At 50.7% G+C, this 70,054-nt stretch overlaps 1 protein-coding gene across 1 annotated transcript; it reads right to left on the reverse strand.

The window, feature by feature from the left end:
* Window positions 1–27,579: 27,579 nt before the first annotated feature.
* On the reverse strand, window positions 27,580–53,250 carry BTC (betacellulin). Its single transcript, XM_074992054.1, has 6 exons — window positions 53,137–53,250; window positions 43,556–43,651; window positions 34,452–34,569; window positions 31,076–31,222; window positions 29,555–29,662; window positions 27,580–27,681 (listed from the first exon to the last, which is right to left on the reverse strand). The coding sequence occupies exons 1-5, from the start codon at window positions 53,183–53,185 to the stop codon at window positions 29,557–29,559; spliced, it is 516 nt and encodes a 171-aa protein (XP_074848155.1). The 5' UTR covers window positions 53,186–53,250; the 3' UTR covers window positions 27,580–27,681; window positions 29,555–29,556.
* Window positions 53,251–70,054: the final 16,804 nt, after the last annotated feature.

Below are 70,054 nucleotides of genomic sequence, written 5' to 3' on the forward strand. Positions count from 1 at the left end.
AGACCTGACCCAGGCACTTCCATCAACTCTTGAAGACCACCTCTCAGCTCCAGCCAGATAACCCCAGAATCACTGGCAGGAGCCATCAGCAGCACACAGTCAGCTAATGGCAGATTGCGGCAGGGTCCTTCCAGCCAAATGGAGCATTGAGCCAGTGGCCAGCAGGCAGCGTGGCACGTACCCAATCGTTATTGCCTGGCCACCAGCCCCTGCTGCAGGACTCAGGAAGCAGAACAACAGCATAGGCCAAATTGGCTTCAAAGCCATCACAGCAGTGTAAAAATCATAATCATGCCAAGGTGAATCGGGTCCTATTTAATTGCATGCCCAGGGTTTAGGTTATAACAGGCTACAACCTGCTGAGCCGTAACTGCTAACTCCAGTGTCTAATGTACCCTCCAAGACATGGGTTGGTTGAGTGCAGCCAGGTACGGAGGGTGGGAACTTCTCTCACTCTGCTGTCTTTTGCTCCACCATCCCAGCTTCACTTCAAAGAAAGAAATTCTCTGGGTGCTACAGTTCTGGAGGGACTAGCCCGCAAAAACATGACCTGAGCGTTTGCAGAGAACCCGGAGCAATAACCATTGGTCTCTCTGGGGGGTTCACGCATTAACGTACAGAGCAGCATTGCTGACTGACTACAGGTTGAACCTCTCAGGTCTACAACATTCTGGCCCAGCAACACTCATGGTCCACGGATGCTGGATCAGACAGCCCCAGCCACAGAGGTTGCCAGTAGATGGGAGCTCAGGTGGTTGGGAGTGTAGAGCCGCCACTCCTGGGGGAAAGGAGCCCTGGAGGCACCAGCAGCCTAGGGTAAGGAGCCACAGCGGCCAACAGTAGAACGCCTCCGTCCCAGGGTGTGGAGCAGGGAGCCCCACTGGTCAGAGAGGGGAAGCCCGGGGTGGCCTGACCTTGCCTGGTCTGGCAAACTCCCTCCTTTGGGACCCTCAGCTCCTCAGGGTGCTGGACTGGGGAAGTCCACCCTGTATGTGGTCCCACCTGTATAAAAAGGAGAGGGATGGCCACAGATGGGCACAATTTGCCATGTCTGAGATATCGCTTTGTGATCGCAGTAGGAGGCAGTTAGCAGACACCACTCATCTCCACCCGCTCCAAACAAGATGGCATTCAGTGACCCATCAGCGTACTACGAACATCTGCACAGTCTACTGTGAGATGCATCTCATTGTGCTGACTCACATGGGTGGAGCTTATTTTGTGGGTGGAGCTTGGAAAAGCAGCACCACCTCTCTTTTCCGCCCCCACCCCATCCCTACCCATTCGACCCCTGTATCCTCCGCTAGGAAACCAACCAGCTGTCTTTGGAATAGCACATGGCAGCTATTCTGTGAGAGTTTATTCACTGGTCTGCACAAGAGGTGAACCAGCTCTGGGAGCCAACATGGCTGCTTTTAGGCAAACCCAGGAATGATTTGTTAGCAGCCTGTGATCGCTAATAGATGCTGGGAGAGGCAACTGCTTGCCTTTGATCTGCCACTGCTCTGAGATGTTCAGGCACTCCTCTTTTCAGTGCCAAGCTCTGCCCTTTATTGTGCTCAGTTCCAGGGATCCTGTCTAGAACAGGTGGGCAGGCGTGCAGGGATTCAGCCTTTCGAAGGAGCCCAGAGCCCCTTTGAAGTGACCTGGTAGCCCTGCTCCATGCATGGGGGTGGGGGACCCAGCACCACAGTCCCTGCAGTGCTAAGGGCTAACTGCCCCTGACCCCACCCCTTAGGCCCTTGGTCCTGCCCATTCCAGGGGCATGGAGCTGGGCTCCCTCTCACTTTCCCCTCAGCGCCCGCGGGGACTGTGGTGTGAGTGGGATCAGAGAATACAGAGTAATGCTTAAGGTCAGTCTGTGAAGGCAACATACACACACATCTTTTTAGACCTATCATCCTAAAGCTACAAAAGTGGAATAAATGGTCTAAGTCAGTCCCTAGTGTTTACAAAGTGGTCTAGGGTCTTACTCTACATAGAGGATTTTTGATAAAAAATCTGGTGCTAGACTGCATGCACAAGAACCATGCACAAGGTTCTGTTCTCATCGAACTGTCTGGCTGAATCCTGCTGAACTCTGCCTCTGAGGGACTGAGCACTTCTGCTAGCCAAGACACGCGCCTGGCTCTCTCCACCTGATTCAGATCTTGTCCAAACCCATTCAGCCTGGAGACTGGAAATCGACACACCGCAAGAACTCAACTTGCATGGGACTTCGGTTTTACATTTATGCCAATGAGTTTACCGCTTCCTGGAACTGGCACGTCACAAGAGAATTCCTTGACTCATTCTCCATACACGTGCCATGAAACTACCCGCACAGGATGTTGGGGCAGGTGTTTCCCTGACACCAGAGATGGGAATCACAGTTACAGCTGGGTGAACTTTTGTTTGTCAGAATGAAAAATTGCACTCCTCGGCGCTCCAAGCTAGGCAGAAATTTAGTTTTTAAAAAATTAACGTATTTCTGTGTTGCTGGCACACACCAAAGCACCAGCCCGATTCACTTACCTATTTCCATAGATCAAAGCGATTGCTAAATGTATAAGTGTACTTTGTGTTTCAATGACAGGCTAATGAGATGTTACTTGTATGTAACAGCAAACGTTTATGAATGGGAACTAAGTCACCCTTATCATGAGAATGACGCCTGGTGGGATGAAAAAGAACTTTAAACAGAAAAGTAACAGAGAGGAAGCCGTGTTAGTCTATACACTGTCAAAACAAAATGCAGTCAAGTAGCACTTTAAAGACTAGCAAAATAGTTTATTAGGTGAGCTTTCGTGGGACAGACCCACTTCTTTTCTGAAGAAGTGGGTCTGTCCCACAAAAGCTCACTTAATAAACTATTTTGCTAGACTTTAAAGTGCTACTTGACTGCTTTTTAGTTTTAACAGAAAAGTGCGAATTTCAAAGCCCATGGTCACTGCATGTGATGATTGGAGATAAAGATTCTACCTGAATTCCTTAAACTCCATCATCAAAGGGCCTCAGATCATGAGCAGCATCTAAATACAAAACAAACCAAACATTTTTGTTAGTGGACTGGGGCCTCAAACTTGACATAGCTTCGGGCCTCAGCACGTTCAGGCTGTCCCTGGAGACAGGGAGGGGACGCACTTCCCATTTCAGGCTTCAGTGCATGGTCTGACTTTCAAATCAGTGCCTGGAGGGTGTGCCGAGCTGGAGGTCCGCTCCTATACTCCAGCTCGAAAATGTTCCTCTCTAGATACAGTCAGGGTAGCACTTGGAGGCTTCCTGCAATGGGAATGAGGTGCTCAGTCTAACAACAATGCAACCTCTGCAACAATAGAATGAAAGCATTAGCCCTAGAGCCCAGGTGACTCCAATCTCCAGACTCATCCCATCTTCTGCTTCTATGATAGGCTCATGCCAGCTCCCGTTTAATTGTGCGACACGGGCCACTTACACAGCACCGATTGTTGCCCAGTGCCAACATGGGGCCAGCTACCTCAACCGTCCTTAGCAAAGACTCTCTGAAGCACAGGAACGTTGCCTGGAGGCAACATTTGAGCAGGTGACCTAGAAATGACTCTGATTCTTATAATTAGGCCTGGGAGCTATTCAGTTCCCTCCAAAAAATATGCTGCTTTTTGAAGCCGCTAGCAGCTACGCTGAGGAAAAGGCAAAGCTGAAGTACTCCCGTGTTCCACAGAGTTTGGTTTTAACTACCTGAGTGCTTTAGAATTGTTCCCAGGCCTAGAGATGAAGGTGTTCATAAACGCACCTCTGCGAAACGTAACCTCCACGTGGCTGCTGGTGGGAGCGGGAAGTGCTAGCATTCCGGCTCAGACCCCCATTCAGGTCCCGACAGTTCTGGATTTGCCAGGGCTGGCAGCTCCTGCGCACACGCACGCTCCTTTAGGCTCAGGAGGTAAAGTCATTTTGCACCCATTTCTCAAGCCTAACCCTTCCTGTCCCTTGAAGCACACAGCTGGGAAGGAGAGACCTGATAAGATCAGCTCCAGACAACCTGTGATAAAAGCTGAGTGTGGGAGTCTGGAAGACAAGAGATATGGTCATTCAGACAGGGCTTTCTTGGAGTAGTGGACGAAATCAGCCTGCTGCCACATTCACTGTGGTATTGGCCTGTCCAGTTGGGGCTTGCTGGCACCAGCCTCATTTCCTCCTCCAAACAATGGATCATTCGCCCATACAAGTTAATCTGCTGAAAGACACTTAGTCAAAGGTCTACTGAATCACTCTCCTATCTGTGCAATTAATTGCTTAGGTGATTACTTGGAAGATCATCCCTCCGGAGACATGGGGCAAAGGGACAAAGTTACCTGATGCAAACAGTTCCCTTACTGCCACTCCGCACCTTATCTCCTCCAAGTACAGCCGCCACACCGCCCTGCTGTGTCTCCAGGCCAAAGTCTGTTGCCTCCAGTCGCCAACTGTCAATTTCAAAGCAACAGTCATTTGGCAGCCGGCCCCTCTCGAATGCTGACTCATCCCCTTTGACTGCCGCTGCACGGCAGGAAGGGGTGAACTCAGGAAGCAATGAGTCACCGAAGCTGCGGCAGGGAGCTGATGCCGGAGAGTAAGATGATGTCTGAGGAGAGAGACCAGGCAGCAGGAGATTGAGTGGGGACCAGCGCAAGGCAGCTGGAGAAGAATACGTAACTTCCTTGGTGCGCCTCATCCATAGATTTCAAAGGAAGGGGAACTGAGGCACAGTGAGGTCACCCCAAGTCAGTGGCAGAAGTGGGGATGAGCCCAGTTGTCTAGTGTCCTTTCCGCAGGAACGTGCTCTTCATCTCATGCCCTGCTCACTTGACCCGACTCTTCCCCATCCATAAAGGCTTCTTTACTGTTCCACTGGCCGTCACCACAGATGCTTTACTTTTCTCTGGAGCATGCTGCTGCTAAGCATGACTCCACCCAGTGCTGGTTTAAACCCATGGGGGAGCTCCCAAGTTCCTGTCTATGGGGCCAGTAGAACCTCATGGCACAGCATAATCTATCTAACCCAGGCGAGAGCTGAAATATGCAAAGACGGCAGCACTTGCTCCAACTGGAATTGGGTAAGAAGAGCAAAGAGGCTTCTGTTTCTTCAGGCTAAAGCCCAAAGGACCTGGTGATGCAAGGATATAAGCAAACTGATGGTCACCTGTACCCAGGCAACCAGCAAAAGGTGAAGAGGTCACCGTTGATGATTAGCACACAGTAGTAGGTAGTCTGCATGGACTTACCAAAGGCTGTTTGGGACCATGGCTTTGGAAACTAGCCAGAACAGCAACAGAGAGGTGGCCGTGTTAGTCTGCACTTCAACAAAACAAAAACAGCAGAAATGGAGCACTTCAAAGGCTGACAAAATGATTTATTCAGTGATGATCTTTCATGGAACAGACCCACTTCCTCAGATCAATCTCATTTCCAGTACAGACTGACATTTATAGGTACAGAGGACCAAAAAAATTGAAACAACAACTGCCAAATCAAATAGGACTGAGGGAGGGGGATAAGGACGGGTGGGGGGATGTTAAGTGTCCTGCCTGAGATGATTACGAGCATCAAAGGAAGGGAAGCAGTCCTTGTAATGGGTGATGTAATCAATGTCTCTGTTCTCACCACGTGTTAATGTGTCGCATTTGAATATGAACTCCAATTCACAACTCTCTTGCTCTAATCTGGTTTTAAATTCTCTGTGCTCCAGGACGCAAATGCTCAGGTCTTTAATAGAATGGCCCACTCCACTGAAGTGTTCACTGACCGGCTTATGTGTATTGAGATTGCTGATGTCTGCTCTGTGTCCATTTATTCTTTGGCGAAGGTTTTGCCCAGTCTGTCCCATGTGCATAATGCTGGGGCATTGTGGTCACATAACGGCATATATAACGCTGCTGGAAGTGCACGAGAATGTGCCTTTGATCTTGCAACTAACATGACTAGGTGTGAAAACCTTAAGCCTACCCGGGCTCATAGAGAGAGGAAGCCAGTGCAAGCATCCACTGGAACGATCCTTTTTCAATGCTATGGTAAAAGCAAAGCTTTCCTCACCCAAAACTGAAGGAGAGACTTCCACCCTTGCCTCTGCAGCTAGGCAGCCCGTGGCACTGGAACTGGCAAGCCAGCTGGCTCAGGGCAGACAAAAGCCAGAAGGCTGGGATGGGCCGGAGTCCCACTGGCTCAATATGCAGGGAGGGCTCCACCTATTCCCGTCCCCTGTGGGCTGTCTTGTTTTAGTATGTGGGAGCTGGGTCGCATTGGTAGCCAGTGGTGTTCAGGAGACAGCTAGGTGACCTGGTGGTCCCTTCTGGCTATGCAAGCTTGGACTAGAAGGACACACACAAGGCCACAGATTCGGCAGTGCTAGCCACAGGCAGCCATGCAGTTTCTTAGCATGCCAGAGAATAGTCTGCCCTCCAGGCACCCTTCCAGCCCCACAACAACCAAAACCATGTCTAGGGAGAAGATTGGCTCCCCAGCCCGGCCCACAGAAAGAGCTGCTCTTCCAGGTCACCCCTGCCAATAGGATAGCCAGGAGAGCAGCCTGCATGGCTAATCATGTTCAGTCCAAATACAGCCAACTATTACGCTCAGCTGAGGACCATCCAGCAGTTCACTGGGCCAGGGTTCATTGCAGCCACATCACGTGCGTGTGGGTTACCATCTGTGGTCAGCGAAACTAAGCTTCTCTCATTCAGTCTCCTATCTGACTTTCGCACCACTGTGCTGGTGTTTGAAGGCTCAGCTGGATAAAGAGGCTGTAGAGCTGAGTGAATCATGGATTTTTCAGCATGGTGGTCAGACCACGGGGAAAAAAAAGATCTGGCAAAACAAGTGTTAGTTTTAAACCAAAGCTGAAGTTTCCATTTTTCCTGGCCACAGCAGAAAATAAATCGTTTCCGTATTCCATTTCATTTTGGAGGCGTAACTTTAAAAAAGTAGCTACGTTTCTAAGTGAAATCCTGTTTTCAAACAAAAAAAATCAAAATGTTTCATCATCCAAGACATGTTTTAACGTGGCTGAGATTTTCCTTCAGCTCAAGCTATTTGCAGAACACGCCCCATCTCAAATAATTTCGATGTCCCCGATAATGCATTTTTAGCCAAGATTTCTGTTCACTTTAAAAAAAAAAAGTTACCCAGCAGTCGGAGGGAGACACAGGTTAATGGCATGTTCACCCCAGGCAAAGGAAAGTGCAGCTTATCTTACAGTACCCTCTTGTGGTAAATGACAGCCCTACAGGACTTATAGAGGCCATAGAAAATAACCCAGCTGTGACCTGCACCTCAGCATGCCAAAGCCTTTACTCCTCACAGAAGACAGAACTGCCTCCCCCAGGACAGGTTCTTCTAACTTGTCAGAACAAGAAGCTCTCTAGGAGTTAAAGATTGTGACCAGGTTCCGGTACTTGCCCTAGTTTCAGATAAACCTGTTGTCCCACAGATTTGACTGAAGCAAGTGAAAATTGCTAGGCTTATTCTGCTCAGTGCAGACGTTTTCAGCTGTGCTTGACTGGAACTGGTCTCGTGTTTGAGATAAATGTCATTTGAAAAAAAAATTAAAAAGTAACTCCAATAGGAAACTTTGACTTGTCTCAGTCTTTCATTTCCCACAAGCTCAGCTTGTTTGTGTCTCCTGGAAAACTTCTCCAACAGCTGCGTGTGAAGCAAGTTCCTCACAATCAAGAAAAGTTATTAAGGCAGCTCGTTGTAGTGATCCGAGATGTGCATGAACAGACTGACTGCTTGAGGCTGAGCCTTAAAGAACACATGGATTTGTCTGTCCCATGTCACCGGGGGCCAGACAGCCACCGTGTGCCCCAGGACGTGGTGTTGGGGGGGGTCAGTTCCATGGGAACAGAGGGAGATCAGTCCATAGTGCCGCACAGACTGTGGGATTCTCTCCCTCCTCAGCCCTCAGAGCCGTGCGGAGCAGGTGCTGAGGCAGCAGGAGAAACCACTTGAATCGCTGGTCCCAGGGCAGTTTCCCCCACTGTTGGCAGCCCTGCGTATCACTACAGGCGATTCATGGTAGCCTCTGTGGTGTGCCCCCATATGCCCTTTCTTTGCCCCTCTGTGGGGCCCTCCCAGGCCGCAGGCACCACTGCAGAGGTTTTGGCTTTAGCTCGAGGGGCGGAGATCTGAGGTTGGGGTTAAAGGATCAATTTAAAGCTCCTGGATTTGCAACCTAGTGTGGATTATTTAGTACCACCAGTTATTTGATGGATTTGCTGCAGAATGATGCCGACTGGTATTTTCCCTGCAGGAGAGCTCATCTGAAGGTCAAAGTCTGCCTGAGAAAGCGGCAGAGCCAAGAATCACCTGAACATATAAATTGCTACAGAGCAGGGTCCTTGGCCTTTACTGGCCCACAACTGCCATTGACAACAGGCCTGAGCCTTGCAGCCCAGAGCAGGGCTGTCGGAGAGCAAAGCAGAAGCTTCAGCCCTGAGTTGGAGGCCTGGACTGGAGCCTCGCCCTCCAGGGTTGAAGCTATTTGGCTTTGGCTTTAGCCCAGAGTGGTGGGGCTCGGCTTCTGTCCTGAGGCTCAGTAAGTCTAACACCAGCCCTGCTTCCAAAGAAGCTGCAACAAAACAATTCAGTTTTCAGTCACCAGTCCCAGGAGCATTCCTCCAGCCACCAAGGGTTAGAAAGTGGCTTCGGTCTTGAAACAAGAGGGTTGGATTTTTCTCCCAGCACTTGTTAGGTTTTGTAGTATTCAGTTTCACGCAGGTTATTTTTTTCCCAGGGAAGTGTCTAAGCTCTTTTTAGATCCTACAAAGCCTTGGTTGCTGTGTCACCTAGCGGCAATGAATTCTGCATTCTCACCCAGTGACAGTTTCCTACAGCTCTTGGGATCCACAAGTTACCCAGATGTTATTTGCGTTTCCAGACACAAGAACAAGACCTCATAGGGAGCCTAGTGAGCCAGCCCCAGGATTCTGAGCAGCAAACAGATCAAATCTGCTGCGCCCCAAATAAATCCAATTCTTAAATGCCCAAATCACATCCCAACCAGCCGGGGGAGTTAAACCTAAGTAAAAATGGCAAATCTTTCCCCTTGGAGGGCCGGGGAAAGTCATCAGGGGAAGAAAGTGAGAGCTGGTGGCAAACTGATCAGAGTGACCCATTGTGGAGTCTGGTGAGGTCACCTAACAAGGACATGGGCTGATGAGAAGGCAGGTGCGAGTATGGGGACAAAGGGAGGAATCACAGAACACGAGAGGTGGAAAGGACCTCGAGAGGTCACCAAGTCTGGTCTGCTGCCCTCACAGCAGGACCAGGCACTGCCTAGATCATAGAACACACTTGAAAGCAGATTAAATAATTTGTACCTCCTTCTAGGGACAGGTCATCTCCAGCTACACCCAACACACTGGAGAACTGCTGCTCTTCACAATGACCTTCAAACTTATTTGCCCAGTGCACAGTCATGTTGCTATTCCGTCTTCTTGGCAACTTTTAACAGGTTCATGGTACATCTTCACTTTCCTTATTTCAAGCTGTAAAAAGGTCCCTCTACACTTACCAGGAGATCGACCTGGTCAGGGTTGGTCTTCCGGAGTTTGATTTCGTGCACCTAATGGGGATGTGTGAAATCGAACTATCAGAGCTTGACAGTTGACCCCTGTATTCCTCGTTATTGGGAGAAGCAAGGGAAGTCGATAGGAAATTTTATCCCTTCATCCTCCCTCAGTGAGGATGGCCAGATAAGTCGATCCTAGATAAACTGATTCCAGCTACACACTTGCTACAGCTGGAATTGTGTCTCTAGGACTGGCTTTCAGGTCTAGCATAGACCTGCCCTTAGATAAACATCTAACTTGGAAGGGGAGGAGGAGAAGGGCCTGTTAGATTCAAGAGAGGCTGCCCAGGAGTAGACAGCTAAACTTTCCTCCATGCCTTTGTTGAGAGGCCTCAGGCTGGTGAAGGACGGTTGGAGCTCAACCATGATTTTATTTACTTAGTTAATGAGTTGACCGTCTTTTCAAACACCAGCAAAATGGACAGAGACTTCCAGTGCCTGGGAGAGGCCAGCTAGCCACCCTACAAAGCCACTGGGAGGACGACGCTGGCTGCCATGTACTCAGCAATCTCTTCCATGCTCACATCACAGGTCCCCAGCCAGCACTCCATGGAGATGAAAGGGAATCCAGGATCTGTCAGGTGCAGGCAGCGAGGAGGGGAAAGTGGGGAGAAGGGAGCTGACTTTCCAGACTGACGTTACAGCTCACCAGTTTCACAGGAGGGTGACTGTACACCAGGCTGTGAATGAGGTTAGGCTGAAGCTCAGTGAAAGTCAGGAGGTACCAGCCAAAACAAACAAGGCTCGTACTGTATCCACATTTCATAGGGCCCTTGTGCTAACCAGCCTAGAGAGTCCTCCTAAGGCTTCAGGCCATAGGTGCTTTACAGGAACATAGAGGTCATGGATGCAGTCTGATTCTTCAGTGGGTTTCAGACCACATGTAAAGCAGGTAATACACCCAATAAGCCAGACCCGCACAGCTAGTAATGCCCTTCTTCTAGGGACAGTTTACCTCCAGCTACAGCCACCACTCTGGAGAACTGCTGTATTTCACAATGACCTTCCGACTCCCTTGCCCAGAGCATAGTCATGCTGCTATTATGGACTCCTGGCAACTTTTAACTGGCTCCTTGTACATCTCCCCTTCATTTATTTCAAGCTGAAGAAGCAACAGCCTTGCACTGTTGGCAAACATCAGGTAGAACAATGATCCCATATGTCAGAGCAGCTGGGAACTGCAGGAAAGATGTTCAGCAGAAACTAGCTAAGGCTAAGGCTTCCTTGTTTAGTTGTAACCAGGACACAAACCAGAAGCATTGACGTTACTGCCAGGTACAGTAAGATGCACTGGAAAACACCGCACGTTAACGTTGTAGAAGCACCGCTGATGTCCCGGCATACTCCTCTAAACATGCTTAATCTGAGTTTTTTACAGGGTTGGCGAGTCCATAGCGAAAAGTTAGGTCCTTCAGAGGCATGCTCCACCCCTGATCAGCGGCAGCCAGCAATAGAGAACTTTGACCCAGATGCTGAATGCATTTTGGCAGGGGTCAGCACCCAGTATAGCAGGAAGAGCCATTTCTTCCAATTCAGTAAAAAACTGAATAATTTAAGAGCTGCAATGCATGTGAATACGAGAGGGTCCTTAATAAATAATGTCAAAACAGACTTTTTGTAAACCCTATATTTTAAGGCCAGCGCACACGCACTGATTTGTGAAGTGATATATGTTTGCTGCAGGATGTTCACAAATTATATATAATCTATGTCCTCACACGGTGTGTATGGGGTGTCCAGGGAGGGGTAGCACCTCTGGTGGGGGGACTTGTCGTGTGTCTTCAGGGGCAGTTTGTGCTCCTTTGGTCCCCACCTGGCACCCAGCTCTCACCTGTGGCTCCAAGAAGCTGTAGCATGCAGCGGCCACACCCTGATAAGCCACTTCAACAGGCGGGCTAAACCAGGTGAGGGTAGCTGACAGGTCTGAAACCTGCGGTGAGATAGGGAATTGCCTAACCCAGCATGCAAAGTCAGCCCCGGCAGACTGGGCGCATGAGATCAACAGCAAGATCCAGTGACCAGGAAGGCGGTCCTGCAATGCTCTGTGGAGAGCGAAGGGCATGACAAGGCACCAAAGACGGCCTGGCCATCCGCTGCAACCGAGGAAGTCCCAGCTGTGACGACTTTTCGTACCACTGGAACCAGGCTGCTGAGGTCAAGAGAGTGGAACTGCCCCCGTGCAACGGCTTTTCCACTTTCAACATTCTCCCACACAGGTTCTTTGCATATTCTCATCACTTACGTCATCTTTGGACACAACAGACTACCTACTATGTCCTCACAGTTGACGTGTGTTTGTACCACCGTCCTTCTGACTTTCACTCCCGAACCTTCTCTCTCTCTGGAGGATGCTGGGGGAATTATCCAACTCTTCAAGATCACATTTCGTCTGCTATTTAGATAGGAGTTGGTTTGGTTGTTTTTGTTTTTAAACTTTGCAATTGCACCATTGGGAGCCACCAAGAACTCCTTGAAGAGCTGCAGGTTGCAGACCCTGCAGTATGGTGAGCAGACCTGCTCTCCCTGGGCAAAAAACATGCAGTCTGGTGGCACTTTGAAGCCCAACAAATATACTGGGGGGGTCAGGGCCTAAGCTTTTGTGAGCTACAACTCACTTCCTCAGATGCCGAAGGAAAAAGAAACAAGCAGGGATGCAGAGATGGGAGTGTGACATCAGCGTTAATAAAATCAGAGTAGAAGGAGCTCACCTCCAATGGAGATGAGAAGGTGGGAGAACCTGAATGGGAAATTACCTATTGCAATGTGAATCCCACTCCAGGGGTCTGCTTAATCCTGGGTTCACAGTATCAAATCTGCAGATGCATTCCAGCTCAGCGGTTTCTCACTGCAGTCTGGTTTTGAAATTTCTTACTCCAAGGGGTTATTATTTTTACATTATAGAAGCAGCTGGTGCCTATGAGAGATCAGGGCCACAGGATTGTAGGTCCTCTCCAGACACACCGTAAAACAGGCCCTAGCAAAGAGACTACAGGACAGACTACAGGATGACAGACTTAGAACAGTTAGTGCCTTTTACAGCTGTGAAAGTGACCGCCTCCGGGTCCCCAGACGGTGCGGTGAACCAGCAAATGAAAATCCCTTTTTCTTTTAAGCTAAAATTGGAGTTGGGAACTTGCAAAATGAAAAGGCCGTTTTACGTTACGTAAGCAGGCTTTGCGCTCGAAGGCTCACACTGCAGGCACCGTGCAAGAGGCCAGCTCATAACTGCATGGCAGAGAAGCAGGGCATAATAGCAAAGGGGAAAGGCTATTTTCAAGTCTTTCCGTGTTGATCTGAGGCAAGGGTTGGCAACCACAACTGGTCAGTGGGCCTCAGCAGGCTGCGATCCACTGGGGTTTCACCTGTGCCCCTGCCCCCAGCCTGCCTCTTACGTGCCTGTTGTGGACTGGGGCACCAGAGCCCCTTACTAACCTGCTGCTCCCCCTCCCGCCTAGCACTTTTGGAGTGCCACAAATTGCCTGATTCCTTCTCCTCCTCCCTGCTGGAGCTGGAATGCCACAAATCAGCTATTTGCAGTATTCCAGCTCTAGAAGGGAGAGGGAGGAGCAGGGACAGATTGTCAATATGCAGCTCCTCCACAAGTGCTGGAAGGGATGGGGAGGTGTAGGAAAAGCAGGCCTCTAGTCCACCAGTGCGTGAGGGGTGCCTGGGTGGAGGGAGGCAGACGGGGGGTGGGGTCCACAGGCTGCCCAGCGCTGACCTAGGAGTTCTTATTAACAATGAGGGTAAAAACTTTTTGAAAATACCTGGGCCACAAGTTGTAAAATTTGGATCTGTCCCCTGCAACGGCCAATGCTCATTGTTTAGGTACCGCGAAGAGTGATGTGCAAAGATGCTCAGCACACACACAGAACCCACTGACGTGAACTGCAGGTGCTACTGAACAGGCTCAGCAGCCAAAAAAAAAAAAATCACTTATTACTTATCGCTCTAATTCACTTCAACAGGAACTGATGAGAGTTCAGCAGCTCAGGGGAGGACAACTAGCAGGCCACTCATGCAAATGCCTCAATGTGCATATAGAGGCCTTGTATTTGAAAAGCTTGGCCATGATTTTCCCCATGTCATTATCACTTTAAATTTGATTTCCCAAACTCTAATTTTTATTTCACGAAAATAAGTCATACTTGGGCTACCCAGCAGCTCTGCTGGCTCCTGTAAGCACCTGTGGCACAGTAAGCCAGGCCCTACGGCACTGCTCTCATAGAGACAGATTCCGGCCATGCCTGTCGCTTGAGCGACTGCTGTATTTTTAGCCCTGAGCATGGAGTCAGTTTATTAAGAGCAGCTTGTTAATTCTCACCAGCCAGACTGAAGTGATGAGGAGTCATGGAGGTTTGTTTGCTAAATATTAACACTGACAAGCAGCGTTCCCTTTAATAATTTGCATCCATGGGCTGAGAGCCATTTCCATGTGCATTGAGTGTGTAGATGCACTATTCTGAAATAAGCTATTCTGGAAAATCTCTTCCAATAGAGCTTATTTTGAAAAAATGCTGCAGTGTAGACATAGCCCTAAGCGCCTGCCACTGCTATGGCTGCCAGAGAGCTTTTACCACTGATTCCTTGGGAATGAGAGCTCACTTTATCTCCCTACCACCCCCCCACTGTAGATCACCCACGTCAGTGGGCACTGGGGGTGTTCAGCACCCCAAAAAGTAGGCTGCAGCATGGAGTGAGGCTTTTGCCTGGGTGTTATCTCAAGCCCACCTCCTGACTGCACAAAACCCACTCACTCACTGACTGTGGTGACACATGGAGACGCAGCCACGGAAGTGACTCTAAGCTCAAGTTCCCGCTTCGCTGCTTCCATTCCTCAACAACTTTCAGCCCCATTCCAGGGTATAGTCCAAAGCAGGTCGTGTCACCACCTGCCAGCAGTCAGAATTCCCACTATTTTTTTTCTATCCGTGAGCAGAATACATTGTTATGTGTGTAAGAAATGGGTCAGCAGGAGCTCAGTGCTGTTGAAGGATCAGAGGAATGTGTCTTTTAGAGATTATTTGCATGCAGATGCAAAGGTGTGCATATGTAATACCTTGCAAACAAAGCCTGATGGGTAGCAAGGAAGCAATGGAGTTTCATCTATTGTAAACAATGTGGTGTTGTAAACTTGTGCTATCAGCCAGTATAAGAACTGTGAAGATGCACCAATGCTTGAAGTTGTTGTGGGGGTACAGAGCAGTCATCATTACTGCATAAGATGTGGATTGCACAGGGCTCCCTGAATCTAAGCACTGTGAAAAAGCAAGAGGGAGGGGTTACTGGTTGAATTAGCTAGCTGAGAGCCTCAGGCTTGCTTGAGCCTTGGCTATATAGCTGTAAGCCTGGTTTGACTAGTCCTTCTCCTTCTCTCTCTCTCTCTCTCCCCCTCCCCCTCCCCCCCCCCCAACAATGTCACTGGATACTAGAGTTTGTATTTTTTTGAGGATTCACTTTGGTGGATGCTGAGCTTAAGAGCTGAAATCACAGGGTGGCAGGTGAAGCCATTGAGAACTGAAATCAGAGGATTTTGCCTCATACCAAACCCACATCACGTGGTGAAGTGCAGCAAACATGTGGCCAGCAGGAGGCAGCTGGTGGGACAAGTGAGCAGCTAACACCTCCATGGTGATGTACGCATGGACTCTCGGTTTTGGACTGCACTGTGAGGAGTACACCTGATAAGTGTGTGAGGGTTGAAGACAAAGAGTTCTCAGCAGGAGACTTGGTCCTACAGACTCTTGGACAGTACCTCGTTTACTGGGGTTTCTCTTTCCTTCGTTTAGGCATATTGCACGTACCAGTGTGTAAATTTAATTTGGCTACTGTTATTAAACGAGCTGTTTCTATCTCAGACTATGTGCTTGAGAGAGGAGAAGAACAGGCACCCAGCAGGTGGGGTGAGATTGTCCCAGGTTACTGGGTGGGGCCTTGAGCAGGTTGGTTGTGTCACTGACAGAAAACCCCTAGGAACTGAACCCGACGTTAATAGTAGAGTTACAGGTGCCCCAGGCACCACCAATAGAAACACATGCTGGCATTTGTAGGCAGCTGTGGGTGCTCTGGTAACCAGCTGTGTGGTACCTGACTCTTTCCTGGACAGCTGCCCATGGGCTTAGCTTACAGGGAACACGGCCTGCAACCTTGGGTGCCTCACAATGCTCTGCTGGTGCAGCTCCCCCCCGGGGCCCTCACACACGTTAACCAGAGCACTGAAGCATTGTCTTATCCCCAGTGAACCGCTAGGTGGCACTTCAGGAGAGGACTCGGAGCTCCAGGTGGGGACGCTACGGCTACTGAAGGAAGATACTTAACATCCTCCAACCCTCACTCCCCTCCTTCAGTTCTATGTATTTGATTTGTCAGTTTTTATTGCATTTTTTGGACCTCTGTGCTATATAATTGGGTCTGGCCTGGTGATTCAGCAGAGCTGAGGAAGTGGGTCTGTCCCAGGGAAGCTCATCACAGAATAAATCATTCTGTTAGTCGTTAAAGTGCGCCATGACTGGTGGCTTGTTTTGAAGTTAGGTGGGTTAGACGAAAGAAGCTGAGAGGCTTCGCTCAGTGGTGTCAGTACAAATAATGTGCAAAGAACCTGTGCAGGAGAATGTTTTAAGTGGAAAAGCCGTTGCACAGGGGCAGGTCCACTCTCTCGACCTCAGCAGCCTGGTTCCAGTGGAACTAAAAGTCGTCACAGCTGGGACTTCCTTGGCTACAGCGGATGGCCAGGCCGTCTTTGGTGCCTTGTCATGCCCTTCGCTCTCCACAGAGCATTGCAGAACCGCCTTCCTGGTCGCTGGATCTTGCTGTTGATCTCATGTGCCCAGTCTGCTGGGGCTGACTTTGCATGCTGGGATAGGCAATTCCCTATCTCACCCCAGGTTTCAGACCTGCCGGCTACCCTCACCTGGTTTAGCCCGCCTGTCGAAGCGGCTTATCAGAGTGTGGCCGCTGCATGCTACAGCTTCTTGGAGCCACAGGTGAGAGCTGGGTGCCAGGTGGGGACCAAAGATGCATGAACTGCCCCCGAAGAGACACGACAAGTCCCCACACCAGAGGTGCTACCCCTCCCTGGACACCCCATACACCCCAGGTGGTGTGAGTATTAGCATGCTAAAGCTAAGGCTATGAGTTCAATCCTTGAAGGGGCCAATTAGGGATCTGGGGCAACCAGTTTCTTTTTATTTATTTATTTATTATTATTAAAAAAGGTGGGGGTGAATGGTGCTTGGTCCTGCTAAGAGGGAAGGGGACTGGGCTCAATGACCTCCTGAGGTCCCTTCCAGCTCTGTGAGGGGTGTGTGTGGTTCCCACACTCTGGTCAAACACAGCCAGCCAAAACTTGCAGGAGCAGCACTGTAGAAACACCAGCAGTGACTTAAACAAGCACCACTGAAGAATAAAACAGGAATCAAGCGCCGGAGTCTCATTTTCAAACAACCGAGTGGTGAAATATTTGTAATTACTGGCCCTAAGCCTGGATTCTGCTGTCCTCGTTCCTACCGTACACCCCTTGGCTACAGCCCTAGGGCTTGGGAGGACTTTGCCCTGCACAGAGGGGTGCCAGACTGGCCCCTAGCCAGAAACCCTCGCACCCTGCCCTGAGAAGAAACTTAGGTGGGGTGATCCTTTGAAACGGCAGCTCATTGTCCAGCTCGACTTCCTGGGGGGCAGCTGCAGGGACCTGACCACTAAGGCGGTGTCTACACCAGCGTTGCCGAGTTGCTAAACCCCCCATCCCTCTGGAAAGTTTTGCGGTGGCAAGTACCATTGTGAACAGCATGTGGGTGGCAGGAGAGCTCTCCTGGCGCCACTGTGAACACAGCTCAGTGGGGGTGAAAGTACTGTCGGCCACCCACTACCCTGCCTGGCTTTTAGCAACAGACTTGTGTCAGCACGGCAGCGTGTCCAGAGGCGAAGGCGAAAGCTCTGGCGAGAAGGAGCCAGCCACTGGGGCTCTCAGCTGCCGGAGACGTCAGGCCACCCTCTCGGCTGGGCTCCTGGGGGCCCTGCAGGCTGCCCTATGCTAAGAAGCAGACAGTCAAGCGTGTGAAAGGAGCTGGCTGGTGTCACGCCCCCGTCAGTCCAGGACTAGCCCAGCTGAGCACTTCTCTCTTGCTCCCTGACAGGGACAAAAGGGGGAAAAGTGGCACCACCATACAAGTCTCAGGGGGCTTCAGCCCCTGTGCCAGCCTCACAGCCTCACACACGCCACCACATGCCCTGAGCCCCCCAAACCTCCCCAACCCCCCCCCCGCCTTGTACCCTCTGCACTTAAATTTCTTACAGGTACAGTCGTATTTCACCCCAGCCTCCTCCCCTGAGTGCCGCCCACCCTCCCCCAGGGGAAGAGGTTGTGATACAACTGTACCCGTAAGAAATTTAAGTTACTTTACCTCTGAGTGGCTACGTCTACACTAGCACACTACATCAAAATAGGCTACTTCGACGCGTATCGTCTACACGTCCTCCAGGGCTGGTGCTGTCGACGTTCAACGTCGAAGTAGCGACGGAGAACGTGGAAAGGAGCCGCCCTGGAAGGAAATGCACAGCGTCCACACACACACGCGCTCCCCGTTGAAATAAGGGGCCCGCAAAGCCCCAAGCCGCTCCCTTAAAGGGCCCCTCCCAGACACACTCGCCCTGCGCAGCACAAGATCCACAGAGCCGACAACCGGTTGCAGACCCTGTGCATGCAGCATGGACCCACAGATGCAGCAGCAGCAGCCAGAAGCCCTGGGCTAAGGGCTGCTGCGCACGGTGACCATAGAGCCCCGCAGGGGCTGGAGAGAGTGTCTCTCAACCCCTCAGCTGATGGCCGCCATGGAGGACCCCGCTATTTCGAAGTAGCGAGACACGGATCGTCTACACACGCCCTACTTCGATGTTGAACATCGATGGGATGTTCTTCAGATGGGAATAGTGATTTCGATGTCTAGCCGCCTAACGTCGATTTCAACGTCAAAATAGCACATGGCGCGTGTAGACGTGACGTGCTCTATTTCAACGTTGTGCCAGCTACTTCAAAGTAGCCAGCTAGTGTAGACACACCCAGTCTGTCTAAAAGGTGTGTAGCAGAAGCAAAGCCTTAATAAGAGTGGCCAGTGCCTCAAAGCACAAGGGCCGGTCAAGGGCACAGTGCTCATCTCTTTCTGAAGGTTTTATCTTGGGCACACAAAACTGTTCACACTTGCAAAACTTAAGCCAGTGCTGTGAGCAAGACATGTGAAGTATTTCTTCCACTCCACTCTGTTCTGATCAGGCCTCAGTGGGGCTATTGCATCCAGTTCTGGGCAGCACATATCACGAAAAGTGGAGACAGCTGGAGAGGGTCAAGGGAACAAAAAACAACTGAAGGTCAAGAAGGAAGACAAAGAATTGGGATTGTTTAGTTTGGGAAAGAGCAGTCAGAGGGGATGTGAAAGCTGCTTTCAAGAACCTAACAGGCTGTGACAAAGAGTGGGAGTGAAATTGTTCTCCTTGACCTCTGACAGGACAAGCAGCAATGGCTTTAAATTGCAGCGGGGGAGGTTTAGGTTGGACATTAGGGAAAAACTTTCTAAGTGTCAGGGTAATTAAGCACTGGATTAAAGTGCTTAGGAAGGTTGTGGATCTCCATCAGTGGAGATATGTAAGAGCAGGTTAGACAGACACTGTCAGTGATGATCTAGATGGCGCCCGGTCCTGCCATGAGGGCAGGAGACTGGACTTGATGACCTCTCAAGGAACCTTCCAGTTCTACCGTTCTATAATTTTGAAGAGCTGCCTAAAGCAAGACTGATCATGTCCAGGGACTCCTCAGCTATTAGAAACTTTACAGACCCCTTTTAACTCATGCTGCTTGACCATCTCTTGATGACCTCTCGAGGTCCCTTCCAGTTCTATGAGATATGTTTCTCTAACTAGATATTGGGTTCTAATGCTATTTAGAATAAATAAGGCCCAAGGGCCAGGCTATTAATTCCACTGTTTTTCCTCATATCTTATTGTAATGACTCACGAGTTACACTTTGTGAAACCATATGTAAGCAGAACCTTCATATAAAAGACCTACCAATGTTATCAGTATGTTATGTACATGGTGTGTGCTCTGGTGCTTACAAGCCATTTATTCATCTCTAACAACTTGTAGTAATTGATTCCCATTCAGGGAGGTCCAACCTTTTGGGACCAATGCTAATTTTGGGGCATCTCCCCGGGGCTACACACAGAAATAAAAACCCACCTCCTGGAATTAGATCTTGTTTTAGGATTTTAGCGGTGACAGCATTCATGGAGTCAAGAACTAAAGTCAGAGGCTTCTGAGGAAAAGGTTTTTCTTACTGTAGCATCCCAGTGTTGTGACTCTAAATGTTATAGTGATGTTAAGTTGGTGGACAAAAGTGAGCCATCACTGCCAGAAGTTTTTCAGAGGTTCTATTTGCCACACTCGCACCTGACTCAGAGAAGAGACTGCCACCCACCTCTCTCATTAGAGCTGCCATCAGGCATTATCTTGGCTGCATTTGCATTTGGTAAGAAACAGTAGGCTGTCACCAGAATATTTCCCGTTCTTGCTCCATTGACTGAGTGCCCAGTGCCTGATGCAGTGTATTTAACATGCCCTAGGTGAAGAACTAAGAGCAACCTTCTCTTTTATTATATGCATCACTCAGTCATAACTTGTAACGACAACTCCATGAGTAAACAGTGTGCGCTTGTAGCCAGAAGGCTAACGGCATACTAGGGTGCATGAGGAGGAGCATTTCAAGCAGATCTAGAGAAGTAGTTATTCTCTGTCCAGCACTGGTGAGGCCACATCTGGAATATCATGTCCAGTTTTGGGCCCCCCAGTATAGAAAGGATGTGGATTTGCTGGAGCAGGTTCAGCAGAGGGCAACAAAAATGATTAAGAGTCTGGAGCACAAGACCTATGAGGAGAGGCTGAAGGATTTGGGCTTGTTTAGTTTACAGAAGAGAAGACTTAGGGGTGATTTAATAGCAGCCTTCAGCTTCCTGAAGGGGAGCTCTAAAGAGGAGGGTGAGAAACTGTTCTCAGTGGTGTCAGGTGGCAGAACAAGGAGTAATGGTCTGAAGTTGAAGAGGGAAAGGTGTAGGTTAGATATTAGCAAAAACTACTTCACCAGGTGGGTGGTGAAGCACTGGAATGCGTTGCCTAGAGAGGTGGTGGATTCTCCATCCCTTGAGGTTTTTAAGTCCCAGCTGGACAAGGTCCTGGCTGGGATGACTGAGTGGGGGTTGATCCTGCTTGAAGCAGGGGGCTGGACTAGATGACCTCCTGAGGTCCCTTCCAGCCCTATGATTCTGCAAGGGCCTGATGCTGGAGACGAGACACTTAGATATAACGTTAGACTGACTATGCGTGACCGAGTGCTCTGAAACTTCACGTCTTGGACATGACATTTACCTCACCGATACCGGTGGTGCTGGTTGCCAAAGCTCCTGTGCGTAGGGCTGGATTCAAACACCTCAGATACTGAGGATCATATCACTCTCCCTAGCCACCTCATACAAGCCAGTGTGCTCACTGGAGAAGTAAGGTCATAGTAATAGTAAGGTAACAGCATCCGGCCCTGAAGGAAGATGCTGACACTCTGGAAGAAAGTCACTTGCTTGAAGAGCTTGCTCTCTGGCTCTGCATTACTATGAAGAGCTGTGGAAAGAGGCTCGCAAGGCGGAGGCTAAGTGGCCCACCTCACCTGAGGACAACGTAGAAAATTGGTCTGGGCAAGTGCTGCAGACTTGCTCTGAACTCAAGTGAGAAGACATCACCAGCCCTCCCACTCAGGGCAGCAAAAGGTTTGGCTAATAGCTGTAGCATGCTGCAGTTCTCTCCCTCCACCACCACCACCACGAAGGCAGAGCTGGAGCCAGGAGTGGTGGGACTGGAAGAGGTTCTCCTAAACAGAAGTCAAGGACACGCACAAGTCGTCATGATCACAAGAGTGACACAATGGGGTTGTGCTTCTGGCCCCTCACTTGTCAGTCTTTCCACCAAATCCTGCATTTACTTTAGGAAGCTTTCTAGAGCTCTGAGAAAAGAGAGTCAGGGGTTTGAACAAAGGAAACACTGTGGGAAGTAAGAGAAGCTACAGTAGATACGTGTGTTGCATAGGCCATTCAGGAGAATTCATTAAGCATAGGACACAAAGTTCTTTGAAGCAGTCTTGAATGGCTTATCTAAGAACACATACACTGGATATAACCATAGCGAACTCTAACAGCATAAACTCAACAGCTCTTTCCTGAAGCTTAAGTGTATGAGGAAATAATATACTTGTGCTCATTCTGAGGCTGCTCAGGCAGAACCTCTCTGTGCTGGACCAGACTGCAGAACGGCACGCCTTGTTTCAGAGCAAAACGTGATAAGAACGACTATTTTCAAACATCCCACAGAGGCAATAACAATTTAGAGTTACAAAGGGAAGCACCCCACAGATTCAGCAAATAGCTAACATTGCCTGCCCTTCACAAGTATGTATTACCACTAAGTATCTCACACCACACAACTGGTTTCCCCCTGACCTTGCCTATTGTGTTACACCAGGTATGTGAGTGCACAACAGATCAGCAACACCACACGTGCTGCAAAAGTCCATCGCACAGTCAACAACACTGAGGTGCCACTCTCCCCAGGGTAGGGGGTGAACTCACCAGGAACACGGGTATACCTGCATTTACCGGGGAAGGAGAAGCAATGGAAGATTTCCACCAAATGGCATGAGTCTTGCAGGTTTCTTCCTCTTAGCTGCTCCAGACTTGGGCCTTGTTCATACCACTTACAACACGGGAGAGTTTGCTGTGAGGTGAGCAGTTAACTGGGACAGCTGTGGGGGTGGTATGGCCTCCTGCAATCAGCTGCATAACATCCCCACAGCTGTTCCAGTTAACTAATGATCTCACAGCAAATTGTCCCATGGCCCTAGGTTGATAAGAGACACCTGTTTACACAGCTCTTTGCTCGAGTTCCCCTTAGTCCCAACTAGAGTTGCCGGACTTTTGGAAAACCTATGCTGGATCCCCAGCTTGGCTGCCTATCCCACGTACATTTTCCAGAAACAGGGAGGAGCCGGTGGGGGCCTGCAGCTGGGACCCTGTAGGGGCAGGGACCCCTGTCCAGCAGCCCCAGCAACAGGGTCCCCAACCAGGGGCAGGAGTATCCACAGCCCTGCAATTGGGAACCGGATGGGGCATGGAGTCCTGACCAGCAGCCCCAACTGGCAGAGCAGAGGGACCCCACAGCCCTGTGTCTGGGAGCTGGCTAGAGTGCAGAGCCCTGATGGCAACTCCAGCCCTGGAATGGCGGGCAGAGGTGGGGATCCTGCAGCCGGGAACCGGTGGGAGTGTGGACCCCTGGCCAGCAGCGCCAGCCTTGGGATGGAATTTCCCCGACAAATCCCCCATCCACCGTTTACGCAAAAACGTCCAGTGGGACTTTAAATGTCGGACTCATCAAGGAAATACAGGCCTGTCCTGAACATTGTGGGACACCAGGCAACCCTCGCCCTGACCAACCCCAGGGTCCCCGCCTGTGCATATTCCTGCGTTGCTGCTCTGAAACAGAGGTTCTATTGTAATCAGTGGGTCATTCAGTAAGTTTCAGGTATATTTTGTAGCAATTCATCAGTTAAACCATCAGGGGGTGGCTGAATCCCCTCCCCGAGAGTTAAACTCAGTCAAAGCTTTATTAAATCCTTCTCCAGATTCACCCCCTCACCTCAAATCTACCATCGAGCTTATGTAAGAGGATGGAATACGTAGATCTGCACAAAGGACTGGCTGTATTGCGCGCGCTCCTCAGACTTGCCAGCGCCAACGTGATGACGCCAGCATGGCGGTAGCATTCTTCCACCGCCTAACCAACCTTGGAGGGGAAATCCGGGAAAGAAGAAAAATGGCTTTACTGGACAGGCCCTGAGTCCTGTTAAAACTAACTCGGGTTTATAATGAGGCCGCAGCTCATGTACAACATCCTTAGCACAAAAACGACCCCCCTCAGGCATCGCCTCTGAATTGAAGAGCGAGGCGCAGTCAGCTTCGGCCGTGGGCGTTTGGGACAGATTCTGATGTTCAGCCAGCTGAGGTGAACGCAGCTGCTTTCTGGGCTCTTCAGAGGAGGGGCTGTTCCTTCCATAAATAGGGTGAGCACCTGTCCCCTGTTGGCCAGGACAGCCCTGTATTTCGGGCACCAGGAAGGTGTCCTGACTTCTTTCGACAAAGGGGCTAACTGCCTCGTGTTTGATCTGGGGACGCAGCTGCTGCCTGGCTTCCGACTCCCCGCAGCTTGGGGGAGGGCAGGAGGCGCACCAGCATGTCTCCCACCTGCATCCTGGTGGCAGGGGGGAGCTGGGAACCACACCGGTGTGGCTGCAGCCTCCTTCCTAAGCCAAGGAGCAGCCAAGGAGATCCCCAGTGGGGCAGCAGCCACGTTTCCAGAGCTGCAGCTGCCCTGCCCAGCCACGGAGCACCCCCTCCACAGGGTGGCAGCCCCATTCCCAGAGCCCAGCGGCACAGAGCAGCCAGCAAACGCCCCTGCCTTCTACAGGGCGACTGTCCCTGCAACCAGGGAGCTTCCTCCTGGGGCATCAGTCAGCCAGGAAGCTGCAACTTGCTGGGCAGCCACACCCGGGGAGCTGCTCCCCGCAACCCACACACACAGCGTATCTTGCATTTGACATAAGGAAATATGGTCACGCTATCCATAAAGCTGATTGCAGCCCCCCCTCCACACACACACACTATAATACCGCTCCTGCGTAAGAACAAGACACCAGAATACCATCTAATTTAGCTCGGACTATGGACTTGCATCTTTGTTCATCTCCACCAATGACAGCACGATCATATATAACGCAGACCGCACCAAGATAAACAATCGGAAAGGGCTGATGGACTCTACAGCAGAACTTATCTGTTAAAATAAACTGCTGTACTGCACTCGCCCCATTACTTTCCTAATATAAACATTTGCACTATGTACACGCTGGGGTAAGCAGGGCTGAGTTACAGCGCCTGTATCTGCCTAGCGCTACGTCCAAACAGAACAGCAGTGAACACTGTCAGGGCTAGCACCAGCAGAGGCTAGCAGTCGCCATTCCAAACCAAACCAAACCAAGCAGTGAAAACTTGACAGAGTGAAGGTGAGGTTCCCGAAAGGAAGCTGGGCCTCTCTAGGATTCGAAAACCCAGCCACAAGCACGCCCGCAGAATCCTTCGCAAAACAGCGTTTTAAGAGCCAGCAGGTGGCAAAATACTACAAGGGGCACTGCCTCGAGTTGCACGCAGCAGAGTTCAGCCAGTAAAGACCTGGGTTTTTCCTCTGCGTAGGGAGCACAGAGCTATTGCTTAAGTTACCATTATACACAGCCGGGGTCAGCAACCTTTCCGAGGCGGAGGGCCGAAAAGTGACCTTTTGACGGCTGCGTACGGTCCCTTGCGGGTGATGCTTTTTAAAGTCACTAATGGTCCTACTTACAACAGCTTCATTTAGAAATAAATAAAGATGCAGAGCTTTGCCGGTTAGCTGTAGGTGCGGCTGATGGCAGGAGAACACACTGTGGCATGCAGCAGTGGGATTGGCATGTGCTGGGGACAAGCAAGCTGAGGGGGAGGAACTGGGTGGCCCTGGGGAACCAGGACCTCCAAGCCCCTCGCTGGAATTAACCGCCTGCCCAAAGGATGCAGGCAGCGGTCGGGGAGGTAGCAAGACAGAGCAGAAATGGAAAGCAAGAGGGCTCACCCCCCATCACAGACAGTGGGCAGAGGGCAAGGAGCAGACGGACTAAAAAATCCCTGCCCCGGGGCAGATGGTGAGGGGTGGGGGCAGAGGGACTCAGTCCCTGTCCCTGGGGGAGGTAGGGGCAGATGGCAGAGCTGGGGATGGGCAGAGGGGTCAGTCCCCTTCCCCAGAGGACCCTGCCCACTCCCTGCTGTGGCACATGGGGAGGGTGGGCAGGAACCTATTGGAGCTGCCACCTGGTTTAAGTGCTCACACCTTCCCTCCATCCCTCTCCCCGTGAGGGAAAGTGGCTGTGTTGTAGAATTGTCCCTCACTGAAGTTTGCTATTCTACTGAAAGGTTGGGAACCACTGCTCTAATACAGTAATTTACTCGCTTTTAAGGTGCTACAGGATTGCTTGTGATTTGTATAGCTGCAGCAGACAGCGCGACAACTGCCGCAGTAGTACACCTGTGCTTTGAGTGCATCGTTTTCACAGTGCTGGAGAAGATCACTATCTAACAGCAGGGTTCTCTTCCATACGAGCACCACTCCACTGCATTATTTTGGCTCTTCTAGGCCGGATCCGTGTGCTTTACCCATGCTAGGCAGACCATCACTGATGAATCAAAAGAGCAAGAGTCCTATTCCATTCAGTGAGATCTCGCCAAAGGAAAATAAATTACAGATGGATTTTATAGCAGCTCTTGCAATTCACCTTGGAAGGATCCGATTTTTGCCTGTACACACACGTACACACACAACTTGGAAGGATCCGATTTTTGCCTGTAACACACACACACACACACACACACACACACACACACAGAGAGAGAGAGAGAGAACGTAATATCCTTTGAAAATCATCTAATTTTCCAGATAGGCAAAGAAAGAAAACCACTGCTTGAGAACTTGGATGTAAGGATATTTACTTTGTACATTTTGACATGTGATGTTGACAATGTGTTGTAATGGTTATAAAATGGGCCTTTTGCACCTCAGTGTCTACTGATCAAATATTTATTGTCTGGCCTCTCTTACTGCGTGGCCATGATTTCCCACAACGGAAAACTTGGACAAAAATAGCTTTAAAAATAAAGTCATTACCTATCAAAACTGTAAAAATAAAAATCTAACGCTGCCAAGCCTGCCACTTGTCATTACAGGACTATTTTCAGTCACTTGTAACTTGGTAAGATTAAGTGTTTGGTCTGAGATTTCCCCTGGTGGGTGTTTCTATTTTGGAAAGTTTCAGCTAAAAATCATTCAGCTGTTTTTGATGCCAAGTTTAGGAAGAACTTCGTTTTGCCCAAATTTAAAAAAATAAATTTAATTAATTAATTCTTACAGCTGTTAAGCTGACCTGCCCTAGTGCTTCTGTGCTTCGGGACGACGACTAGAATTTTACCGTTCAAGATTCCAGGCCTGTGTCCACTAATTTGAAGTGCCCAGTATGACAGGTGCTCCCCGATCTTGCAGAGAACTTCACATTGTAACACAATTCTCATTCACTTTTGCAGCAGATCCATGTGCTCAGCATCTCTGCAAATTGGTCCCAACTGTTCTTGTCTTCTGGGTACCCTGCCTGAGAACACAATTTGTGGCCAACTGAACATGCTGGTGAAAGTGATTTGCCTAGCACCAGGCAAGAACTGTGTGGCAGAGGAAGGGCTAGAATCGAGTCAGTGTTTGCTGCAAGCTGAGCACTTGCCCGGCTGCCCAGGAGAGATTCAGGTGCTGCCCAGCTGATTAGCAGAGTGCCCCCAGCCAGCAGCGTGTGTTTTTACTAGTGGAGAACACCCACCCACACCTTGATGCACAGAAATATTATTCTGCACATGGATGGAAAAAAAACATACGAGGAAACATTGGCTAGAATCCCATTCCCCAGGATAGCATCCCACTGCCTTAATCAGGAGCCTTTCCTTCTCTCCCTGCAAGTCCCTGCCTCATTCACTACCAAAACGAGACAGGGGCCTGACAGACAACAGCCTCTTTCACCACACAACCCTGTTTCACTACTAGTGCTAGGTCCTGCAGAGCACAAAGTGAGGCAGGGTCCTGTGGAAGCCACAGCACATGGTTAAACAGCAACATGGCTTGGGAACCCCAACATACCACACTCATGACGCAGACCAGCACTTCAACTCATGAATTTGCTTCTGAAGACCTGTTGGTTATCCTGATGCATGTTAACTGCACTTGATAAAATGCATTAAGGCGAGGAGACGTTCAGTGACCCTCAATGTCCTCTGTTGGCACAAGACATAGTTACAAACAATATAAAAAGGCCGGCTATTGTTCATCTGCTTTTATTACTCTGGTCACTGCCTTCTTTGTCCCTGTCCACCAGAGCTCTTGTGCTGGTTGGAACCTGCCTGCAGGTGCCGTCAGCAACCTAGAGAGGTTAAAAATGAGAAAGATGTTTTAATGGCAGCATGAGAAGCTGGCTCATGAGAACTGTGTTACTGCTGAGTTAAAAAAATCCCAAAGTTTCTCAGTGGGTTCATGGGGAGAGGTAACTGCTTGGGGTCAAAATATGACACCTGAAATAAACAAACTGGCACGCAGGGCTCCCGGTACGCTGAGTGCTTGTGTGGCTGCCCAGGACAGATTCAGCTGCTGCCCAGCACATTAGCAGTGAGCCTATGTTTCTACTGGTGGTGCGCATCTGCACATGCCTCGGTGCATATAACAAAATTTACCCCACCCTTTGATGGAAAAAATTAGAGCGAAACTACTGGGGTGGGAGTGGGGGGGGTGGGGCGGGGAATGTCTGAATAGCAGCCGGATTCTCCACAGCCTCTGAGGGAAATACCAGCTTACTGCAGACGACCCTGGCACAGGGAATCCTGCCAGAAGGCAAGACACACAGCCAGAACTAGAGCACTCATGCTTTACAGGGCAGAGCTGAGTTTCCTGTGTAGCGGTTTTCGAGTCACTCGGTGCTGGTCTCTCTCTGGTCTGGACAATAAAAGCGTCCATGGAGCCGTGCGAGGCCAATGCTGAGTGCTCGGGGTGGGAGAACGGGAAGCAGGCAAGACTGACAGAGCCGGGAAGCCCGCACAGAGCCTGGCTCGTGCCAGCACAGGACCCACCCCTGCTATGCGTCACTGGGCCCTACTCCCACGGTAGGGACTGAGGGGCTTGGCTCAGCCCAGTGCTGGTACCAGGCTGAACACGCGCTCTGCAGAGCGGGACTTGGTCTGTCGTCAAGGTTGCAGATGGCGCCCAGTACAACGGGCACATTGCTAACACAGACCCTGGTTGTTACAAAGCCGCACCTCCGAGCGCAGCTGCAATTAGAGGAATTGCCGCTAGCAGTAACTGCTACAGGGATTTTCAAGGGATTTCTGCTCTCTCAACTCCCTGGTCCCCCAGCCCAGCTCTGCAGTGCCCTCGCACTGAGTCTGGGCCACACTCCCCCTCCGTACCTATGTCGGGGGTGTATTACCCGGCACGCGGGAGTGCAAGGCCCAGGAATTCTTTGCACTCGCACAGACGTGAGGCCCGGTGGTGTTCCAACACGTGCCTTGGCGCAGGCCTCTTGCCCCTTTCCTGACCTCCAGAGAGAAGACAGATCTAGAGCTGTCTAATGCCCCCCACCCAGGGTTGGAAGATGGCGAGCGGGAGCGTGTGAGCACCCCATGTTCCAACCCTGTGGAGCAGGCAGGGCCATCCTGCGAAGCGAGGCTAGAACCAGCCAACAACAGGCACAACTGACGGGCGCCTCTGCTCCAACGAAGGACGAGGCAACACTGCCACCTGCGGTTGCTCTTGGGGGGTGGGAGAGGTGTCTCTAGTCAGCCGTATTTCCACACTACTGACACCAGCACGTGCGCCTCCTTCCACTCCCCCGGGAGAGCTAAGCGGGCCCTGTTCTACTCATCCCTTGCAGAACTTCACCGTGTTCTGACCCACCCACCCGCTGTCCTTCCTGTCCATACCCACCCCCCAAAAGCCAGCTATGGAGGGGCACCCTGCAGGGGTGGCTGGCCTGCAGAAGCCCTGAGGGGACTGTGCAGAAGCTGGAAAGACCACCACTGGATTTTCACAGCCCGGCCGGGGTTAGCAGTGAAAAAGATCTCTTTAAAGATCTCTACTTCTTCATTTTCGACTGAGCAGCTCTGGTACGGAGTCCCGGGGAAGCAGAGATGCCCCTCAGGGCTGTTTTGACACAGTCACCCCTAGCCCAGCTGCTGCATAAGGAGTTTAAACCCAACATGTCCAGGGCTCGGTTCTCTGCATCCCCTCTGCCCATGCAAACTCACCTTCATGCAATGTCTGTCTCTAGGGTGGCCTCATGTTTGGGAGGCAAATCTTTCTCTAGCGTTTCCATTTCTTCTTCCTTCCTCCTCCTGCGTCGCTTCCGACAGCGACTGGCAAAGCAAAAAGTCAGGCATTAGCCGACATTCATTTGCAGCAGAAAAATCACTTCCTCCAATCAGACGCATACCACACACCCCCTCCCTCCCCTTCAAAATAATATTTAACGCCCACAGAAGCACGTCCCTGCTCCAGAGCCCTGCATGAACCAGGATGAACCCTCCAGTCCTCCTAGGAGATCATTAACTAGTCTCTGCAGTTCACAGATGGATGAATCAGGTCAGCTCTCCTCCAGGGCCCCTTGAAAAAAATCAACGTCTCCTCCCGCGCACCAGGATGGCTGTTGAAAAGGGCCCTCCCCCAAGCTTCAGCTCAGTAGAGTACAAAAATCTTAGCGCTCCCTAGAAACAGCTGAAATTACATCGATACGAATGTGGTGCCTGGACCAGCCCTTCCAGACGACAAGCGAATTGACTTCCCTGGATTCTGTGGTTTTGGACAAGTGCAGCCCACACACCTTCTGGATGTGGTGCACAGTACCCTCCAGTGGAACCGAGACCATTTACAGAGCAAATAATGATTCTTGTCTGCAGCCTTAGCTGAGAGCCAGCCGGCTTTTAGCTCGCGGGCTACCAGCTCATGTTCTAAGCTCCAGAGGTCCCAGGTTCAGTTCTGCTGGTCAGCCTCGTGCAAGGGTTAGAACGCCAGCTGTGTACACAGACCCTCAGCCAAATTTCTCAGTCACCACGCGCTTGTGTATCCAATCGGCGGAGAACGTCTGCCCTGGGTCTGGGTGTTAGCAAGAGCTGTGCCTTTTGCACCAGGCCTTGGCCATCAGCCAGAGCTGCTCAATGGAGCAGAAGGGAGTTCACTGTCCTCAGAAAAACAGAGGCGTAAGATCTGTGGGGCAGAATTGCTCCGGCCAGGACTGGGGCTGGGTTTGCACATGTGAGATTGGGTCTGTGCACCTTAAAATCAACAGCAAAGTGCCTAACAACCACAGTGCAGCAGAGCTGGTCTTTCAAGAGCACGAAGGCAGCACCAGCTTATTCAGTCTGGGGGTGTGGGGGCTACACTGAGCAGCACAGACAGCTGGCCCGGGGCTGGAGCCCAGACACTGCCACCTGCCCCCTTGCTGGATTTCGGAGTCTGGGATTCAGCCTGAGACCAAACTCCTCAGCTGCTGTTTTCAGCCTCACAGCCCAAGCCTCAGGTGCAGAGACGCGATGCCACGCCATGCATCTTCTCGCGCTGTGCAGACGCACCCTGGGCTTACCGGGACCGATGAGAAATCAATCCCTGGAAGTGAAGCTACCTGCAACATTTAAAGACGTGACACATTTCGTTCCAGGCCCAACCCCGCTGCTGGAGCAGCCGTACGCCAGTGGCAGGCAGGCGGACGGACCTCCCAAGCATTCAGGACCACGGGCACAGCCAAGGGATGCAACACACAGGGAGCTACTTACTGACTGCACGTGCATATGCATATCGCCAGGGCGACCAGTGCCACCATGGCAACAACCAAGCAAATCACCACGACCTGCCCTTCGTCACTTCTCAAGTAGTAGATGTCCAGTTGCTCGCACCTGGCTCCGGTGTAGCCCTTCTCGCAGCTGGAAGAGGGAGAGGAAGCAGGAAAGGTAAAGACTTGACACAGCAGCCCGGGTACAGTGCTACGTGGCTCCCCCGCCTTCGGCTCACTGGTGGGGACATCAGGCAGAACAGCGGCCACTGATCTGGAGTCGGAGTCTGAGTAGGGAGCAAGAGATGGGACCTCATCAGCGTTCCCTGGAAGCTGAGCTCTTGGGCGGCCACCCAGGAGAGATTCAGGAGCTGCCCAGCCGATCAGCAGAGCGCCCAGAGCCAGCCGCGTGGGTTTCTCCTGGGGGTGCACTTCCGTACAGGCCTCGGTGAATGGAACCAAATGTATTCCACCCACAGATGGGCAAAATTAGAGGGAACCCTGGTCCTGACTCTGCAAACAACAGAGCAAGGCTTTGCAGGACCAGGCCCCAAGTTCCTGTCTACAGCATCGAAACCCAGGGCCCAGAGGAGCCATTGGGCAAACCTGCCACCCAGGCAGCTGCAGCTGTGGTCAGGGATAGGTTAAAGCCAAGCCTAGCCTGTCTCACGTAAGCCTGGTGGAGCAGGTACATGCCACCACTGAGCACAGGGTGACCCCAGAACACAGCAGGGTGAGGGTGATCAGAGACAGATGGGTCGGGTTTTCCTGCAGCTTCTTGGGCTTTGACTCCCCCAGGAAAGCCGCCCTGGAAATACTTGGGGTCAGCATCCCTTACAGTAGGCAGGGAGCGTGCAAGCCCCCCCCGGAGACCCCCACACCAATCAGACGCTGAGCAGAGAAGCTCTTATTGCAGGAGAAGCAGCGGGGTACCACCCTATGCGTTCTAGGCAACAGCCCAGCTAGACACAGGTCATTATCTCACACAGATTTCAGTGTGGCTTCAGCTTTCTAGCCGTTAACTGCCGCGTTCGCCCGGCGCGGAGGTACACCCAGCTTGGAGCACATGGAGTCCCTCTCCGCCTGTGTGGAACGGCAAGGCTCCAAATAGACAAAGAAAAAAATCACACTTGGACTTCAAAGTCCTTCTGCAGCAGCAGCGGATGGCAGGGTAACCCCGGGAGCCAACTGGAGAGCCAAGCACTGCAAGCTGAGTCCCAGCTCCCCACACCCCCCGGGTGAAACGCTATCAACACAGGACCGACTCGAACACCTTCCTGGCTGGAAGGTAAAAGTTACTCCAGCCTCAGATCCCACCTTCTCCTGGTACCTTTGCAGCCGAAACAATGGGGACGTGCAAAGGGCAGGAAGAACAGTGACTTTTGCTCCCACCCCAATTCTTCAGGGGTCAGCCAGTAATTGCCTTCTGCCAGGTGCACAAAAGCCACGCCTCCACCCTGCAATTATCTTACAGTGGCCGACTGCTGCCGCGGTAACGGCTTCGCTTGGGTAGGTACCTCTTGCTCCGTATTTCAGCAGTACACGTGCACGCCGGGAGGGTGTGCGGCATGGCACTGCCAGGGTGGGCTGACTCCTGAGGGCCGGTAGCAGTTGGCACAAGCAAGCCAGCGGCCACACAGATGCTGTGTCAAGCAAACAGCCAGGACTTTGGGTCCAGGCCACACGTGGAGGTGGAAGCAGTAAGCCAGCACCGTGGGGCAGTTATGGGGCACCACAGACACCTCCAAAGTTAAGGTGACGTTAGCTGTCCTGTTTTGACCTTCCTCTGTAGCAGCAACCACATATGGTGTGTAGGCTGCAGCAACCTGCGGCCTCCTGGGGTTCCACTGGCAGGTCTGTGGCCCTCCCTCCCCCACGCACTTCTTGTGTACCAGAGCCCCACGCCTCCTACTGCTCCACCCCCTTTCGGAGCAGGCACAGCTGTGAACAGCTCCAAAGGTGCCGTGGGGGCTGGGGAAGGGAAGGACAGGGCTCCAGCATCCCGGTGCACGAGAGGCATATGGGAGATGCACAGAATGAGGCTAGCGCGCTCTGTAGCCCTCACTTCAGCCGGTACGTCATCCCTCACTCGAAGCACAAGTTGTCCCACTAAGCCTATGGAATCAGTCACACCCTGTGGGCTCAGGTGTTTACTATCTTGCCGAGCTGCTGCCTCGGTAACGAGATCTTAGCCGACGGTGGCTCAGCTGGGACAGCAGAAAACCTTTCCCCCACCTCCCCAAAATCACCAGGGCACACGCACAGCGATCAGTTCCCACAGACCAACCCTGGGGAAACCTCAGGGTCAGCTCCCCGCTCCGTGCAGACTCCTTCAGACCCACGTGCACTAAAGAACGCGGCGCACTCGCACGACGGTGATGGGGCCCTGGACGTACGAAGACGTTGACTTTCCAGGCTGCTTTTATGTCAGTATTAGATAAAAGCTTAGATCAGAGAGACCACCACAAGCTTCTTGTGGAGTTCACCAGTGTTCCCAAGGGCACATGTAGTGCACTGGACTTGTCTGCCGCAAGTAAGAGCAAACGCGTGCAGGACACTTTGCTAGTAAAACTGGGCATTATGGGCCACAGTCGTGAGCAGGAAGTGGATATGAAAGGAGGACACATTCTGGAGATTGCCACGCACAGTATTTCCACCCCGCTCACATCCAATTCTTAACATGCCAAAAATACCAAAAATGCCGGGCTAATTTTGTTGGATGTGAGCTGCACAACTCTCCCTTGCAGCTAATTACTACGGAAGGGGAAATGTATTGTGCTGTGTAGTGATAACACTGAAGGAAGGATGAAATTGTGTTTAAACACGCACGCATGCAAGCAAAAGCTGGCCACGCACTTGCAGGTCCGATTCAGAAGCGGCTGAGCCAGTGGGCTTCTCCCAGCAGAGATCAGAACGGCAGCTTTACTAGGGAACTACTGGGAATCAGTCCACTGACAGCATCTTTCAGGAATTCAAAGTGCCTAGAAAGACAAGTAGTGAAGCTTCCTATTTACATTTCCAGTGTCAATGAAAAGTTCCCCAAAAGGCCATTGCTCACGACCATCACCTGCGCATGTCCATTTCAGTGGAAAACCTAAACACGATTGGACACAGAAGGTTTTGCTTGCGTACTTTCCGCCCGCCTGGGAAAGGGTCCAACCTCGAACCAGATTCAAGACTTTCACACTATCACATTTCCGTAGGAGCGTCTGCGTCACCCGCTCCAAAGCTTCTGCCACTTTGGAATAGAGAAAGCAGGTGGGGTTATGCAGACCAAATTAGTTCAGCGTTGATGAGCCAAGAACTAAACATTTCCATCCCGTCAAGCCCCAGCTAGCGTAGTGTTATGTCCTTCCCCTGGGTTTGGAAGTCTGACTTACATACAAGATGGTGTCTTTTCTGCCATGAGGTAACGACAGCTCCCTTTGACACAGAAATGCTTGTATTCCTCCGGGCACTTGGAAAAGTGGCCACTGCGCTGCAGATCGGTGAGATCATCTGCAAAAAACAAGAGCAAGCGTTAGAGGGGACACAGCCGGGTTTAAAGCGGCGGAGGGCACACCTCACGGCCAAGCACTGTGCAGAAGAGTTCCTTTCTCCGTGTTATTGAGGTGGATGAAACACTGGTCTAGCTCCTCTCTGACATCCCCATCCTTAAAACAAACAAACCCAAAAGGTAAAATCCCAGGAGATCCAAAAAGGGTCAGAGGAAGGAGTTAACACCACACACAGTCAAGCCCCACTGCTGGAGATGAGTTCATACCGCTGCAAGAGTCATCCCCACCCCTCCAGGGAGCGGTCCACTGTCCCTTGGTGCGGTGTCTAGACCATTCACAGAGAGAAAGGAGGAGTGTCCTCTGCAGCCTTAGCGGAGAGCCTTCTAGCTCAATCTGTAGAGGCCGCTATACTGTGCTTCAGAGGTCCCACGTCCGAGTCCCCCGTGGGCAGTTGCACGAGGTGATTAAAAGCAAAAAATAGGTGAGCTAGAATAGTTGGCCACCCACGAGGGATTTGATCCAGCAGGCCTGGTGGGAACAGGGTGGAATGGCATGAACTGATGGGATACAATACCAGGTGGTGAGATGGATCAGTTACAGGTCTGGGAGCAGCAACACAGATGAAGGATTCCATAGACTTTACAGGGGGAAATCACAGTCGCACAGCAGAATGTGTACCACTGCAAAGCTCATGTTAGAGGAATATACACAGGCTACTAGAGGTCCAGACTAGGAAAGACCATTATAATGGGTGACTCCAAATTCTCGAAAAGCAGCCGTTCCTATATCGCAGCAGGACAAAGCTTGCTGAAAAAATTTCTCAACACAGGTAACAGCAGCTTTCTTGGTACAGCTAGTTCTTGAGTCCACAAAAGGACAGGCTGTTATCGACGGAGCCCTACATACGTAACACAGGATTTGGTTCAATAACTAACTCTGGCTGGGCCATTCACAACAGTGATGGCTACATAACTAAGCTCCAGATCTTTTGGGGGAAACTCTGTGAACCAAGTAGCACAGTGACCCGAAAGGTCAGAAAAATCAAAGGGACCCCCAAAGGCAAAAGAGAGGATGGGAATTCAAACGCGAGGACAGAGGCCATGAAACAATCACCGCAGACAGTCATGGCTCTCAAGGAGGAGATCCAGGTACGGCAAAACAAAGATACGCTAAAATTAAGAGGGCTCAGAGGGAATCTGAAGAGCACTTTGGGGACACAGCGAGGTCTCTGCTTGGCTGAAAACAACCTCTCCTGGGGTAAGACAGGGTCAGACAACCACTGACCATTCTTGGCCTATCCCCGTGCTACTCACCACTGCACATACTATCAAAACACGGCCTGCCAATCCTGCGCTCCAAGGACACCCTCCTCTGCTGCCCATTTGTTCAAACAGATCCCACAGCACATCCACCCTTATGCTTGGGAGGTGCTCCTAATAAACACCTGCAGAGTTTGTCCTTCGCAGAAGCACAGAATACCGGAATTGGAAGGGACCTCGAAGGGTCGTCAAGTCCAGTCCCCATCCCTCATGGCAGGACCTAGTACCATCCAGATCACCCCCAACAGACGTTTATCTAACCTGCTCTTACATATCTCCAAAGATGGAGATTCCACAACCTCCCTAGGTAATTTAATCCAGTGTTTGACCACCCTGAGAGTTTGGAGGTTTTTCCTACTGTCCAACCTAAACCTCCTTCACTGCAATTTAAGCCCTTTGCTCCTTGTCCTAGTCTGAGAGGTTAAGGAGAACAATTTCTTCCTCTCCTCCTTGTAACACCCTGTTAGGTGCTGCAAAGCTGTTATGTCCCCTCAGTCTTTTCTTTTCTTAACTGAAGAAACCCAAATTCTTTCAGTTGTCCCTCACCGGTCGTGTTTTCTAGACTTTTAATCGTTTTTATTGCTCGCCAATTTCTCAACACCTTTCTTGAAACGTGGTGCCCAGAACTGGACAAAACTCCTGCGGAGGCCTAATCGGGGAAGATTTACTCCTCACATCTCGCTTACGACACTGCTGTTAATGCATCCCAGGATGACGTTTGCTCTGCCTTCCCCCAATGATGTCACACTTCCATTTCATCCCTCCTTCAAACGCTCCTCTGCTGCGGTCATGGCAGAAGACTTGGAAAAAAGTAGGCAGTGGGTGTGCCAAGGAGATTGGACACTGCTCTCTCACCATTTCCTTGTGCATCCCAGTCTGTCATCACGTGCTGTCTCTTGGCTTATATTTACAGAGCAGGCAGGCTGAGGCAGGGACCCCAATTGCATTGTGTTTGCACAGCCCCTAGCGTAACAGGGCTCCGCCGATCCACAGCTCAGGCCCCCAGGCACTACAGCAATGTGAGTAACCACCACTTGAAGTGTGGAAGCTTCAATAGGCTAGTGAGGTGCCAGAAGCTGCATCCCCAAACATGGGGCAACTGGTGCGTGAATTCCAGGGGCAGACACTGGCCATGTGCCCCAGCCGTCTCTCCCCTAGCTCCACCCAGGCCTCTCTTTCCATCTCTGCTCTGTTCATGCTTCACCCCCTGCTCCGCGCCCGCCCGCTTCTTCCTGTGGAAGCGCTGCATAGGGGCAGTTCTCCCCTCCCTCCCCCAGCGCAGCACAGGCCAGGAGTAGCTTCGCCGGGGGAGAGGCAGGACTGTTCCCACATTCACTGTAAGCAGCGCAGCACGTGCGGGAGGCGATACCAGGGGCTGCGTGCGACTCCCTGTGCACCCCCACATGTCACTTCTGTGCCGAGAATATCCAGCAACTTACATCACGATAACCACCGAGGTCTTTGTGTCATCTGGGGATTGTATTCCAGCAGCCTGGGAGAAGGACACAGCTTCCGCCAAGAACGAACCTCAGCAGGGAGGTCTTCGGTCAAGTAATCAGCTCCACTGATACACTGCCCCTAGGCAGCGCTGCAAATGGTACGCCCACATCCTGAATACGGTGTCCAGAGGTGGTGGCCGCATCTCCAAAAAGATAACTTGGCATTGGAAAAGGTTCAGAAAAGGGCTACAAAAACGAGGAGGGGTTTGAACCAGGCGCCATAAAAAGACAGATTAGTAACACTGGAACTTTTCAGTTCAGAAAAGAGGAAATCAAGGGGGAATGTGTAGCAGTCTGTGCAGTCGTGCCGGATGTGGAAAAAGTGAATAAGGAAAAGTTATTTACTTGTCCCCCGAACCTAAGCACTGGGGGTCACCCAATGAAATGATTAGGTAGTAAGTTTAGAACAAACAAAATGAAGGTTTTCTTCCCACAGCACACGGGCGGCCTGTGGAATTCCTCGCCAGGGGAGCCTGTGTAAACCAGGACTTTAGCAGGGTTCAAAAAAGACCTAGCTAAATTCCCAGAGGTTAGGTCCATCAGTGGCTGCCAGCCAGGATGTGTAGGAATGGAGTCCTTGGCCTGTGCTGGTCAGAGGCTGGAAATGGATGACAGGGGAGGGATTGCTTGATGATTCCCTCTTCTGTTCACTCCCTCTGGGGCAGCTGGCATGGGCCGGTGTCGGAGGACAGGAGACTGGGCTAGATGGACCTTTGGTCTGACCCAGTGTGGCCGTTATGTTCTTTCAGACTGAGTTCAAGGGGCCCAGCAGGAAAGAATGGGCTTTTGAGATAAATGAGCAACGTGAGCTGACTCACGAACTCTTGTCTGATCCTCAAATTGATGCGAGACTAACAGAGAGCAACACCTGTTAGAAGGGTTAGGAGGACTGGAACCTGCAAATGCCTCCAAGAGGAAGACAAAGCTTAGCACACACACCAACTGCTTAGTAACGGCTTGTATCCTACACAGGCGGAAACTGTGAGAGATGGCAGGTCGCTGGCAACCCTGCCATACAGCTGGGAGAGCAGAACCGCATGTGCTGGACTGAGGTCAGACCTGCTGGGGGAATCGGCATAACGAATGACAGAGAGATGCAACCTTAAACACCACCATCCAGAGGGGAGGAGATGCAGTCCTGCAATGCGGGTAAAGCAGGTGCCAGCTCCTGTCAAGTCTGATAGCATCAGCTGAGCACCGACAAATTCGCAGCTGGAAAGCAGGCCCGCTCGCCTGTGTGTTCACATCACTCAAGGCAGGTGTGAAAATTGTAAGGATGCGTTTAGAATCCATGATACGCTGTAAGTTGCTGCTTGCATTACTCTCGCTGGTAACTTCTGCATTCCATGCTACGGGGTACAACGTACATTGGCTTTGTAATTGTAAAAACGGATGGGACGGCTCTGACTCCTCGTGCTGCTGGGACCGTCTCTGACCCGTCTCTAGCAACGGCTTCCACTCCTGAAGAACGTGGGAAGATTGAGGGGTCAGTGGCACTTGACTCAACTCTCGGAGGAATTCTGCCTGCGCCCAAAACTGGAGGATCACCGAGTGAGGCCCCTAAGTGTGGTGAGCTAATTCCAAACGCTCGGAAGAGCCTCTTATATTTGTTGTGATTCCCCCAAGCTGCGTCCCTTGGAATGCAACGTTCATGCGAGGTGGTTAGGGCAGCCGAGTGTCTACCTTGCTCCGACAGAGCCTGGCTGCTGTTTGGCTGAAGCGGAGGCACAGAAGGGCTCGAGCTGGCAGGCAGAGGATTTATGCAACAACTCACTTGGCTAAGGGAACGAGGCTCCTTATTTGGTCAGCACCGAGGCCGTGGCCAAGCAGGAACGTTAGCAGATTGAATAGGGTTGTCTTTTGCACGCCGGTGACTGAGAAAAGGCCTGTGCAGCCCATCGCTCACGGACGCGTCCGGAGACCAGTCGGTGTCACCTGAGCCTGAAAGCTCCTCCGGCTGAACAGCTTCCCGTAAAGGAGCTGAGGAACAGCTAAAGGGGCCAGAACTGAAGCTGGCTGCGCTAGAACTACTGTGGCCAACACTGCCCGTGGGACGAGGTGAGGGGGCTGCCCAGGCCCCACGCTTTTGGGGCCCCCGCAGAGGCCACCACCGCTGTCCTATTGACAGGAGAGGGGGAGGATGACCTGGGGCCAGCTGCAGGCAGTGGCATGGAAAAGCAGGGCTCAGCAGGCCAAGGGGGTGCGGAGCAGCCCCCTGCTCCTGCCACTGCCTGGCCCTGCCCTGCCCCGGGTAACCCCCAGCCAAGCTGGGGGGGAGGCAGTAAAGGGGGAGCATGGGGGGTGTGCCCCAGACCCTGCCCTCCCACCTCGCCACTGGGATGCGGCCCTGCCAGCAGTGCTACCACGCTGCAGGGCAGGGAGACGGTGCTGGGGGCACAGAAACGAACACTAAGGATAAAGGTGGCGGCGGAGCAGTGACAGAAAGGGAGGGGGAGCGATAGAGGGAAAGGCAGAGCAAAAACTGTCAACAAATTACATGGGACACAGCTGAATGGTTATGGGAATCGTGAATATTCAAACGCCTTAATTACACTACTGCAGGTACTCCTGGCCAAGGTATTGTTTGAGTTCGGATTTACCCAACGCCTATTTCGAATTGCACCTTCAGTCACAAGAGTCCTAGGGTGCTCCCACTGGCGAGGCGCCCAGGCAGGGGATTTAAAGACACGGCAGAGCCCAGCGCACAGACAAGCTGCCCGGACCACGAATTGACTCTTTGGAGAGTCAGGAAGCATTTCCAAAACAGAGCTATCTGAGGGCTTCGCAATATGACGTGGGCAACTTGCCAATAGGGGGTTAAAAATACGCTCCACAAACATGTTGAATGTGAGTCATGTTACACCTTCCAGCTCAGGTTTCTGAAGCTCTGACCCACAACCATTTTTGGTGTAATTCTTAATATTTAACAAGCAACAACACTGCAGAAGGTCCTATGCAGCTTTAAGCAACTGAGCCGCAGCAGCAGTGGGCAGGCGTGGAATGCCAAGCTCTTTCAATCTCCTACTCCCTAAAGCAACCTCACCAGGAACCACCACCTCAACGGCCCTGCCAGGCTCAGCGTGCAAGTGACAGAGAGAGCAGAAAGCAAGCTCTCTCCCTCCCAGAAGCTCTCATCACCGGGGTTAAAAGTTAATTCCGGTACAAAAGAATAATTAGTCTCGAGTGTCACCCTACCTTGCTGGCACTAAGTGATGCTCTTAAAAATACCAGCAGCCGGGGGGCGGGGGTTATGTTCCCAAGACCCAGAACATCGAAACCTCATCACTCTCTTAGCCACTTGCAAGACAGAGATCAGAGTCCAAGACAGTGTATCAAGGAGGACGGGCACAGCTGACCAGGGGGTCTGCCACAGAAGAAGATTTTAGGTGGATTCTGCACACCAAGGTCCTGCATTATAACAATCTGCCAGATGACACCGGCACTGCCGAGCATTTTGACATACAGGTTGAACCTCTCTCGTCCGGCAACATCCGTTGTCCAACGTGATGTTAGTTAGCCAGGTGACCACTGATCGTGGGTGTGGCCAAGTTTTCCACGGTTCCCAAAAGTTTGTTTCCAGCCACCAGTCCTGGCTCTCGGTGTTCTGTGCTGTTATTTAGCTCTAATTTACCCCTCAATGTCTTCTCAGAGCCCAGTAAGCAGTGGAAGTGATGGAAATGTGCTGGAAAATATTGGCCTCCCGTGGTCTGGCTAATTCCCTCATTCGGCACAGGTCTGGGGTGCCAGACTAAAGAGGTCAAACCTGCGTTGCCATTTCTTTCTTTTCTCCCCATCCCATCATCAGTAAGAACTGGCATGTGAGGCACACGAAAAATCAAGGCAGAAGCATTAATACATTTGTGATGGGGCATACCAGCACCTCGCTGGCAATTAGAGGGTTAACCGGGCTCTGCGGGCTGAGAAAGCCACTCCCTCAAAGCCTTTCTGGGCATGCTCCATTTGGAGGGCAGCTATAAAAGGGAGCAACCCAGCTCAGCCAGCGGCAGAGGAAGTGTCACAGGCAGAGGCTCCTGCTGTGGAACTGCAGGTACATGGGTGGGAAGACCCAGCTGGCCAACCAAACCCAAACCCAGAACCAGGAAAGGCCTGGAGATAACGCTTCCTGGTCAAATCCCATGACTCCAGCAGCCCACAACTGCTGACCCCAGCATTCTAGGCAAGAGGGGGCCCGGAGAAGGGGAGGGAGTGGTTGCAACTGGACGCCCTGCTGACTCAGAGATTGCAGCTGGACTCACAACTGAGCCAGTGGGGCAGGGGAAGGGACCTCTCTGCCAGCAAGGCCCTAGGGTAGGTCTAAATGGGGAAATGGGTGCTGCAGCTACTGACTCTAGCTGCTGGACCTCGCTGCCCTGACTGCAAGGGCCACGGACTGACTGGTGCCCAGGGTACATGGGATCCCAGAAGGGAAAGTGGGATCATGGGACGGCCAAACCCCATGGCAACGTTCAATCAACTTATTTAACGTTTTCAATATCAATAACACATGTAAATAATGGGGTACATAAAGGAGGGGACTCGGGATCAGTCTTAATTTGAAACAGTGCAAGCTCCTTTTAAAGTGAAAACCAGTCAAATATTGCACACACAAGCCCCAGTTCAATCATTCTAATAATACTATTAACCAAATACTTCCTTTAGCAACATAAATGATTGCGAGCAATTCTCTCTCCTTCAAACTCCTTCAAACTCCAGTTAAGTGAGCCGACATGATTCACACAGGCCACTGTGTCTCAGTCAACCCCATCTGCAAACACTGAAGCTGATTTTGTCAGGTTACTGCAACATACACCCACAAGTCAGCAAAAACAACTGAAATCCAACAAATGTAGTTTCACTAGCTTATGCGTCAGGAGGAGGTGGCAGGGTTCCCTTTAATTCTTCCTATCCATGGGCAGAATAATTTTTGTTATCTGCACCAAGGCATAAGGGCATGCGCACCACCAGTAGAGACATACACTGCCAGCTGTGGGCGCTTTGTTAATCAGCTCCACAGCACCTAAATCTCTCCCAAGCACTCAGTTTACAGGGCCCACTCAGAGTGTGTAATAAGGACTCATCTCTCAAAATGCTCAACACAGATGTGTCATCTGGCAGGTTCTTTGAATTTAAGGGTTTGAAATTCAGAATTCTCACACACACACAAGCTGGCATCTGACTACTGAAATCGAATAGGTCGCCACTGGATCACAGATCCCAGTGACATCGGGAATGGCGTACAGGGGTATTTTAAACTGCTGGATGCATCTGAAAGGAATGAGTTTGTCTTACAAGAGACAGCCGACAGAAGCTGTTCTCATTCAAGTTGCAATACCAGCCTACAAAACAGCAGTCACATGTCTGTGTCTCCCAGAAAGAAAGCCAAGCACCAGACCTTGCTACAAGTACGGGACTGGAGGCGGCAGAATGGATGGACATCTGACATGGAAATCCCAGGCTGCCACAGGAATGTTGTTCTAGAGTGGGCGTGGTAAATGGGCTGAAAATCCACCCCTAAAATCATTCCATTACCATCAACACAGTGAGTTTTTCCAAGTGATTAAGCCCCCGTTATCAGTGCATTCCCTACTCAAAGTTTCCTGCCATCACAATTCACCACTTATAAGCCTGAAATGAACCTAACTTTACAGAGCAGAGTTGTTATAGAAAGATTCTGAGAATAGGATGGATGCAGAAGGTCACCAATGAGGAATTATATAGGAAGATACAGCCAAAAAAGAACCTGCTGCAGAAGGTTATAAAATGGAAGCTACAACTATTTGGACATATTTGCAGAATGAACGACGAACAAAAAATCAAGACCTGGTATTTGGCATAATGGACAGTTTGAATAGGAGAGGCAGACCCCACAGAGAATGGGTAGATGATATAGCAGATTGGTGCAGAGCTCGTCTACAGCAATTAAGCCACTCTGCACTGGATAGGGAAGGATGAAAGGAAATAGTGAGAGAGGCATCAGACCCCAATGGGCGCTGAGCCCACAGTTATTGATGATGTTTTCAGTTGGTTGTATTTCTTTCAAGAAAGCCATTCTAAGTTCTCCCTACTTGTCCCCAACAAAGACAAGTTTGCAGCACCGCTGACACCTATACCTATACTGGACCACAGCAGCTCAACGCTTTGTGTCTTGTCATAATGCAATGAATATTACCTGTACAGTTCTCCGGAGAGCTGCATATGGGCCTCCTCACTCCATAGTCACCAGTCACGTTCCAGCTGGCCCCCACCATGTTGAAAACTGCCAGGCCTTCAATGAAAACAAAAATAGATTATGCCAGGGTCTCCAAAGGGTTCCATTTGTTCTGGAGGGCCTCAAGAGCCCACCGCTTGCTTTATGGCAAAGGGATTCTGAATATCAATAGACATAACTCAAGCATGCTTTGGACAAAATACCTCTTGGACCCTACCATGTTCCGTGGTCCAGCCTGCTGTATCTGTGCGTCCTATTTTTTGCATGGATCGGTTTTGCATTTGAAGTTCTAAACATTGTCTACACATTTGTAACGCACCTGGCTGTGTCTGAAGAGCTCAGCAGGAGATGGGTCTACCCTATGGTGAAAGTATGGCTTGTGAGGGGATGGTGGTACGTAGCCAACAGCGAACCTTGAATGGGTGTCAGGCCACATTTGAAGAACTGTTCAGACCAGTGAGTAGGCAATGGCTGATTGCCTACGAAGGAAAACGGCAGGTGATTGCACTCATGCGACAGTCTCCATCTTGGCGCAGGCTTTTTACACAAAGAGGAATAACGGATTTCCCTCAGGGCAGGAGCTGGCGTGGAAACTCAAGCAGCGAGAGGGCACCACTGCAGGGCTCTACTACTTATTACCAGGGCTCTGCACTCCAGGCTGGGAACGGTCATGTCCTGCCAACCTTGAACATCAGCGTAAAGATCCCAGCACAGGAACACGCAGAGGCAACTGGGGTGGGGATAGGAGGGGGGGCACTGGCCATGTACCGCTCCCCATGTTCCTCTCCCTCCCCACCCATGCCCTGCCCGTGCCTCGCCCTGGCACTGCCCCTGCCTCGCACACGCCCACCTCTTCCTGCAGAAACCTGCGCTGCTCTGGGGCCACACCACTCCAGGGGAATGGTGGGGGGGGGACTGCCCCCCACACTCATCAGAACTGGCAGGGCCCTGACTCTTAGTGTGGGGTGACATTGGGGGTGCTCATGGCCCCCAGGCATCCCCCACGCATTGCCCGTCAGAATATGTATTAAAACCAGCAAAACAAACAGGTAAAGCCCTTAAATCAGCATTTTTGGTATTGGGGGTCCCACCAGCGTTCCCTGTAACGCGTACACTTGGGCACAGTGTTGCACAGGAGAGGTTCAGGTGCTGTACAGCCGATTGGCAGAGTACCCACAGGGCCCACAGCCAGCAGCTTGTGTTTCTACTGGTGGTGCACATAACAGATGCCTCGGTGCACATAACACATTTTATTCCACACACGGATGGAAAAAGAGAGAGGGAACATTGGTCCCACCCAAAAGGGGGGTGGTCAGGTCACCCATTCACAGCCAAATGATAACTACGCGACTGCTCTTGAGGCTTTTCAGACAGCACAATGGCCTTTGGTTGCCCACCAGGCTTTGTCTGAGAGCTGCCGGAGGGTCTGCTCCATCAGTGAGCCCATTGCTTCGTTTTGTTAGATTAAGGACGAGACTGACACAACCCTCTCACTTGCCGCCGTGGAGCTGACGTGGGAGCGGAGTGCAGCAGGAAGTCATGAGGCAGGACTGTACACAGTGGAGGTTTGCAAATGACCTGTGATTTTGACACCTTGGTTCCAGATGCTACAAGGTGCCTGACCTTCAGGATGCGTCGAGCGCCAACTCTCTGATAATGAAACCATTTTAAAGCATCTTGAAAGTTGAGATTCCTAAAGACGGAGCTATTCAGCAGTCACTTCTAAAATCCTACCCCCAAGTGTATTTCCAGCTCCACTCCTATTGAAATCCATGGGAATTTTACAACAGTGAGTGCGTTTGAAAAATCCAACCCAGAGCTCCTTGCCCAGAGCTGGTTATCCTAATCATACCACTGTTTAAAAGTCAATAGAGACAGTCCCAGATCCGTTTTCCACTTTCCCTCTGGCCTGGCACAATCAGACCAGCATAAACAACAAGCAGTCCCGCAGCACCTCAGACACCAGCAAATTTATTATGTCACAAGCTTTTGTGGGTAAAAGCACTGCTTGTTAATTGTGAAGCTACAGACCAAACACCACTACCCCTCTGAGCCTAGACTACCACCATTACAAAAAGAGATCGACCAGATCAACTTCGTGCCCTGGAAATGTACCACACAGAACTCAGCTAATTTACACAACCCCGTTTACACACCCCTGAGCCCCTGCCTGCCTTGCTGTTTTCAGTCTCTGATCTTGGGGAATTGCAGGTGAAGGGCAAGAAAAGCAATTCTTTGCCTTGCTTTAAGCCCGCCAGAAGAGCATCTGGGGCAGCCGAGGGGAAACAGATGAGTTACACCAGTTATGAGAGGGCTCCTTCTCCTTCCTCGGCACCATGGCCACAGTGCAAAGTCCAGACAGTGCATGAATGTTCTGGGTGTATTTGGGCCTTGCTGGGAACAGATCTCCAGGCATGCCTCTTGTGAAGGAGCGTGGTCCAGTGGCCAGAGAGAGAGTAGCCGTGTCTACATGTGCACGCTACTTCGAAGTAGTGGCACTAACTTCGAAATAGCGCCCGTCACGGCTACACGTGTTGGGCGCTATTTCGATGTTAACATCGACGTTAGGCAGCGAGACGTCGAAGCCGCTAACCCCATGAGGGGATGGGAATAGCGCCCTACTTCGAAGTTGAACGTCGAAGTAGGGCACGTGTAGATGATCCGCGCCCCGCAACATTGAAATAGCGGGGTCCGCCATGGCGGGCATCAGCTGAGGGGTTGAGAGACGCTCTCTCTCCAGCCCCTGCGGGGCTCTATGGTCACCGTGTGCAGCAGCCCTTAGCCCAGGGCTTCTGGCTGCTGCTGCGGCAGCTGGGGATCCATGATGCATGCACAGGGTCTGCAACCAGTTGTCGGCTCTGTGGATCTTGTGTTGTTTAGTGCAACTGTGTCTGGGAGGGGCCCTTTAAGAGAGCAGCTTGCTGTTGAGTCTGCCCTGTGACCCTGTCTGCAGCTGTGCCTGGCACCCTTATTTCGATGTGTGCTACTTTGGCACGTAGACGTTCCCTCGCAGCGCCTATTTCGATGTGGTGCTGCGCAACATCGATGTTGAACGTCGACGTTGCCAGCCCTGGAGGACGTGTAGACGTTATTCATCGAAATAGCCTATTTCGATGTCGGCTTCATGTGTAGACGTAGCCAGTGGGTTGTGGAAGCAGGAGGCTGCTCCAAGCACACAGAGCTTCTCCATACCACCAACATCCATGGCCAGAGCAATGCACACCGTGGCACATGCCTGCTTTTGAAGGACATGCGTGGGGAAAGAATCATCTCTCTCCACTGGCAGATCTGCTTTTCCACTTGTCGGAAGCCTGCCGTAGGTCCTGTGTGCTTCCTCACACCCCATCCACCTGGGCTGGAGCAGGGGAAAAGAGGTGGGTCGATCTGCACAACAGTAGATAAGATACCCTCTTGGCTTATCACCACCCCACCAGCCTCCAGCTAACTGGTACACAGACCCAGGTGCCCAGGGGGCACAGCTCCCCAGTCGGCAACACGACAGGGAGCTGCTCAAGTCACAGGGGCAGAACTATCCTGAGCGTCACCCTTTAAAAACGGCTATCGAGTTTAAAAGTTAAACACTCAGGCCAAGTAAGTAGAGGAACAAGAGGGAATTTAGGATCTTGGTGTACAGCGCGCGAGGTTCACCATACGTCTAAGCAAGTGTTGGATTGGGGCCTAAATCATTATCTTCAACGCACTTGCAGCCTTACAAAGACAAGTGACTAGAGATCTTGTAGGCCTACGCTAGGGCACCTTAACGCCGCCTGATTTTCAAAGGGGAGCACTTCGCCTTTTTTGAACACTGAGCCCCTCTCCAGGCCTTTCTAGTGGGGTCTCTAAAATGGAAGGCAGCCAGTATTGTTAGTCCCTTACATAAATCTTGGCTTAAACATCTAAATATGACTCAAATGCAGGAATCTCAGAATGGCCAATAAAACCATCACAGAAATGTAATTGAAACCGTGCAGAACTCCCTCTCTCTCAAACTGTTAATACAGCAACAAGGAAGCAGCATGATCTTCAGCGAGCAGGACAAGGGTCTATCCCCAAGCGGTAAGGTGTGCCTACCCTACAGAGTTACTCTGGAATATCTTATTCCAGAGTTATTATTGCAAAATAAACTATTCTGGAATAACTCGTCCACACTAAGCTCCAAACTAAGCAAAACATTCTGAAATAGCATGTCTACAGTGCAGTACAGCTATTGCAGACTAGAGCCCCCGGAAACACTCTGGGGTTATGGCTACACAGCAGTGATAATTTGGATGGGCAGAATCCCCTCAGAATACATCTGACACCCCCCCAACCCTACTCCACTCCCAGCATGTTAATTGCCCAAAACTCCCATCAGATCCCTAACAGGTAGATATTTTTCCCCCTGCCACATACACCCCAGAGACCCAGATCTGCCAAGGCCAAGTATCTTCCACTTGAAACTGGACAAATAATGCATGGAGCCTTTCTGCTAATGCAATGGACTTTCACCTTACAAAGGCCTGGCTAAATTTCAGCTCCCTTGTTTTAAGTAAGCAAGGTAGCGGCCAAAGCAGCCCAAAGGCAGCAAAGCGTTAAAATACGCATTGCACCAATTTCACTAAAAACCGGGACCGACCGCAATAAGAATTCATTTTGCTTGTCTGTGGTTCAATACTACTGAATGCTTTTTAGGACCCAGATCCAAATTCATGATGTAGGCTGCAATCTTGGCAGACTCTCGCTGCAGAAAAGCCTGGACACAATCATATCTGACCCTCTGCCTAGGACGGAGGTCAGGTTCAGACAGAAATCCATTCCAAGGGAAAACAACACTGCACAGTACGTCAAAAGAAAGTAAGTGACCACTTGTACAGAGGGCTTGGAAAAGTTACCCCATATCTACTAGACACTTATCAAGTCTAATCATCAGGTCAAGACACACCGAAACCCCAAAATCACAGACCCCAAATCTCCATGCCAACGCACACCTTCTCCTGCTCCACCTCCTGCTGGGTGGGCACCAGGGTCCCCTGTAAGCTGAGCACTTTGGTGGCCACTCAGGGGAGATTCAGGTGTCACTCAGTTGACCAGCCGAACACCTACAGCTGGCAGCCTGTGTTTCTACTGGCGGTGCACATCCGCACATGCCTTGTTGCATAGAACAAAATTTACTCCACCCCAAATGAAAAAAAATTAGAGGGGACCCTGGTGGGGCCCACCACTGCTTTGGCCCAGAAGCCCTTGCTCTCCTGCTAACTGAATGTGCCTCCCCAAGTTACTCAGTACTGGACTGCCCCTTCCTTGCCAATAACTCTGCGTGCTGGAGTGACAGCTGTTTCAGCTTATAGGGTCCCCTGTGCACAGAGCCCTGAGCTGACCTGGTTGGGTCCTTGCTCCATGAGCTGGTATCCTTCCCTCCTGCCACTCTAACAGGGGCAGCAGCTGCCACCAAACCCAACACTACACCAGCCAGGCGGTCATCTCCCTGCCAGGTCACACAGACTGGGTAGCATGGGCTTGCCCTGTACTTGTTCTCTTTGCAACCCTGAGGCCTGGAGATGCACAGGCAGAAACAACGCAGCTGACAGCAAGACATCTAAATAAGGTGAACGGATCCGGCAGGTACCAGGCGTGAAATCCTGTTGAAAAATCCAACCGTGACTCCCCCGCCACTCATTCCCACTGCCTCTCCAGATGAAGCTTTTGTCATCAGCAAAATCTTTCGCTTGACAAAGCCACCAACTCACTCTAAGAGGCTTCGTGCTACCCTGCTGATGTGCCTATAAACTGCTGTGCTTGTTTGTAGAAATGGCCTTGCTACACCAGGATTAGGAACCGTGTCATAGTCTCAACAGCTGTTGGCTGTCCTACACCTCTGAGAAGCCCAGAATTCTGGGCAATGAAGGGTACTGTACGGTATTCACACGCCCCATAAAGCACGTTTCTGAAGATTGGTAAAATATTGTATAGGACAACTTTTATCAGGATATTATACTGCTGATGAGGGGTTTAAAAATACAGGCCCTTTAAAGGTTACTTCATCAGCACGCCAAGAAAATTGCAATCCATCATTTGATAAAGCGAAGCCTTTGAAAATGAAGACACTTCCATGAAAACACACAAACACAAGTATGCTTGCATGTTTCATTCCCACTGATAAAACTGATTGTTATATACACCCCGAGAGAAAACAAGGGAGGCATTTTCAGAACTACCGACAGTCTGCAGTCTTGGGGCAGGGTCCTGTGAATCGGAGCCGTCAGAAGATTAGCAATGGGGGTTAATTCCCTCCCAAGTGCCTGGTGAGGGAGGCCCCAGAATGCACGTCTCACACTGCATATGGTACAGCCTCAAAATGACAGGGGAGTTTCCCTATGTATTGCTACGCAAGCTCAGAGACCGGAATGTCAGCCTGATGGGGCAGCTGAGCATTGAAGACCCACAACTCACGTTAACGATGGACAGAACTGAAGGTTTAAAGCCCCCAATGCAACAAATTGAAAACTGTATCTCTTCAAACAGTGAGGGCAACCAACCCACCACAGGTGAGATATTATGGACATATCCCCTTTCTAGCTTCTTTATCACGTACAATTGTGTTTCACAACCTTGGGGGTACACTGAGGCATTCCGGGAATACATCAACTTTCACAACAGGCTATATAAAAAAACACCAGTAAAGTCAGTCCAGTCTAAAAATTCAAGCAGACAATCACTTGTTTCTATTGCTTCATATGTCTTACGCTGAAATGTAAGTACATTTTATTCCAATTCATGTATTTGATAGTAAAAACCTAAAGTCAGCAAGTTTTCAGAGGTCATCTTCTGTGATCGTTTTGTATGTTTTTGTACCTTGGTGGTATGGAAAACAAATCTGACTCTGGAAACGGGTGCAGTAATCTGGTGAGGTTGACTGGCATTTGTTTCAAGACTTCAGATTACTTTAGAACTGTACTTCTCAACTGGTGGTACATGTACCATCAGGAGGTACTTAAATTTTTTAAAAAGGGGCCCTTTAGTTTAAAAAAAAAAAAGCCTGAGAAGCACTGATGTACAGGATGGCTTAAAGGGCTTCTTGTTGGGAATTGATTGCCTCTCCTCCCATGAGAAAATACCATACCTCGCAGGTAGTTAAATGACAGCACAAGAGGCCAAGTGGAGCAACTGTGAAGGAAAGTAATTAAAACATCTGTTTAGCAAACTCTGGTTTTGCTAACCTCTATGTACCACAATAGCTCTTGTGAATGCTAGAAAATGGCTGGGCTTTTTACAAGATCCGGGGACGAAAAACCTAGTGGGACATTATCAAAACAAAAAGCAGGTCTGAAGAAGTGGGTCTGTCTCACAAAAGCTCACCTAATAAACTATTTTGCTAGTCTTTAAAGTGCTACTTGACTGCTTTTTGTTTTGATAGTGTATAGACTAGCACGGCTTACTTTCTGTTACTAGTGGGACATTGTTATACCAGTATAAATGTACCAATACTACTTTAGCTCACTCCATTTCAGAATGAGGAATAAGCTACCTCGATATGTCACCCTTATACACATGGAAAGGTTAAGAAAATCCACCTCAAAAGTCAGGCCCCTTTGTACCAGTGAAACTTTTAAGTTAGTCAAAGCCTAAAGCTGAAAAACAAAACTATTTAAAATCAAAACAAAACTATTTAAAAATCCTTTCAGATGCTCTGTATGTATCTTAAAGGACTAAAGGAGAAGATAAGTCTTTCAAACATCCTTCACAGTTCAGCTTCAGTGAACAGATATAGCAGAAGGGGAGGGCAGTCAAGAAACCACAACTTTTGTTAATACCATAACAAATCTATCCATCTCTCAGATATGTGCAGGGAACACCCATTAGGTGGCCCATTAACTCTGAATCACTACAGAGCCCATTCTGAGAGGCTTAATTTCAAAGTTACCGCACCTCTCCCAATTTGTGCCACCATCTTATTTTAGGGTAGAACTTCCTCTCCCTCGTCAGGGAAATTTTTTTTTTTGGTCTTTTTATGAACAGTCCTTCAAACAAATCCACTACAATACAGAATAAGGCCCATTAAAAGAAGACTGGAATGACTGTGACATTCCAAGCCTACCTTTTAAGCTAACAAGAAGTAATCCAACCATTAACCAGAAAATATGTATTTTATTTAAAAAAAACTCACAGATTATTTACCAACTTTCATGCTACTCAAACAATGTCTTCACTATTTATTCTCAGATATTAAGACCCATCGAATGTCAGTAGTTCCCAAGCAGGGGTCTGCAGAACCCTGGGGATCTGAGAGGATATTGCAGGGGTGCATGAAAAAAAAAAAAGAGAAATAAAATGGTCATAGAAAATAAATTTTACTTAAATTGCAATGTTACACTCAATTATTTTCAAATGAAATATTGTCCAGTAATGTTATTAATGGCAGCTGGTGGCAGGATGTGGTAAGAGTTATTAGCTGGCCAAGCAGAAGACTCCAAGCATGGGACTCCTTGACCAAGCAAGTGAAAAAATCAGTCACGCTGTATATTACAAACACCCACTCCGAAGAAGCCGGTCTGTCCCATGAAAGGTTATCACCTAAAAAGTTATATTGTTAGTCTTTCGGGTGCTGCAGGACTGCTTTTTTGTTTTCCATATATTGAGTGCTTTTATACATGGTATGAGAGATGTTAATCAGTGATTGATAGTAGTGGTTGATCAATTCTAGCCAACAGGTGGCTTATAATGATCAAGAACAGCTCTGAAGGATGCACTTATAAAGATGCAGAACAAAGGGCTCACTCTTGTAACATGCTTGTAGCATCTCTTAATCCTTATTAACTATGTAGTTTGAAGATCCGTATCTACTTTTTTAGAGGAGGTCCCCAAAATCTTCTACACGCAAAACGTGTGCTTTGTAAAGCCTGCAGAAAACAAACACCCCCTCCATCCCCTCCAGGTCAGTGGTTTCCAACCTTTTTGCCAGTGCAGACCCCCAGTCACCCGACTCAAACCCTGGTGAGCCCCCATCAAAGTCAGTTCCAGCCACTCTGTACACCTCGTGAAATGAAAAAGGAAATCACGGCAGAGACTTTTGCTCCAGGGTCACCCCGATCCGAGCTACAGGCGCATGGGGGAGGAACTCAGGTCTCTTGCTCCCGCCACGCTGCGGTTGGGGCTGTAATTTTCACGCCCAAAGAACCTGACTCCTCGAGTGCCGGAGAAGAAAATGTTTATTCGACAGCTAAATATAGCGCCGAGCTCTGCTCCCAGCAGCTTTGTAGCCCAGACAGTGAGAGCCCCCTGCAAACAGGCGGGGACTGGAGCGGGAGAGCGGGCAGCAGGACAAGCCCCGGGGGGCCCACGCGCTGCGCCACGCTTGAGTGGGGATCCCGCGGACACACAGTGGGGAGAACCACCTGCTTCTCTGCCCGGGCACCGGGGCTGCTCCGAGGGCGTTGCCCCAGCCATCTGCAGCGCCCCCCCCTCTGCTCCCAGGGGCCCATGCAGCCAGCGGCGCCACTCTGCTCCCAGTGCACCAGCAACAGGTGGGAGCTCCCCTCCCCCAGCCTCCCCGAGCCCCTCCTTACCCAGTACCAGCAGCAGCCCGGGGCCGCCACCCAGCGCCGCCGCGTCCATGCGCGCCCCGGGGCCGGCGAGAGCCGCAGTCTCCCCCAGCCCGGCACGTTCCACCCCGCCGCGCGAATCGCCCGGGCGCAAAGCGGCGGCCAGCGCAGCCCGCCCCCTGGCGGCAGCCCTTGGAGCGCGGCCTCTCCCACGCGCGCCCGGTTCCCATTGGCCCCGCGTGGGGCTGGGAAATCCTGCGCCTGCCCCGAGACCCCTGGGCTGCTCGGCTGGCCAGAGGCGGAGCTCAGGGGCTGCCCTGGGCAAGGAGAGGGGGGCCCCGGGGGCTGGAATGGGGAGGGGCGCTGGTTTCCATTCCATACGCCGATCCCAGGTTGGGTGCCAGGTCTCAGCACCCCAAGTGGTGCAGGGTGTGCGGGTCCCCCCCGCACTGCGGGCAGATGTGACTCGCTCAGCGGGGAGGGCTGGCTCAGTGGTTGGCGCCTTGGGCTGCTAAACCCAGGGCTGTGAGCGCAGCCCTTGAGGGGGCCATTTAGGGAGCTGGGGCAAGAGGGGACAGCTCAGTGGCTCCAGAGTTGGCCTGCTGAAGTCCAGGGTTGTCAGCGCAATCCCTGAGGAGGCCATTTAGGGAGGTGGGGCAAATAGATTTAAAAAAATAAAAAAGGTGGGGGGGTGTTTGGTCCTGCTAAGAGGACAGGGGACTGGTCTTGATGACCTGCCAAGGTCCCTTCCACGTCTATGAGATGTGTATCCCCATTTCATATTTAGAAGGTTTATTAGGCGACAGGGATACAGCCTAGAACAGACTTAGCACAGAAACCAGAAGCCATCAGTACAACCCACCTAGGGGAAAGGGGTCGCTGAGCGGGGGCCCTGGCCCTCCTCGCTGCCCCTCAGGTCCACCAAGACTCCCCCAGCTCAGCTGCCCAGTTCCAGTTGAAACCAGCCAGGCCCCTCCTCCCCTCCTTTGTCCTGTTTCCACCCCAAGAAAGCTATCACCTGGTTGCCTAGGTTACAAAGGGCATGAGGGCCATTGAATAGGTGTGAGAAGTCATCACACCAAAACTCCCATCACCAGCTATGCATTGAGGCTGTGCCTAGGGAAACTGAGGCAACCACCTGGTATTACTACAGGACAGTAGGCAACACAAGCAACCTCATCAAGGGAATTACATCCTCACACACCCCACTGCGTAACAGGAGGACCACATGGGAAGTCCATGACAAATTTACTATTCACTGCAAAGGGAGCAGAATCAGGCCAAGCACAGGTGCCGTTGAAATCTGACCTTTAAAAATGCTTTGGTGAGTGCCGAGTTCTGTTCACAAAGCTTAGTGCCAGAAAAAAGAGCAGGCTTCTCAGGAAAAAGCCAGCCACCCAAAAACCCATTCCTGTGTGTTGTTACGAGCCCCAGCCTCTAAGTTACTCTGTGCTTGGCAGAGCCCCTCTGACTTCACAGGGACCTTGAGCAGTTTGCAAGAACTGGCTTAATAGAGCACCATATCACTCCTGAATCCCCTCATAGGCAGCACTTATAGTCCAGAGCAGGGTTTCAGTTGGGAGTGTGGAATGGCCTGGAGGCTGGGGCAGGGGCACAGGAGCAATTTATTTCACAGGGGTGCTGAAATCCTTTGTACCAGACAGTAAACCCTGCATAGGCTGGAAACCCCTTCAAGCCAGGGGAATTGGGTTCAAATGACCCTGGTTTAATTCCTGGTCCTATGACAGACCCCATGTGGGACTTCGGGCAAGTCAATTAATTCCTCAGTGCCTCAGTTCCCCAGCTGTAAAATGGGCATACCACCTCTTCCCTTGCTGCCTGGGGCATTTAGACTAAAATCTCTCAGTGCCTGTGAGGTTCTCAATGGCGGTGGTGACAGGTGCCACTCAGCTCCCTAAAGCGGTAACGGGAAGCTTTTGCACCATAAAACATTGCTTTCTGGCACCAACCTGGAAGGAAACTGAGGCTCTGAAAGAGGTTTTATCTCGTGATCTCACACCAGCGGTGCTCTCCTTCGGTGAAGTTTGCTGAACTCCGTTTGGGGTTAGTCTGAATCATCTAAGTCAGTGTTTCTCAAAGAAGGCTTCAAGGAGCCTGGCAGATCCACGAGGGGATTCTATGGGGTCTGCCAGCACTGCTGATCTGTTCCTTCCCATTCCTCCCAGCGCTCCGGTCCCACTCATGAGGGAACCAACGTGCAACAGGAGCTGGGAGGGTGGGAGAGGAGCAGAGATGGGGTGCGACTGGGGAAGGGAAAAGGAGGGCCAGGGTGGAGTGGAGGTAGGAAAAGGTGGGACGGTGGGGTGAGGCCCAAGGGGAAGGGGTGTGTAGTACCCAGAGGCACTGAGACCTCATCTAGGGTGAGTAAAGTCTCTGCTCTACAGCACTGGCTGAGCGCCAGCTGGCCTTTAGCTTATGTGGTAGAGTGCAGGGCTTTAGACCCTATGCTTGCAGGTTTTATCCCTGGGGCCGGCAACCCAGGTCTGTCAGCTTTATAACTGGTGCATTGATGGCGAAGAACTGCTGGAAGGTCTCAGAAACTTGGGATGTGCTTCCTCAGCCCAGGGAAGCGTGTAGTACCCAGAGGCACTGAGACCTCATCTGGGGTGAGTGAAGTTTCTGCTTGAGAGCCAGATGCACATGTGGTAGAGTGCAGGGCTTTAGACCCCATGCTCCCAGGTTTTATCCCAGGCCTGTTGGCATTACGGGTGGAAAGGGGATGAGGTCTGGGGCTGAGAGGGAGGGGCCATGGGAGGTTTTATATCAAAATGGTGGAAGAGTACCCCTCAGGATGCTGACTTCTGAGAACTCTGACCTCTCCACAGGGGAGATGGTGTTTTCCACACATTCAGAACTTTTTTAACAAATAAAATCACTCAGAAATGCCTGGTTGGAGGAGGAGGAGCTGTAGCCAGACGTTTGGCTTAGAGGTACTAACCCTGGAAGGGATTCCAAGCATAACCTAGGAGCATGATGTGATTTCCCACTACATTATTAATCATGTGATGGGGTGTGACCTTCTAAAGCGAATGCAGCTGTATCAGTTCACATGGCTTCTCCTAAGGAGTGGGCCACTCAGACAGAGGCCCTGCATGGACATGCAGTGAAACTTGCTGGATAGTAATAGTATTGGGCCAGATGCTGAGCTGGGGTAAATAGATGTAATCAGGGAAAGTACAGATTTTTTCAGCCCTAGAGTCACCTCAGCCTTATCATCACCATTACAGCCATGGGGACAGCCAGGCACAAGCAGCAAAGCTCAGAACACATCCCAGGCCTGCTTCTCCCACTGAGGCCCCTCAGCCCGGAGCAAGAGCACCTGCTAAGTACTGCTAGTGCAACCCCATGGTGGGACCCCTCCTCGCTCCTTAGCGAGTGCTGAGCCCCTCTTTTACACTGGCACAATGCAGCTGCACTGCAGCATTCACAGGAGTGCAAAGCTTTCCAGGGCCTGTCTCTGGGTGTTTGCTAGGAGCAAGCAGGTTAAGCAGCTTGCTGAGAGGAAGGTCACACGTGCTACCCAAGACGCAGGCTGCTTCATTAGCTGACTCCAGTGGCTCCTTGGTGATTAACATTGCTTTTGATTTCCTCCTTGGCAGAGATTAGTTAAAGTCATTCCCAAGGGATCCGATGCCAAAGTCATTTTCAATCAGCTCTTTTATAGACCTACATCATGGAGCTGGAAGGGACCTTCAGAGGTCAGCTAGTCCAGTCCCCTGCCCTCACAGATTTCTTTTTCCCCCATATCCCTAAATGGCCCCCTCCAGGGCTGAGCTCATCAACCCTGGGTTGAGCAGGTGAATGCCCACACCACTAAGCTATCCCTCCCCTATCAAGTGCTGGGAGAGAAGATGGCAAATGCCTGCCAGGTGGTCCCCCTCTCTCTTACCCCAGCCTAAAGCAGGAGGGACTCCACTCAAGCCGGTGGAGCTACACCAGGGTAAACGGGGGATACTTCCAGACAGCTGGGCTCTCTTGTGTGCCAGTTTGCAATCAGCAATCCCCAGGCTCTGATTCTCCACTGCATGGGCCCCTAGTGCATCACTCACACCTGTGTGAAGTGCATGTAAGGCACAACAGGTGTGATGGGGTGTTATGCTCATTTGCAGTGGGTGTAAGTGAATCACCCAAGGGACTGGAAATCACACCCTTAACTTACTGTAACTCACTGGCCAGCTACTGCAGTGAACCAACTGCCCTGAATCACATGTACGCCCTGGGTTCTGGCACCGCAGAGGCAACATACAGAGGCTTTGGTGTAAATGAGAGTCACTCCCACCTATTTTGATTCAGATTCCGCAGCAGAGCTGTACCCTGCATGAGGGCTTGGCCCTGCCTTCCTCGATCTGTACCAAATCTCCCTTCTGGAGCAAGGGGATGGGGCAGGATGGACAGTTTAGCAGGGACTGTTCCCCCCTTTGCTGACTTACTCCTGGAGAAGGAGCTATCTGAGGTGTTTGATACTTGGCCACAGTGCACCAAACCAACCATACCGATTCCTCTTCTTCACACACTACTGCCAGAAAGTAATGATCAGCTGTGGGCCGTGAGGTCCAGACTTTACTAGGCTCCAGTGCCCTCTGTGAGCTTCAGTGAAGATTTGTAATGCTGGGGGGGAAACAGAGAAGGAAAACAAAACACAACCCAAACGATATAATTTCTTAATTACAATCTAGACTCTCTCACTAATGAGATTTCCCCTCCCTAAATGAAGCTGCAGCTGCTCTGTGGTGGAGTATGCTCCTGAAGATGGATTGGCAGGGGTAGGCTACGTGCAGGGAGAGGGATAACTCAGCAGTTTGAGCATAGGCCTGCAAAAACCAGGGCTGTGGGCTCAGTCCTTAAGGGGGCCATTTAGGGATCTGGGTAATATAATTAAAATAAAATGTCAGGAAGGGTGATAGATCCTGCTGTGAGTGCAGGGACTGAACTCAATGACCTCTGAAGGTCCCTTCCTGTTCTGTGAGACAGGTGCCTTCCTTGAGAAATGGAATACAGACAGGGAAACACAGCTAAATTCAAGAGTCACCATGCACAGACAAAGCCATGCTCTGAGGATACTTGCATGCCTGTGCCAAGGCCCTCCTGTAGCTGGGCTGTCACTGCCTCAACAGTCTAACCATCTGGCTTGCAAGTTGCCATCAGATTGGGTCACCCCTTTCCACCTCTGGGGACTCCTGGGTGTAGATTGTTTAGACTGTAATTAAAGTGATGAATGATGAACCACACCTCCCCAAAAGCCATTTCTCCTGCACCAGCACTTTAGGAAGTGGGTGATTTATTCATGGCAAACTGCTAATGAAAACCCTCTGTGTGTTTCAGCCCAAAGCCTTCTGCAGGGACTGAGAGGGGCTGAAAATCACAGTGAAAGGAAAAGTGGCTTGACACTGGTAATTTTTTTTTCCTTCAGGGGCTGGAGTAGGTTTAGGGTGGGAGCAATAGACAAGGTGTTCAGTAGGCATGGGAGGACAGGGGGCTGGAGATGCTAAGGGCTGATTTCTTACATAATGGCATCATGTTTGCACTACTACTATACTATGATGCAGTCATTCACAGCTGTATGAAGCAAGGCTAAACCAAGAAGGCAAATTAAAAAAAGATGCTGTTTTCAAATCACAGGATTTTTAGGCGAATTGCTTGACTTGTTAGGGACTGGATTGTGACTTTTGAACATTTGGGGTTGGCAGCACCTGAATTCTGCCACCTTCCATGGGGTAGCAGCTTCCTGTGTGTGTAGATAATACAAATTTCAGATACTGCAAGGTCCTGCCATTACAGCGATTTACTACATAGGGGCTAAAATCTCTGATAAAAATACTTGGAGCCAAAAGCTCTAGGTTGAAGACAGCAGATTCTAAATTGTCTCCAGCAGGGTTTCAGTGATGTCTGGTCTGGTACTAAATGATGCAATTATGTGTAACTGGTATATTATATCAAGCTCTGTAAATTGGAACAAGTGAAAATTCATTTGGTGCGTCTACACTAGAGAGTTTGGCAGACAAAACCAGGGTTTTGGAAACAAAATTCATGGAGCATCTACACACAAAATGCATTTGTCAACAGAAACTTTTGACAAAAAAGTCATGTAGGCATTCGAGGGGACCCTTTTATTGACAGAACGGATCAAAAGGTCAATCCGCTTTCATGTGTAGACAGGATTTGTTGACAGAAGTTTTATCAGGACATCTCTTCCAACGGTAACTTCTGTTGACAGATGCTTCTACTGTAGAAGTAGCCATTGACTCTGAAGGGGGGCAAGGGGACCCGTGCACCAAACCCTGCATCCTAACGATCAGCATATAGGTGTATACACCAAGGGCGGTGGCAGCTGATTCAGCTCCAAAGGGAAGTTGAAGCATTGGCCAACCCAGGAACACACAGCAACGCCTCGAGCATTGTTCAGCTTGGAGAAGAAGGAAAAAGATAATAAATACAGAGTGGGTGGACAGGGGAAAATTGTGGGGGTTTTCTTGCCCTTGGAGGGTTCAAAGGCCTGATGCTTCCCTCATGGGGTGTCCACTGATGTGCCTTTGAGGCTGGGCATTCAGGACAATACCCAAATAGTGAGGTGGGGCTGGGAGTAGATGGCAGCTTACAGCCTGGGTGTACAACTGTGGCTATTTGCCCAGTTGAGCGTGGCTAGTTGGCTTGAACAATAAGTATGTTTTCAGAACAATGTGGCTAGTTTGCTCTAGCAGTAGCCACCACACGTTGACTACTGCTTCAGACTGGTTGGACACCACAGGCCTAGAGGGACGCAGGGTTTGAAGTTGGTGGTGGTGGGGGTCTCGCCTGCACCAGGTTGTCCACACGGGTGCATGTTTTATGGGGTTCTTTGCAGATGCAGCACGGGCATGGCTATATCAACAAGAACGCTGTAGCTTGAGGGGGGTTAATTTCTGAGGGGTTGCCATGGGCAATGACTGGGGGAAGTGCCTTTGCTGGTAGTCACAGCTCAGAGGCATCTTCTCCTTCAGTCCTTTGAACTAAGGAATGCGAAGAGCCATGTGACCTGAGCGGGTGTCCCACCTGAATTCCTGTCAGGTGTAAGATTCATCTCACTGCTGCCGTGCTACAAACAAGTTCTGCAGCAATGAATCTGAAGATCTCTTTTGTAAGGTCATTCTTCCCTTTCCAATGGGCAGGAAAACAGGCCTCTGACAGCCACCCAGATGGCAATTCTTGTCTTTCCAGAACAGCAGCAGCAAAGGTTGGTGGGTCCTTCTACCAATTACAACCAGAGAAACTTTGTCTTTAAACACATGTATTTGAAACTTGAAGAAAGCCTTTTAAATTGTGTGTGTTACAGACATGGCTAGGAGCCCCAGTTAGAGAACAGGTCCCCAGTGTTCAGGGCACCATAGGTACAAACACCACCAAGACAACCTCTCCTCCAGTTGAGTTTTGTCTCTTAGCAGTCTTATTTGGTGCTAATTAAACAGAGCCACTTAAAAATAAATAATATTCAGCTCCCATATGAGACTTTTCATGCATAGCTCACAAAGCTCTTTGCAAATTAGGGCACTATCATTATCCCCATTTCACAGATGGGAAAACTGAGGTAAGGGAGGTGGCACCATGACTTGCCCATGGTCTCCCTGCGGGCCAGCTCCAGAGTTGTAAAAAATACCCCAATCTTGTGAGTCCTAATACAGTGCATTGTCCAGTAGCCGGCAGCTGCTGCTGGCCCATTACAGAGCAGAATTGCTGCACATTGTATACTGGCACCATCTTCATCCAGGTACAGAGAGCTAGCCAAAAAGCCTCTGCATCACAACAGTGGTCAACAGTCATTATGGAAATGAGCCAGAAAGCTATGGCGGGGAGGTAGAGTGAGCAGATATCAAGTGAGAAAAATTGGGTGGGAAGCAGGTGCCCATATCAGACAAATTCCTGAATATTTGGGACTTTCCCTAGAGCACCAGGACAGCTGGTGGCCACCCCTGGGAAGATGTTGTTCAGACTATGCCAGTGGCGAGGGGGAGGGGGAAAAACACCAGCAGACAGGCTGGCCTGCAGCAGTTGAGGCTTGCCCCAAGTTGCGGGGCAGGGGGAAGTGGCAAACTCAGGCCTTGTAACACAGATACGTTTGTTCCTCCCTCTCCCGGCTTCCTAGGCGGCAGAGACACATCTGCCCTCCCCATGCGCTTGCTGCTAACGCCCAGGCCATGGGAACGGCCTGGCAATCCTAACAGCTGCCTTTCACAACGCTGCGTTGCGAGGGTGCCAGCTCACACCCAGGCCTCTTCCCAGGGTGACTAACGCAAGGCACAGTCAGGTTGGGCCACCCACGGGCTGCAACCGCAGCAGGGCAACCTGTCCGACAGGTCACAGCCTGTATCCGGGCCTCTCTGCTCCTCCCCTCTCCTGGTATGGTCCTCCTGCCACTCCTGGAACACTGCCCCGCCGCAGGGACGGTGTCGTTGAGCTCCCAGAGACGGGTGAGCCAGCAGCATGCTCATGTCTCCAGAGGAGGCCGTCGCCCCAGTCGGAGTCTGCTGCAGCCCCCAGGGGGTCCTGCAGGGCCCCTTAGGTCTGGCATGCTGCCAAGTGCTCAGAAAGGAGCCAGTGAGCTCTGCTCCCAGGAGGCGTCCTGGCCCCTGCAGCTAACAGCTTGTTCTGCAGCCATTTTCCAGCTGATGTACTGACACTCCACCCAGGTCCTTCTTTACCTCCACTCCTGTGACCAAAAGGAGTAAGCAAGATCCTTACACACATGGCTAAATTTAAGGGTGTGTGTAGCAGTGAGACCACTCCTGCTATTTCATGAGTGGGGGTCAGTGAAATTTTGCCCAACTCCCCAGCAGAGACCAGGTCCAGCCCGTGCCACCACCTCTGAACAGAGGGGCAGGACCAGTGTTCCCTGGAAGCTGAGTGCTTGGGCGGCCGCCCAGGAGAGATTCAGGTGCCACCCAGCTGATTAGCAGAGCGCCCACAGCAGGTGCCCTGTGTTTCTATTGGTGGTGCACATCCGCACCTGCCTCGGCACACACAACAAAATTTATTCTGCCCACGGATGGAAGAATTTAGAGGGAGCCCCGCTCTCAGGGCTGGTGTGTAATGGTGATTGTCTATATATCGCAAATGAGTTTTTCAGGTGACTCAACAGCGTTCCTCTGGAGTCAATGGTGAAACTCTCTTGGTTTCAGTGGGAGCACAGTTAAGCCAATGTTTAGTGCTTTTGAAAATCCCATCTGTAATACAGCTGGATGCCATTTCTACTGTTGTACTAGGGGCTACTCTGCTACATGCTCTGTCATCTTGAGCCTGGGTTTGCAGTGCATCTATTCCATTCCCCGGCTGCAAACAGGGCAGGAGTTTTTTAAAAAGGAAGCAAATCATTTCAGCTTGATTATACCCTGTGTGTACTTGGAAAAAACTCAAAGAATACTTGTCCTTCCTCACAGGGGCCAAACCCAGGGTGGTTTGTCCTTGCCAGAAGCAAAACACAATGGCCCAGATCCTCAGCTGATACTAAGTGTCAACTCCATAGAAGCAACGTAGATTGACACCTGGAGGGATCCGGCCCAGCAACTGAGAGCTGGTGTCTGAGCCGATCTGTAGTGGATCCAGATACCCATTCCAGGGTCTGAAGTAAAACAGGAGAGTCCCTTGTGCGTGATGGAATTCAACCAGTGTATCCCTTTTTGATGTTATTTCTTATATATTCCCTCCTTTGCCACCTCATTTGAGAACCCCTCCCGCCAGGCTGCTCATTTTATCCCCGCTCAGAACACCTGCTTTCGGCTCCTGACATTAATGTGTGTTTTTACCTTTGATCTGCACCACATGAGAAATGTTCACAAATACTTCCAAGGTGAACAACCCCTGGACTCTCTAGTAAGGCTTCAAGCCCCAACCCTCAGCAAATTACCCCTTTTGGTCACAGGAGTGGAGGTAAAGAAGGAACCTGATGGAGTGGTAGAACATCGGGAACGGTGACATTACTTGAAGATGAAGACTATTAACACAGTCATTGGCAAGGCTCCAAGGATGCAATTGGGCCCCAAATGCCTGAGAATCAAGGCTGCATGTGGTGCACAGCCATAAAGAAATGCCAGCTCCTGTTCAGCAAATGACTGGACAGTTGCAGAATGACGCCGAGTTAAACACGATGAGCAAAGCCCTTACCTGCTGCAGTAAAGAATTCGAAGTTTTGGAGCTGCCGGGTGACTTGCCAGAAGACAAGCCCTAATCGGCGAGTGCACCCGTGAAACAGCAGACAGTGAAACAAACCCTTTGCACAAATGACCCGCAGCCTCTGTAGCTTCCGGTCCTACTCCAGTCAGGGTTTTCCAGCTGCAGGTGAAGCAGCCGCAGCTCTCAGACTCAAGGGACCATATCCTGGCCTCTGCTCCAGGAGACTCAGCAAATGCCAGCTTACCAGATACCAGGCCATTGACTTACTGGTGTTCCCACCCCACCCTCATCACCATCGAATCTGAAATGTCCCCGCACCTTCTAGCAAAGCATAAAGCAACATGACTACACACCCTTCCTGTGGTTTGCTTGCTCACTGTCCCCCTGCAGAAAGAGAAGTGAGTGCAACGGAGGGTCCTGTTTTGGTAGAAGGGGACATGGGGAGCGGGAGTTGGCTGGGGAGCAGAAGGAGGCTGGCTTTGTTTTGATTTGGGATTTTCTCATGGCCGTTTTGCTCTGCAGTTATGCTCGTGTACGTAGGGGAATGGTCCCACTATTGAGGGGAACGCTCCTGGCTTCTACACTACCCAGTGAAATGGACTCCCACTTCCTTTACCTCCTCACCCCATGGCTCCCCTTCCACTCTCCTGCGAGGCATAATCCCTGTGACCCCCAACAAGACTGGGCCTAGGATTCCTGAGGGCTCAACCCCCAACCTTGTTGTGATCACCTATGGCAGGGGCTTCGGTGTCCCTACACTGGGGTCCGATCTTCACACTGAACACGTCCCTGTCCTACAGGTGGTTACGTACAGTTCAAAGCAAATACGACTGATTAAATGGTCGATTTTTTTTTTTCTTTAAAGAGAGACTCAGGAAAAATGGGAAAAGTTAACGGAAAACACATCACTCCGCTCTATGATGCAGAGGCCTCACAGTGCCTCTGGGCTATCAGGGCAGGTCACAGTCTGTTCCTTGCAGGTGCCAGGCCTGGCCGTGCTGCAGGTCAGACACTTGCTCCAGGTGGCAGGACCCTTCTTCCCAGTGTCAGCCCCTCCCCCATCTGGCCTGCCAGGCCTCTTGGCTGGTGGCATCTCCCTGCACTGGGCCTCTACAAAAATCTCCCCTGCTCACCACCCCCAGCTTCAGCCCCAGGTCCTCTCTCTGCTCTGCTGCCTTCAGCTCCTCTGGCCCGTTGGGCTCTGCGGGTGCAGCCCCACTGCCAGTGTGGATCTGCTCTTTGTGCTGTGGCTCAGACTGCGCTCTCTGCCCGGTCTCGGGCTGCAGCTCTCCCCGCAGCATGACTCTGCTGCTGGCTGTGTCTCTGGCTGGCCTGGCTCTGCTTCCAGCTCAGGCACGTGTTGTCTCCTCACATCAGCCCCACACCGCCCGACCCAGGCACATCCAGCTCACACAAAGGATGGGATTCCCCTGCCCTGCTGACTCCCTCATTAGTCTGTCGATCAGGCTGACCTGGGGCATTGGCCTCTTCCCATTGTGTCTCGGTACTATCAGTCTCAGGGTCCTGCTTTCTCATGGACTCTCCCTTTTCTTCTGGTACAGGGGCCAGCCAGCCAAAAAACCCTGAGTTTTAGTAAGGGACTACCAGTCCCCTCACATTAGCAATGGCAAGGTCAAAGGAACACACCTTGCACAAGAAACAAAAGGTGGGGAGGTTTGTGATGGTCTTTTTTTCCCCAGTCTCAGGCTCCATCTACACAACCGGCAGGGGAGGAGAGGGGGAAGGAAGTGACCCCCTGGCTACGTCTACACGTGCACGCTACATCGAAATAGTCTATTTCAATGAATAACGTCTACACGTCCTCCAGGGCTGGCAACGTCGACGTTCAACTTCGACGTTGGGCAGCACCACATCGAAATAGGCACTGCGAGGGAATGTCTACACGCCAAAGTAGCACACATCGAAATAAGGGTGCCAGGCACAGCTGCAGACAGGATCACAGGGCGGACTCAACAGCAAGCCGCTCCCTTAAAGGGCCCCTCCCAGACACAGTTGCACTAAACAACACAAGATCCACAGAGCCGACAACTGGTTGCAGACCCTGTGCATGCAGCATGGATCCCCAGCTGCAGCAGCAGCAGCCAGAAGCCCTGGGCTAAGGGCTGCTGCACACGGTGACCATAGAGCCCCGCAGGGGCTGGAGAGAGAGCGTCTCTCAACCCCTCAGCTGATGGCCGCCATGGAGGACCCCGCTATTTCGATGTTGTGGGACACAGATCGTCTACACATTCCCTACTTCGACGTTCAAAGTCGAAGTAGGGCGCTATTCCCATCCCCTCATGGGGTTAGCGACTTCGACGTCTCGCCGCCTAACGTCGATTTCAACTTCGAAATAGCGCCCAACGCGTGTAGCCGTGACAGGCGCTATTTCGAAGTTGGCGCCGCTACTTCGAAGTAGCGTGCACGTGTAGACGCGGCCCCTGAGATAGATACACCAGCAGCCACTTGAGTAGGTTTAATGAAGACCTGCCAAACTGACCGCAGGCATTGCTTCCATTGACCCTGTTATTCTACCCAAGATGATAAGAATAAGGGAAGTCGATGGGAGAGTCTCCCCTCTCAACCGCCTGCAGTGCAGAGCCTGTGGTAACTCGACTTAAGGTACAAGGACTCCAGTTACATTATTCATGCAGTTGGAGTTGCGTATCTTAAGTCGCCTTTAGGATGGCGTAGGCATAGCTGGAGATCAGCTCCCGATGCAAGTTTTTTCTCTTGCCTGTCGGGCTTTCCCTTCATGGCAGAGAGTGCGGTTGTGCTGGAGAGGCAGCTGTCCATCCCGATCTTCAGCAGAGCATTATGGGGTATTTCCGATTTCCAAGGACAGGTCGCTGAGCCTTGAAGACCAGGACTGAGACCTTGAACTCAATTTGAAATTCCCTACGCTGACTTCCTTACACAATAAGGCCTCCCATGAATCTGGGGTGGCCTTGGCACGTGATCACTGCCGGCATGGGAATTAAAACAACAGAGTGGTGAGTGCTCCCACGAAAACAGAAAGCCTGACATTCAGTTTAAGAGTCAAGCAGCTTTAGTAATTAGCTTATGGGCAGCAATCGATCAAGGCAGGAAGACCGTAAACCACTGGAAGAAAATATTACCAAAAATGTGGTGTAAAGCACAAACTGATCTCCCAATGCGTGTAATTGCAGCAGTACTCATTAAAATACAAGCTTGGTTAGCCGGTTTCTTAGAGCTAAAATGCTCTCAAGGGTTTCTTAGAGCTAAAATGCCTTCCATAAACAGCACTCGCAAAAAGCTTCTGGACAAGGGATGTGAAGTAAATATGGTCCTTGTCCTACCCATTTCTGAAATGGCACAATAGCCTCGATGCAAATTAAACCAGTCTTAGAACAGCTGGAGAGAGGGATACTAAATGGACAGTCACCAGAAACAGGCCAGGTACTTCCATGCGTAACAGGTTCAGGGGCTAAATTGCCACATACGATGGGATTTTACATAAAGAGAGTCACGCCACGTACCACAAGGCATGACGTTAGAAACGTCCAGCATTATCTTCAGTACCCAGCTGGATGCAGACAAGCAGGCAGATATCATAGAAGGGCTAACATTTTCAAAAGTGCCCAAGCCCTTTAAAACCCATTGATGTTCCAAGTGTAAAATCTGCAGTACATACCAGCATAAGAACAGGTGGGTGGGAGATTTGGAATCACCTTGATTAAATATTGACGCACATTTCTGAATTCTGAAGGGAAAGCTACGATTGCCTCTCTGTGAGTAGATTGCAACTCATGTGTTTGGGAACTTGACTATCACACAATGCCTTGAATCACAAAGCAACCACCCATTCAGCAGGTGTGATGGGTTGGCTCAGCCACATGGGCTCAAGCCCTTACAAGGCGCAGACAGAGAGAAACAGAGGCCATACAGAGAAGCTAGTGCAAACAGCAAAGAACTCTCTCTTTACATGAGCTGCAGGGAGCCAACTTTAGCATTCTCCAAACCTCATAACACACCTGTCAGTGCTTCACCAGGATCCCTAGTCCAGAGATGCACGGGAACAAGACAAACACTCCGTGCCAACATATAACAAGCATTTTGGTCAAAGACAATTACGCCAGAAGTTGTTTCAACCAACCCTTTATGCTGGGGAAGCAAACCTGACAACAATAGCTCAACGATCTCCTTTGCATGAGGGAGACGATGACGGGTTGCCACTTGCTTTCTATGCCAAACCTAAGCAAGTAGCAGCCATGCTGGTTGTAACAAGGCTCTTCACCAACAGGGCCAGCCTTCCAGAAGGCCGTGAAATAAAGTTGAAGCATGACAATCCCTCTTTTCTGAAAGCACCACGTGCTGAGAGAACATAGCTCTGGACAAGGACAGACCCCAGGGGCAGCAAATGAGTTCCAGGTGGTAGACTCAACTCAGCAACTGCACAGGCCATGGCAGAGCAAATTGGTTCGATCTGCAGCAGGGTGCTGAGGTAACCACTGAGTAGTTACAGGCTGATGCACAGAAGAGGAAAATTCCTCTTTTCCGACAGTAGCCCACTCTCGCCCCCACCCTAGACCTCTCTGCTGTGTTTTATTAACTGGCTGGCTTCATTTATGGTGGTGGTGGGTTCTATTAAGTTTCATTTGTAGTGGAGAAGCAACCGCCACCACCACCACCACAGAAGGGAAAGGACAATGCCCCTTGTCATGTGAGAGGGGACATTTATCTTTGTAATCTCTGATCTAAGAGAGATAAGTATCTCCCTCTCCTCTAACAGGTGCCCTTTTACAAATGGCGTCATATTGGAGAGCAAAGGGTTTCACTAGCCCCATGTTCTATCCAGGCCTGACAGTGCATTGTAGCCGATTGCCCAATGGCTTCCATATCCTTAACCTAATATCTTTCAGGCTATCCTCTGTATCCAACACTGATTTCAGTAGCACTGAAATAGCCACCTCGTTGTCTCTAAAGCACCTCGTCGCCAATTAGGTCCATGTTACATTCTTGGAGAAAAAAGAAAAATACAGCCAAACAGCCCCACTGTCTGTAGTGCCAGGTTTTGAATCACCATTTCCAGTGGAGAAACAGAGATGCCACCGTTCATGCAAGCTAGTTTACACAAACTAATAATGCACACTTCAGGGCATGCTCACACTGCCCAGGCAGGCTTTGCTAGTGCTCACCAGATATCCACGACTACATTAGTGAACACTTGAGAACTTCGGCCACACGCCTGCAGGTTTTCCCCAGGGCAGATAACATGATGTGTGCTGTGCACATTTGAAATCATGCTGCTCTCTTGTGCTGCTGCTTAAGCCCTTCTGGGAAAGTATGAAAAGAAATTCGGGGCAAGATCCTCTGGAAAGGGAGCCTGCAATTAGCTCATTCATTCAGAAGTTGGATGTTAATCAGCCTGATCACCCAAGGGCTCTCACTGACGAGAGTGGGTCCCTCAGGATGGGTTCAGCATTGCGAATCAAACCACATGGGGCCAGACTGTGAATGGTGATGTGCTCCATTGACTACACATAGTAACAACATCACCAAGTGAGGAGTTAAATGAGGGTCAGGTTGGGCACACCTTACTCAGGGACAGCAACGAAGGGTCCTGTGGCACCTTACAGACTAACAAAAAAGTTTTGAGCATGAGCTTTCGTGAGCACAGACTCACTTCATCAGATGCTGGTCTTGAAAATCTGCCTGGCCAGGTATAAATAAGCCAAAACAAGGGTGGGGATAACAAGGTTAGCATCCCCACCCTTGCTCTGGATTATTTATACCTGGCCCTGCAGATTTCCAAGACCAGCATCTGATGAAGTGAGTCTGTGCTCACGAAAGCTCATGCTCAGAATTTTTCTGTTAGTCTATAAGGTGCCACAGGACCCTTCGTTGCTGCTACAGATCCAGACTAACAGGGCTACCCCTCCGATACTTACTCAGGGAGAGAGTGTTACTCACAGAAGTAGTCAATGGGGCTCCTCACCGAGTAAGGACTTCACAATCTGGCCCTGATTTAGGAACTTAGATATGGATTTAGGAACCTAACTTCAGTCACCTATTTTAGACACCCTTCTCCATTGATTTCAGTGTTGGGGAGGTACAGGGAAGCCTGGGAAAGCTAATTTATTTAGTGCAGTCACACTTGCAATGAGCTACAGCACTTGCCAAACCTTTTGGCTCCCCTCCCCCCCCTCCAAGTACCACCTCAGGCCTGGACACAGGATTTTCTGTGCGGGGGGGGTGCTTTTTTCGTAAGTTGGGCTGCCATTTTTTAAATGTAAAGGAGTTCAAAATACTGATGCAATGAGCGTGTATAAGAGAGGTTAGTGAAAAACTTGAGTGAAAGTGGTGATGGGTAAAATGATTTTGTTACACCACACTAAAATTTATACAGTAAAAGGTTTTATTGAAATTACCTTCTGGGATCATGCTGTAACATCATAAGTCAAAAACAATATTCCCTCATCCCCCTCTCTTTCCTGGTACTAGGAGCCAAATGCATGATGGGAAATGTAGTCCCTTCCCTGCTTCAGGACCAGCTCTGTGGGCAAGGAGCTGGCCAAGCAACTACAGCTCCCAAAGTGCCTTGGGTTCCCCCATCATGTCCTGCACGTTTCATATACACAGTGCAGCAAGGAGGAAGGGGGAGAAACCGGCTTGGGGGAGCAGCATTTGAACCCTTCCCAACACACCCACATATGGGCCTGCACCTACCCATCGAAAGGCATCCTGCAAGTGTTTGAGGAGTCCACCAGGTTAAAAGGAAAAAGAGCATCCAGGTTGCTGTTGGCCTGTGACTGTCCAG

Source organism: Carettochelys insculpta, chromosome 4, assembly GCF_033958435.1.
Source record: "Carettochelys insculpta isolate YL-2023 chromosome 4, ASM3395843v1, whole genome shotgun sequence".
Taxonomy (NCBI): Eukaryota; Metazoa; Chordata; order Testudines; family Carettochelyidae; genus Carettochelys; species Carettochelys insculpta.

Excerpts from the sequence above, each read along its gene's own strand:
- BTC (XM_074992054.1), bottom strand. The coding sequence starts at position 53,185 with ATGGACGCGGCGGCGCTGGGTGGCGGCCCCGGGCTGCTGCTGGTACTG. Across the intron at positions 43,652-53,136 it reads CGGGCTGCTGCTGGTACTGG|GCCTGGCAGTTTTCAACATG; the intron begins GTAAGGAGGGGC and ends TTTTCATTGAAG. Across the intron at positions 34,570-43,555 it reads CTCTCCGGAGAACTGTACAG|ATGATCTCACCGATCTGCAG; the intron begins GTAATATTCATT and ends TGTTTTTTGCAG.